General features: G+C 39.1%; 1 protein-coding gene across 1 annotated transcript; it reads left to right on the forward strand.

Moving 5' to 3' along the window:
- Window positions 1-20,680: 20,680 nt before the first annotated feature.
- Window positions 20,681-24,846, forward strand: LOC106646682 (ribonucleoside-diphosphate reductase large subunit). The gene is given in 10 exon segments (XM_089589485.1): window positions 20,681-20,717; window positions 20,815-20,903; window positions 21,819-21,996; window positions 22,309-22,672; window positions 22,737-23,041; window positions 23,119-23,670; window positions 23,738-23,925; window positions 23,994-24,302; window positions 24,377-24,565; window positions 24,649-24,846. Coding segments are annotated over 10 exon segments (2,409 nt in total).
- The last annotated feature ends 47,243 nt before the right edge of the window (window positions 24,847-72,089 follow it).

Genomic DNA, 72,089 nt, shown 5'->3' on the forward strand with positions numbered 1-72,089 from the left:
GGGAAGGAAAGGAAGTTTTTCCTCCGCAGCGGCCTCGTGAAATTTAATGGGCCCAGTTCCTGCGGATGGAAAAACTGCGCGGGACGTGGAGATCACAAATTGGATAAGCATCTTCCTCGGGGTCCCGGGAATAAGTTTTTGGCGATTCCTAGGCCCGAACGACTCTTTAATATCCCGCGAGGACGATGTACTCTTTTTATCCCCAACTCGGACGATTATTTGCACTCGCACTACATAGCGTCTCTCCGTGTCGTGAAAAATCTAACTGCAGTGATTCAAGTTTTGTTGTTTCCCAGCAGTATTTGACGAGAAAATACATGGATGATTAGTGAAAATAATCCTATTCACTGTGTAAAGATCTTTTCTGGACTCACCTTCGATTCAAACCGTAGAGTAGGTGAAGATGAAAAAAAAAAAAGCAACGAGTCTAAAAACTCAGAGGATGTGGTGCATCAGACAAGCTCAGTTTGAAGTGCACATATTATACCATGTTTTGGGCAAAAAAGAAAGCTTTAATTAATCAAATGGTGTGAAAACGAGCGCACAATTAGTGAAGTCTCCTACACATGATAAAGAAAAAAGCAAAAAGAAACGATTAAGGTATTGGATAGAAGCTCTTGGCGCCGTACGTACGATAATAGATGACTAGTGATCGGAAAGAGGAGCAAAAAACGCTTGGATAACAAATGTTTGCTCCGTAGGTAGAGTTTTTCTGGGTATGAGCGTGCAGCTCGCAAAGGAGACTCATTATTGGAAAACGTAAGCATCGACTTATTTTCTTCAGGTGAAAGTTTTTACGCTACGAATCGTTCAAGATCTCGAGCATTTTTGTACACAGTCTGAAATAAAAAGCTTGGTATTAATTACCGAAAATAATTAAAATAGCTGGCCCCCAGCAAAAGCTATCCGGGTAAAAGGAGAAAAAAAAAAAAAGAGCAAGATACTCGTTTTCTCTCGGACAAGTCCACATACGAGCTATACAAGTCGAAAACGAGCGAATAATGCTTACATACGGCCATAGCCAGTGAAATAAAAACGAAGGAGGAGAAAAATAAACCGGGCGCACCGAAAATTCCGCATCATCCCTCCTTCGGTTGGCTCCCCTTTTCGACGGGGCTGATAATAAAGTGGCTCCTCTGTGCTGACGTCCTGCGGACTTTTGGCCCTTTCAGAAGTGTATACCATTACATGCACGTTTAGGCCTAACGAAAGCTTTTTTTTTTTCTTCTCTGCAGTGAGCACACACGCGGCTGAGCGATTTTTCATGTGCTTTGATGCAGCGCGCAAGTGGAGCACATAAATGTATGTAGAGACGGAGTTCCATGGCTGGCTTCTTTTTCCAAAGCAAGTTTCTCCAGTAGATCGGGTTCTTTTTTTTTACAACTTTTTTCGCGCACATACGCGTGCAGTCGTCTCACTTTTCACGCTCGAATCTTTGGGAAATTATTTTCCCTTTAGGTCCGATGTTCTACTGGTTAATTTGTTTTTTGGTAGGTGGAAAAAAAACAGAAAAACACAAACACCATCCTAACTTTTACAAGTTAATTTATTGTTCAGTAATTTTCATGGGCATTGCCAGTCCTTTTTCGCACACAATTTTGTATGAGTGAGGTATAGTGATCTCATCTCGAACCAAATGTTGGTTGCAATGTTGCGACCCTCACTCTCTACCGGGTAAGCTATACTACTCGGCTTGTCGGTACAGGTACATTGACCAAACGAACTTTGGAAAAAAACAATGTTTCCCTTCTCTCAGCGACAAATCATGCCCCCCAAACTATACATATATCCAAATGTTACGGTGTAAGTCTTTGGTGTGTGTAATGAAACGGTCGTTAGCGCGTATGGCTCGGCCGTAAATTTCGCGCTTAAACGGCTCACGAACAATGCGGGCCCCGTGCGAGGAAAACTATAACTTTCTAGCGCCCAGGGGACGTTTAAAAAGGCGTTTGCAAGTATGACGCCAACAGTGCGCTCTGCCAGAGCTCAGAGGTGATCCTCGAAAGCGGAGGGAACCAGAATCATTGACCCTATGTTGGACTCGTCCGGAAATTAGCCTGATCACGACGTACAGTGTTAATTTCATCTAGAACAAATTAAAAAGATAAAAGCACATAATTTATTGCTCAGCCGGCATTATCCAGCCTTTGTCACCCACTACATTGCAAGGATTACCACTACTAATAGCATTACGTAACGCATTGGTCCTTTGCGGTCTTGCAAAAAGGGTCGGAATTTATCTCTGTCGTCTCGGACTTTATCTCGTGCACCTGCAGGGATAAGGCAAAACCACGCACACCCGGAATCAACTATACTCTCTTTCTCTCTCTCTTCCTCTTGTACAAGCAAGCAATCAATGACGGTGATCCTCCCAGTTCTGATACCCATATAACACGTACGTGTATAGGCGAGGTAGGGTATAGGTATACAAAGTATATATACGTGTCTGCGGTGCGACGACCGCAGTTGTACAAACGCTGCTCGTTCAAATCTAGATTTATCAGCTACCGTGAAAGCTCTATTCAGTCCAGGGCGCGAGAGGTGGTGAGGGAAATAGTATACGTGGTATGTAATGCACTGGGCAAAAACTTTGTACGTATTCGCATTCGCACGGTCCTTCATAAATAGTAATTGAAAGGTGTGCGTTTATTCATACATTTGCACGTTAGATGATAATCTAGGTGAGCACAGTTGCGAGGATTTGAGTTGCATCCAATTGAAAAAACGAAATCGCGAATACGACGATGTGGGTTTTTTTTATAGCACTCTATGTGAAAAAACAAAATCCCTTGCTTAAACACTTCTAAAGTGTGGCTCTAAAAATAGTAGTATCTAAAATACTTGCAGTTACAACTTTAATTTCTCACACTTTTTACGTTTTTTTTCGTTTTTTAATTTTTTCAAAGCATTTCAGAGAGTGAGTAAAAGTCTAAAAATCCCTAGTACACCTACTAGCCGAATAAAAGCTCGCACGTAAAAATATACATGAAAAGGAAAAAGTATCGAGGCAATAAATCAATCTCGGTCCGCTTCACTTGATATCAATGATCGTACGTGAGTGAGCGTGTTCCTCCAGCAGGAAGCGGTACTTTTTTCACATATTAAATTGGCCGATGATTGGAAAGAGCCACTCTTGCGTTGTGTATTTTTTTCGGGGCGCACACGCGGTGTATCGATGCATTTTTTGAGAAAGTAAAGCTTTTGATTATTTTACGGTGCGAAGAAAATTACGAAGCGACGAATGGCAGATTCAAATGTTGTTGGATTTTCTGTTGCAAGCTCGTTGTTGGCAGTAACGACGAAAGCTGTGGACATGAGATTTCTGGCCTACTTTCCATTGCTCGAACAGCGTATCCTTCGGGTTAAAGGAATACAGCAACGAGGGTATAAAAGAGTCAGAAAATTGCGGCTGACTTGAATTAAATAAAAGCACCAACCAGAATATCTTAACAAAAATCACCACCGCCCAAGTCGACGACCGGAGAGAAAAGTCATTACACAGAGTGAAGACAACACGACTGCAGTTGTACTTGCTCCTCTCGCTTTTTCTCTTCGCGTGGGGTGTATAAAAATTTCAACAGCAACACAAGTACAGCTCGCATGAAAGACAGAGCCCAGAATGCGTGCCCTGAGCTGCTTTTAATACCATTTTTGTCGAGGGATGAGAAAAAAGAGAGCGCGAGCGGAAACGAGGCAGACGCAACTCTGCGTCTTTTCTCGATTGCGTTTGAGACGCTGGAACAGCACGCGATATTGTAATAAGACTTCCTCGCGAAATGGGAACTGGGAATGAGGAATCTTTTTTTTTTTTTTTTTTTACTCATTTTTTCGGTACAGCTACGTTCAACGTAAAACTTTCCATGATAATTTTTTCTATTAAATCCAAGTTTGTGTATTCAGTTGGAGAAGCGTTTCAAGTTATAATAATTGAGAAAACTTGATATATTTATTTCTTACATCAATAACATTGTAGAAGAAAAATAAAACGACACGTTCAGGACTGAACCATAAAAATTTCCGTCCGCTACGGAGAATCGGCCGAAATCACCGCCGAAAGGCAAATGGAATACACGTACAGGCGCCATCGCTGCCGCCAGCTGCTCTTCACCCCGTCCCTGTACTCGAGCCGCACACATATGTGAAATGCACTTTTTTTTCCTGCGAACAAAATCTCGGTCTTTTACGAGATATTCAAAGAAATTCGGGGCCCAGCCTACGAGTAAAACGCCTGAGGTCTAAAGATACGGGAAAAAGCGAGAATGTAAAAAAGAAGGTGGTGCGCGTCGAGGGAGACTGGGAACAGGAGACAAGAACTCGGGAATTCTTTTTCCTTTCTGGGAAAAGACGGTGGTGGCTTTTTCACGCGTCTTTTGTGCGGATACGAGATTTGTGAATTAGATAGACCCGAGGGAAGGAGAGAGGAAGAGCAGCTCGGGGAATGCCGAGCTTGCGAGCTTTTTTTTTACGTAATGGTTTATTTGAGCTGCGAAGAGGAAGTTTTTATGAAAGCGAGAGGTATATTTTTTCCTATGTGTGTACAGTATTCATTTGATGAGATTCCGAGAGAAGGATAAGTTTAAAACGTAGGCAAGTACGTGACATGTAACTGGTGCATCACGTGTGTAATTGGTCAAGATCAAAGTGTAAAATTAACGAAAATTAAACGCAACCTTCAGTTTGTGCTTTATTACCAGGGGTAGATTAGCTGCTATAAATTTTTTAAATATATAAAAATGTCGCAACAAAACACTCGAAAAATTTATCTCATTGCAGCTAATGAGTTTTTGAAAATCGTCTCAAAAATGATGAAAATAGGATGGTATGTCGCTATAGCCATTATAAGCTATCGGTAGCTTTTTCCATTAGCATTGGAATTTCACGTGACGGTGTCTTCTTACTTTTAAAGTGTTTCCAGATCTCATGATCGAAAGCTCGTGTAAAAGCTTAGATACATTGAATACCATCACACAACTCGATATCACCCCAGCCTCCTTCCTATAGCGTAACCTGGAGTTACGAGGTCCAAGATCGCTTCAATAGAGCCCAAGCTTTCTTGTACATCTGAGCATAAAGGTATACGAGCTCCTACTGCTGAGAGAGAGAAGTTTATGGCACTTGAACTGTACACATAGTCGGGGGCCTTTCCTTTGTGCTCGTTTCCCTACCATGAATCAAGAGTAACAGCAGCAGCAAGGCACGAGCGTTTAGGTGTATTGTTTAGCTCTTGCGCAAAATATGTACGTGTGTGGATAAATCACGTGGTATACGAGAGAGGTGAGCCGAGGTGAGCTACTTTTTGGACTATTATTGGTTAAGTGGCGTTTAAGACTTTCTTTTGCTGATTTTTTAGATTTTTTATACGATGGACAAGGGAATGCTTACGATTTTTGATATTTTCTTTAATCTTGAAATGAAAAAAATTAAAGGAAATTACAAAGTAACTTTGTGTTCGAGGGAAACACTTGTACTGGCTCACATGTGTGATAAATGATATCTTTCTACGATAAATGTACTATTATGATGAATTGAGAGATTTCACATGATCGTTTTGCTGTGATTTTTTCCTCTTGTTCGCCTAATGATACGTCTACCGTGTCTTCATACCATTGATTGATTACACGAATCGAATATGATTGATCATAAAAATTCCGATCATGCAACCGAAGACTTTTGTTGCAGCTTTGTTTATCAACTTATTTTCTCTGCATCTATAGTTTAAAAAAAAAAAACTCTACGATCAGCTTTTCAGCATAAAACAGGTATATTGCAGTCTCAGACGAATTTGTACCTCTGCTGATCAGTAGTGAAACTTTAATTTTTTTCTCCTTCCCTTACAAGTGGACTGGGGAAGGAAGTTTTTTTTTTCGAAATGAAAATTACACCCAAGGGTATAGGAACCCAGATTTTTTTGTATTTTGTAAAACGCCACTGTAGTGGTTTTGCATTAGTTTCACATAGACTGTGAATTTTCAATTCAAGACTGCGAGCATTGTCGGGATTTTATTATTAGGTTCGGTGGTTCACAGGAGATCGATCTCCAGATACCTCTCCTCGAACATTCATGATTCATGGGAATCCGTACCAGTTTTCACGCGACTTCGTATGAATATGCATGTGCGCGTGTATATATACGTGTACACACACACGCGTGCACCGTTTCGCGCGTATATCAAATGTCATCGCGGTGGCTGTGAATTCATATCGGATTATCCGACTGGAACCACATTTGCGTCACACCTGACGTACTCTTCCAAAGCGATTGAGTCACCACACAATGCACCATGCATGCACCGTGCTCAACGCGTATCTCGTGGGTATCGACGTATTGTTCCTCTATACTTTTTTTTTCGTTGCATTTATTCCAGTAGATGTCTATTTTTATCATGTAAGGTTTTTATTTCATGTTACGGATAAAAAGTTACCCATGCGTATATCGAGATAACATTATTAAACACTTCTGGGTGATGAAATGAAAAAATAAAAAAAAAAATAGATAAAATCCTCTTGAAAACTTGACGCTGTTCATGTTACATGACATCAATCACAATCACACAAATACCTGAATTCGTTCCCATTACTTTTTCAAGAAATTCAAAAAAAATCGTAAAAAGTCGCACAATTGAGTTCTGCTTTTTTTTCTTTCGCCCCTGTTAATCTAAACTTGATCATGTTCCACCATACGCGCTCTTATTGAAATAACACGGTTCGTAAACTAAAGTACGTATGAGTTGACCTGACGATAAACTGACCTCCTTACCACCAGTCTCGGGCGTCATGATTCAGCCACCCAAGACGTACCCACACCTATAATGCAAACACCCAGCGGGCGCCAGAGCAGCAAGACATGATACAACAGCTCGTCATTGTTGCTGCAACCAAACCATAATATTATGCGCTTGCACACGTACAACGAACCTCACGTGGATACACAACGGAGGAGGGAGTGAAAAAAGCCAAGTATTTTAATCGCGCATACTGTACTTTGCAATATGTATTTACAACGAGATCGAGCATCCGGTTTATACGGATACATAATACATTTGTATACATGCACACAGGTGAGTAAGCATGCGAGCACAAAATGTAAGCCCTGGGGGGAGGGGGCACTGTATCTAATGTGTAACAGAGACCATCTGGTAAATAGAGCTAAAGTGCCTATGTGCAACGGTAGGTACGTCGTCATCGTGATACCTGAACAAACAACTTCATCCTCGAAGAGCACGTACTGTATATACCCACGCGAATAAGATAAAATTATGTTTTTGGAGACATCGTTTCGCATCATGTACTAACATACAATTCGAGTTAACGGATCCACGGTAGGATAACGGGAGAATCGACGTATTTGCTCGTGCAACCCCATGGGGAGGCCTGAGACCACGCCGTTTCTTCCCCCATACCCCTACCACCCCGAAATAATTATTCACGGTCAATGGACTGGCTCTCGGGATTCCCATCGGATACGGGACTAAGCGCATCGACCACCACAGCATCCCAGCCGCGTACCGATACCTATATACCATCCACATCACGTACGCGAAACGCACCAAGGAGTATACGTGTGTATATATTATGCGGGTTTTGCGGAAGACGGGGATAATACGTGAGGCAAAGATGGAGAGATACGACTTCCGGATGTATAACACGCGACTCGCGATATCTCGAGCGCGACGCGATTATTAATATTCGCGCCCGCATCGACGACTCCTTGCACAGTGTGGTTATTGCCATGCACGAGAAGTTGTTGCGGTCTTGCGATCGTCGTCATTATCGGTGGTGTCGGTATTCCCATAATACCTCGTCTCGAGGTAACGCGGTAACTTCCCCCATGTGGGAGTGTAAGCCAACCATAATGTGTACCCATTGCAAGGTATTTGTGACGTTGACCACGAGTGAAAACCAAGAAAAAACGAGAGTCACGAGCCAAAAACGAGGACGCTCGCTCCTGACTCACGACACGCACGGGTTAAGCCTCTCCCGTCGCGAGCAGAGCTCGTATACGTAAGATCCAAAGCTCTGCTGGCCCCCGCGCGTCTTGCAAAAGCTCCTATCCCTCGCAGAAATCAGTGTAGATCTGCGAGAGAGATATACGGTACACCTACAGAGGCAGCCTTGCATCAACGCGTGCCTCGAATCACGACTATACGAGGTAGACACGCGTGTAATAACGCTTGGGACTCTCCCGTCGTGTATAGCGGGGTATGGAGAATTACGCAGGTGGGTCACGCGCGGGAGGAGTCTCGGGAGGTGAGAGGAGAGTCCGAGGTTCGCGCTGTGACGGATGGTCGTGTGGCTTATGGTGTGGATCAACCCGATGGGAAATGATTTTGTGACAATTTCTATTGTATTTGCTAGTTGGTGCTACTCTACTGGTGCAATATTACTTTTCTACAAATCACAATACGCAGGTACACGTGAGTACGAAAATTCATGTTGAGCAATTCTCGACGTAAACAACGCAACGTCATTTGGTGCAATGAAAATTCCACTTTGCCCCGTTGGAACTTTCGTCAGAAAACAAGTGGGTGGTAGGACGAGCCAATTGAAGGGAGGAAAATCCACATAGACTACCCGCATATGCTTTCGACGAAGAAAGGGATTCGGAAAGAAATGGCTTCCCGCATCTTCGTGTTTACAAATCAAACGAGAATGATGCGTAAGACATGTAATATTTGCACAAAGCGTATTGCGTACCCGTGCATTGTACTGGTAGTGGATAGATACGAGGAGGAGGGAGAAAAAAAAGAGATGGGCTTTTGCGCAAGAGCCGACCGACTCTTGGTGTGTTTGCACGGGTTACAGAGCGAAGCGTGAGAATTGGTAATTTTACTCGAGTGCCGGCAGCATTAGGTTCTCCCCCCTCTCTCTCTCTCTCTTTCTTTGTACTTGGCAGAGCTTTTGAGTGTACCTGTGCAAATGATTGTGTGTGGCATGTACTTAATAAACGTAAGAGAATTGATTGCATACTCTGTTGTTGTATCGGAGTTTTATGGGGAAAAACTCGAACGAAGGAATGAGTGGTCATTAGAGGAGCTGAGCTAGAATATATACATGTACATCAGTGTGTTTGCTGTATTGGTCAAGAGTATGGGAATTTTTTTTGCACGCCGTCATTCAGGAAGGATAATGAACGAGTACAAAAAATATGCGTGTTTCACACAGTTGGTTGGTTTGTGTAGTAGTATAGTAAAAAATCCGTGTCAGGCAAAACGATTAAGTTTACTAGCGGATATTCACGCTCATTTCGGTTTTTTGGTGCTGAGATGAAGGTGATAAGAAATTACTACGAAAAAAAGGCGATTCTTTTAATTTAAAGTGACAAAACAACGTTTTTTTGGAATATGTAAGTATTCAAGAAAACCATTAACAAATTGTACACACTTTATTTAGTGTTCGTTTTACATACGCAACACGGGTGGGTATCTCTCAGAGGAAAAGTGAAAATTTCCAACTTCACCCAATTAAGAACTTTTTAGACAACAACTTCATAAAAGTAGAATAGTTTTTTTTCCAAGTAAGATTTGTCATAAATAACTACTTAATTTACGAAAAATAAAAGTTCCAAAATTAAGTACAGTGATAATAGGATAGGTGTATAATATACAAATTTTCAAAACTTTAACCTTTTGTAAAATAGTAATTTATGTCAAATTGTACTCGGAATAAAATGAAAATTTAGATTAAAAATTTTTCTGACAAAAGTCACCCATTTATGTCTGATGCATCGACAACTCTCTACGTCATGCAACAGCTTAGCAGCACCAAACCGTTGTAAAAGGTGCTAAGCTACCGAATGCCCTGCAAAATCGATAATAAATAACCATATCAAATTTACGTCTTTTATGCGTGGAACCGTTACATCGTTTACAAAAATACAATAATTACTGCAACAAAGCTATGCGTCCGATTACACGCGAAGAAAAGGGCGGAACGAGAACAGTAAAGGCAAAACCCACGAAACAAAGAACAATCGAGGCGTCGACATTATAATTAGCCAGCCAATAGTCAACAAGCGAAACGAACGACGCACTCGCTAATTGGATTAATTGGACGAAGAAGCGTAATATAGTGGGCTCGCGCGTATAGTAAATGAACATGAACACGCTGTGGCCAAGCGAATGGCTTACAAAGCTTGCAAGCTCCGACGCGTGTGGGCACCTCCTCCATTGTTCCATACTAGCGGGTGGTTCTTGATTTTTTCGATCGATTTCATTTTTTGCCGGCAATTATAAAGGGTGTACAACTTGCGAGTAGAGTGATTTTTTTTATTTAGAAAAAATGTTGAACTAAAGGTTTTTTTTTTACTGATTACGATGAGGAACAATAAATACACCAAAAAAACCTACCAAAGTTGTATAACAAAATGTTTTCATAGTTTTCACAATGTAATTTGGTCAATTAAAAAGACACTGCTGTTATTTTATTAGCAACACGCCAACAACAACGTAGTCGTCTCTTTCTCTTCGAGAGGACCGTAATTCCAGGGTCTCTGTATTTGGACGAGTGATCTGATCCAGATTCCGGAGCATCCACTCCATACCGAATGAGCTACCAACAACGACGAGGTTAAAACTTTGACCATCCACTTATACAGACAATATACCCAATAGGTACATCAAATAAAAAAAAATAAAAAAAACCAATCGTCCATTTTTTCCCGACTTTTAATAATCTCGTCTTTCTCTCGGCTCGATGATTGCGTCCCAGTCGTTTTCTACGGCTTTTTCAATCTCGACGAAGCTCCGTAATAACTTCATCGTACTTGGCTCAGCAGTACGTTGTCCCTCGTCCTTTTCATTACACGTCATGGATCTTCCAGGAAAAAAAAAATTGAACTCAATACCTGAGAGGAGAGTTCATTCGTCAAAAATATTTAAATTCGTTTATTATTAAACATCAGTCGGACAAACAAAATACTGTGTATCGCCGAGAGTACACAAGAGGCGGGTATTACATATCAAACAGATAGGTGGGGGTACCATATAGCTTACGACTTCCAACCCTGAAATTAACGTTATAGAGCACGAGGTTCCTTGCCAAAAGCATTCCGTGAGAGATGCCAAGTATAGAAGTCGCGAGAGGAAGCACTAAACGGACAAAGACAAAAACACGTCGCAATTTCTGCCTTGAGAGACGGAAAACTTTGATCTACGATTTACTGTACGCCGTACTCCTCTTGCTTAAGTAATTGATCGCCACTGCGTGAAACAACGAATCATACACGAGTGAAACGAGCTTTTAGTGCTTAATTTCATTTGAGGAAGTATCAATGTACCAAAAAGATTATATGAAAGAAAAAAAAAAAATTTATCCACCGAAAGCCACTTGCACCGTGTAATCTCCGGCTTCGACTTTCGCTCGTCGTGTAATATACGGGGCACACAAGTGCGCGGATATCGACTCGTTTCTTGATAAAACGACGCGGAAGAGGATGACGACTCTGCTATGTATGAACGTGCGCTCTCGTCGTCAAGGACCATTCCACGCGCGATCCGGGACACGTATAGTTCGGAGAACACGATTCGCAAACGCGAAAGAGAAGTCGTTCAGCGATCGATGGTGGAGCGAAAGGGATCCGCGCGAGCGTGACTTTGTGTGCTTTAAGCTTCGTGATTCCGTGTTTTTTTTTTCCTCCTCCTTCGTTGCAAAGGACGTGCATTCGTCGTGCTACTGCATAACGGAGGTATTATTTCCTCTAAAATGGCCCCATGAAAAGCCAATCCCACAAAACGCACCGCATTGCACGGCTCGCTCGTTCCGCATTACTCTCTCACGCGCGCACGTCCGAGTCGATTGGAAAACTCCCGTGTAGGTACACCCCTCCCTCCCCCGTGCATTGTAAACCCGCGGTGCAGCATTCGCACGCGGTCAGCGCGTGAAAAGACAGGAAACAGACAGCCTTACACCAACAACAACAACGGCACCGAGTAGAGGAGGAAACAGGAGAGACACACGGCGGAGAGCCTGTAATTGGCGCGAGCTCTCTCGCCTATACGAGATGGAAAGGAGTCCCCGAACAGGCGTAGGCGCGCGCTGAGCTTTTGCCGAGGTCTCTTTGCAGTTTAGGAGAGCTGCTAATGAGGGGTGATGTTTATCATGGACAAGCATCCAGAGGAGCGGTGGTGTACATGTCTGCAACCGGCGTCCTGTTGTGCACGGTGTTGTTTCGACTGCGTGGCCCTTGGGGGGATTTTTGATGGATACGCCGGAGAGTGGGCGACGACTCTCTGGCGTCGTGGGTGAAATTATTCCAAATGTATACAGCTGTTCGAGGAAGTTTGGCAAGAATATATTTTTCTCGCGTACTTTTGGTTCCTTAGTTGGCGATGTAAGTACTGGATGACAACAAAAAAGCGTATCTTTTTCGCAAAAACAATCGTAAAGAAGCCTTGCTTTTTTTTTCCTACGCCAAAAGTTACGACAGCATTTTATGATACCGAAAACAGAGTAAATATTCTCGGAGCACAATCGCAACTCTGGTCGGAGTTTTTCCTTGGTTCCTGAAAAAAAAAAAAATAAAATAAAAAGCGAAATGATAAAACGAAGGGAAGCAGCTTATTCTCCCGTTCTCGGTGAATAAATCCTTTTGCCGGAGTTTCGCGTGAAAAAGGGGGGAACTGGATGCAATAAAGAACAAAGCGTCCAGCTTTTTGGAATACCTCATCCAAGTTCCCCGAAGTTGGAGCTATATATATCTACGCTTTTCACGGAGTTCCTCCATCTGGTCTGCGAACATTTTAGCCCCTCGCAGCCGAGCACAAACGTAGAGTCGTGCCCGCCGTTTCAACTTATAGGTATACATGCGGAAAAAATATTTATTTGACAATCAGTCTGGGCCTACCTTGCGATGAATTTTTTCCGAAACGAAGCGGAGAAATCTACGTCGATTGCGAAACGACGATATTTACACGGATGGAAACGACGAGTCGAAAAAAAAGCCGCGGCAACCGCACGGGAGACCCTCATTTTCTTCCAATGTAAAATCGATTCTCTCTCCTTCTTTGCTACAGACATGAACATCCAGGAGCGAGAAGGAGCTCGTGGATCGAGCGTAAAAAGATGGGCCGCAAAATATAGGGCTCTCGATTTTGCCGCAACGCGACTGCCCACCATCAGCGGCGTAACCGTCAGGTCCATTCTTCTTCTCCTCGGACCACGAAACGATGGCAATGCGCACAGTCGTCGGGGTATAATAGCCGCGGCGTATCACCGAGTCATTCGAGAATGCCGAGAGTGAAATAGTAGAGAGCGAAAGCGAAGGGCCCTTTAATCATCTTTAAGTTTTTGCTGGCGAGCGAGGAGGAGAAAATGGCAGAGCTTTCCTCTCTCCTTGTTGCTAAGGGTTATATAGGCGTTCCCTTTTCTTGGAGCTTTTTTTTATACAGGTACCTCGGGCTCTCTTACGTGGAATTACATCGAGTTACGTCAGTCACTTGCCCCTTTTTTCTCAAGCTTTTGTCTTTCCACGCTTTTACCGAATGGATGTTTATGATTTACTCGTAGATGGATATACTTCTGAGACAGTGTCCAATCGGAAAATTGTTCTGAGCATAGGGATTGGTAGCCTATAATAGTTTATTCACACGAATATTAGTGGCGAATCATCACTATAGCGTCATGATAATATACAGTAATAGCAAAAGTTTCACTGTGCTGTACAAATAAACAATTTGAAGCTGATCATGGATCTCCAAATTTGCAACCTTTTTCGAATCATCATTATCCTATACAGCGAGTCAAATTTATTAGACAGCTTTTAATTTCTCCCGATTTTTCTATTGACAGACAAACCCAAGTAACACATGTGTATATAGGGCTTGGAAAAAACAATGTTTTTCAATACCTACCAAGACACGCTCGGCTTGCGCAACGGTATCCATCCAAGCGTCACGCATTAGAGCGCGATAAAGCCCGAAACCACCCCCTACAGTTTATTTCACCTTGAAGCTGGGCTTCAGATCGCGCAGATCTCATTAAGGTAGTTGTACAGCAAATTGAAATATAGGATAGAAAATTATGATATTTTGCAGGATGGTAGATTAATGCATAAAAATAAGAAATCTAAATTTTTGTGACCCGAGGGTACCTATAAAGGGAGATATTCATAATTATTTGCATGCCTTGAGTTTTTGTATACATGCCAATTCAACATGGCGTCTTATGGGAAACCACGGAGCTGTCTGTATATTATCATTCATGTCGTTGCTAATATAGGATAGGTTCTGATGCCCTTTGGACAGTAGAAAGATAATTAAATGACAATTATATATTCGCTTTCAAAACCTTCCAAGGGTACTTGTGAGAAAAGTAATTAAATAGTAAAGCGTGAAGAACGTGCATTTGTGAGACGCTATTTGAAAATATGGCAACGCCGCATAATCTGATATTACGCGCGCGGTTTGAAAGGTAAATAGGTACATATGATTGCTCGTAAATCCTGATTACTGCAATCTCTCTTATAGATTTTCAATTATTGTTATAGGACGTATATTTTAAATAAATATGATAAATAAATATATAACACATTCCACATAAATACATTCCACACGTTTCGGCCGGCTTTTTGCTGATTAATGCGTGCATTATATACTTTCTCGCTTACCCTTACACCTTTCCAAAAAAACTTTTTATTTTTTTCTTTGGGCATGACTATTTTATTAACTAAAAAAAAGATACACACGCTTCTCCTTTTGCTACAGCTGATCAACGAAGTGCTCCTTCTATGATGCTCTGAACACACACTTACAGGCACACACACATGACCGCAAAGCGACGTTGTCAGATCGTTCTACTACACAAATCAAAAAGTTTCATGACTCTGGCGGTACCTGTACAACTACCTTAAATGCGATTCCCTCGCGACGACCAATGAGAAGAAACCAATTGTCGAGTAACCCACGCGAAGGTCTGTGGTCAAAGAAGCCACGTGAATGATGCACTTGCGCTCTGTATACAAAAACACACGTGCTACTCGATTTCCGTGGAAAAATCAAAGACACATCCACCTGTGTAAGCATGTAAATGCAAAGTGAAATGACTCATTGTCTGAGAATGCCGTCGAGAGGATTATTGAGTACTTTTGTTCCATTCCTTCGCGGGTGAAAGTGAAACACACGCAGCGCAATCCTCCTGATACCCCGATGTGTAATTGAGCAAAGAAAAAGATACTCGACGTGATGGCTTTCGCGCCTCTTGTATCTGCCAGGCCTATGATAGCTGATTCATCGATGAAAGTCCGTGTACCTGTGCATACTTACGCAGAGACAAACGTGACGCAACACCCGTTGGTTGTTTGCGGACACGCGATTCGCGTGCTTAAACACGGGGAGTAGAGGAAGAAAGAGAGCGAACGACAGGCACACGTGTAGCTCGTTCGATTGTTTTAAGTATACGTACACCATGGGCCATCTATTTGCAGAAGAGAGAAAGCTGGGCTGGAAAAACACTCGATTTTTTTTAAGTGTCATTTGGGACTGAAGAGAAAAAGTGCACGTGGAAGCACGCCAATGCATGCAATTGGTAGTCAAAAAGACGATAGAGAGGGTAGTACTGGAGTTGGGTCGAGTTCGATGGATGCGTTGTTGTCTTTTTCTCGTACCCTGCGTCTACAACCAAATATACCTGTAACACCTGTGAATAAAAAAAATATTCATCGAGCTATCCATGCTCGAGATGTAACGTTTCTATCGTTTAAGCACAGCCCCCTTTGCTTGTCATGACTTTACGTTTCGATCTAAGAATGAATGACTGAACAACCCCAAGATAATTGCACTACACATGTACAGTAGGTACTTGAATCAATCAAGGCTTCGACGCTAATTCTGCATGTGCACGTAATCCGGGAGCTAAAGCCAGCGAGCCGATGCCACGGATCCGATATCCAATGTAGGTGTATACAAGGTGGCATGGTCGTGGACGATCGAGTACACTCCTCGAGTCATCCGAGAACTCTGACGAGACCGACATATATATACATGCAGACTTCGAGATAATACCACGCGCCAAAAGAAATCGCATTGGTCGCATAGTCTTACGCAGCGATTGTACAGGTGGGATGATCAGCTTTTTATTTGTAGGTCAGGGGAACGTTGCGGTTTTTGTCCACCGTTTCTTGCACTCGACAATACATGGATATGAATTTCGACTGAACGCAAAATATCATCTGAAACGATTACAAGTCATTGGCATCAACATAAAAAGCAACTCTTGTGCTTCATTTCACGCTTTGTTCTAAAATAAATTTTATCTGGAAACTTGATTCACACGTATCTTGGAGTTGATTACACAGGTAACATTTTAGGATAAATTTTTCTTCTTTCTACTCCCTTATACTTGATAGACGATTCGTATCATATAATTTTTACGAAAATAAGTGGGCTTACGTCGTAAATAGGCAACGAATCGTAACTATAGTCGCGCATGCTATTACTTACGTAAAACATACACATAAGTATCCATGTGTACCCATGAATATCTGAAAGTACCGTGGGAACCTACATAAAAGCCTATTCTTATGGGCCCCCAACATCATGGTCGTTGATGCTGCCCAGCAGCTGTTTTATTAAAGTGCGAAGACAAGGGAGTTGTTATTGGCTACTGAAAGAAAAAGTTGAGGAATGCAAGTATGATGTTGCGCAATGCAACAACAACGACAACGACGAACGTTATCCTTCAGTGCCTGCGGTGGCAGGAAGCAGGCTTGTAAGGAGAGAGTTGGGTATCGCAGCAGATCCTCGCGTCTCGTGTACGTGTTGTACAAGCCAAGGCGTCGTGGTGTCATTTTCGTTGAGTCGATGTTGCCGCTACTACGTACTGCTGAAAATTTTTCTGTTGTACTTTCTCGAAGAAGCTTCCTAATGGACAAAAATCGAACCATAATTTAACACGACATAAATATGTTTGGGAAAAATCTTTGTCTGTGAGTAGGTGTATACGTGAAAGCCGAGAGACTGTACGTTTTGTGGGCTTTTATGACAATGGCCATGCCCTTATAGTACTATCAGTCAATAAAGAATATTTTCTTCCTAGAATGCAGGACGAGAAAAAAGCTTATTGTATCAGATTTAAGGCCAATGGTACCAAGAAGGGGTTAATTAGTTTACGAGTTAAACAAAAGTGTCTTTATTCGCATTACGTAACAGAAACTTATTTTTTCATTAACTTACGTCTCCTCATGTTTTCAGTAAGTTAAGTAAAATGCATAATTTTTATCAAAATTTTTGTTTTTATTGCCAAGCAAAAAATTGTACGGAAATTTTTTCGTTAAGAAATAATTATGGTCGTACTTGAATTAGTAAAAAAGGTCTTAAATTCGTAAGCTATACTTTACGATTTTTGTTTGATAAAGAGCATAGTTTCATATTAAACTGTTAAAAATTTAGCCAATCATATTGGATAAAATAAGAAGAAAAAGGTAAAAAAATCTAATGATATTAAGATATGCTCTTGTACAACAGTTAAAATGTGTGAGTACTTCATATTATCCTTTGATGAGAAAATCCTTTATCAGCAAGAGTTAGAGCGACTAGAACATTCGCTCGATAAGTATACACCATTTTTTAAATAACAAAAAAATTAAAATAACATCGTTTAAGTACGTTGTCAAGCCAGAAACCGCAACCGCTTACTTATGCATTTTACCATTCTTTTATCAATGTTTCAAACACTACTAGAGAAATTAATTTTTTTTTTTTTTAATTATAGATAATATAATTTGTACCTAAGTTGGTAACAAAATAGTTAAATTTCGGCAGTAAGTATAACAGTTTTCTGTTTCACAACCACAGTATGTGTTTCTCAGCCCGACGATAGCTTAGTTGCCCCAGTGACTTACACATCTCTAGACAAAAAATGTAATACGAAAGTTGTAGATTTTGAATTAGCAAAATTTTTTATATCATGTATTTTATCCTAGTATTTTTCTCCATGATTCCATTAAAACGTTTTATAATTAAGTAAATAATTGTTTAGCAGTTGCTTTCTTAAAAATTTCTATTAAAAAACGTACTCTTATCACTATATCCTACCACTTGGTTCAAGTTGGACGATGTAATATGTGACCGAGAAACGATTAAGTAGCCTTAGTCGAAAGTTAGATATGCAAGCAACTGATGAACTGTTGAAGCAGATGAACTACTTAATACTTACACCACTGAGGTGTAGCTTCTTTTACTAATACATATTTTTTTTGTTAGTTACTTTATATATAATAAAGTATAGTTGTTCTTGAAGAAATTTTGTAAACCTATAATATGATATAATATAATGCATCGCAGCAATTCAAATTATTGACAGCACTTTGAGGTTTGGATTGTACTCGTAGCTGTTTGTCTATACAAACCAGGATGAGATGGTGAACAAAGCAGAGATGTATGTTGTGAAACGCAGTGAGTAGCAAAATTTTATTAATTAGTTTGTTAGTTCCAAAAATGTTTTTCAGATTATAGAGATTCTTTTTTAATAATGATACATGTACTTTTTTAGATGGAAACACAGAACAAGTTTCTTACGATAAAATTACGTCAAGAATCTGGAAGCTGTGCTATGGGTTAAACATGAATTTCATAGATCCGGTAAGTTGCACAAAATAATATTTTGGTTTTTATTTACGCTCGAGGTAGTCGATTGCATGTAACACAAAAGTGATGACAAAGCATGAGCCACCCATTGGGATTCCAAAAGGTCACGTGACTCTCACGGTATATATAGTCAGAAAAATAACACATGCCTTATGGGTGCAATTCTATTTTTATATTTAATACCTTAGCTATTTTTTCCTAACTCAATTAGACTTTTGCAGCTTAAAACTTTCTTTTGAGCGTACGAAAATGCACATTTAACCTGTACAAATCCCTCCCGCCACTGCGTATATATAGGTGTATAAACATGACTTATGTACAGGTTAAATGTGCGTTTTCGTACGTCCAAAGGAAAGTTTTAAGCTGCAAAAGTCTAATTGAGTTGGGAAAAAATAGCTCAAGTATTGTCATCTTTTCAAAAACATGTTATTGAAAGGCTTTTATCGCATTACAATCATTAAACGTGTAAAAACAATAAAAATAGAATGGCATCCATAAGGCCTGTGTTATTTTTCCGTCAAGTGACTATATATACCGATAGAGTCACGTGACCTTTTGGAATCCCAATAGTATCGATGACAAGTTAGCGTTTGATCCACATAGTTTTTGTAACGAATGCAACACTTCTACCAGGAAACGTAGCTTTTCCGACTTTTACCAGCTTTTTCAAAAGTTGCCACAATTTTTTTTCTAATGTAAAAGTACCAACCATACACATTTTAAGATAAATACTAAAGTAACTTTTAATAACATTTATAATGAATCACACTTCATATTTATTTCTACTAAAAGTAGTGGGTAATACCAAATTTGACGCATACAATTATAAAAATACAAATTATTTAATAAAATAATTTTTTTGAGTAAAAGTACTTTCCAGTATCACTCAAATTATATTGTCAATTTTAGGCAGCAATCACCCTCCATGTCATCAAGGGCCTCTATCCAGGAGTAACAACAGTGAAGCTTGACAATTTGGTGGCAGAAACTGTTGCTACAATGACAATCAAACATGCAGATTATTCTACATTAGCTGCGAGAATAGCAGTTTCGAAATTACATAAAGACACGAAAAAAATGTTCAGTGGTAAAAATAAATACTTCAGTCTGAAAAAATAAAAAGTCCAATCCCAATTACTGCCATTAATGAGAAAAAAAAAAAATTTTTAAGGAGTAAATATTTTTTTTTGTTAATGTCAGTTATGAATAACACATAAAATTTTATTGTAAAAAATGTGTTAGTATTTAAAAAAATTGATAGAAAGACACTGCCCGTAGGAAGCTGTATGTATTCTCTTGAGTTAATATAAATTATTTTTGTCATTCAAGTGACACTGGTATGAAATACAAAATAAACGGATTTCGCAACCGCTTACTCATGTATTTCACCATTCTTCTATCAACGTTTCAAACACTACTCGAGAAATTAATTTTTTTTTTTTTTAATCATAGATAATATAATTTGTACCTAAGTTGGTAACAAAATAGATTAATTTCGGCAGTAAGTTTTACAGTTTTCTGTTTCACCACCACAGTATGTGTTTCTCAGCCCGACGATAGCTTAGTTGTTTCAGTGACTTACACATCTCTAGACAAAAAATGTAATACAAAAGTTGTAGATTTTAAATTAGCAAAACTTTTTTTATATTATGTATTTTATCCTAGTATTTTTCTCTATGATTCTATTAAAACGTTTTATAATTAAGTAAATAATTGTTTAGCAGTTGCTTTCTAAAAAATTTCTATTAAAAAACGTACTCTTATCACTATATCCTACCACTTGGTTCAAGTTGGACGATGTAATATGTGACCGAGAAACGATTAAGCAGCCTTATAGTCGAAAGTTAGCCGTGCAAGCGACTGATAAACTGTTAAAGCAGAAGAACTACTTAATACTTATACCACTGAGGTGTAGGTTCTTTTACTAATACATATTTTTTTTGTTAGTTACTTTATATATAATAAAGTATAGTTGTTCTTGAAGAAATTTTGTAAACCTATAATATGATATAATATAATGCATTACAGCAATTCAAATTATTTACAGCACTTTGAGGTTTGGATTGTACTCGTGGCTGTTTGTCTATACAAACCTGGATGAGATGGTGAACAAAGCAGAGATGTATGTTGTGAAACGCAGTAAGTAGCAAAATTTTATTAATTAGTTTGTTAGTTCCAAAAATGTTTTTCAGATTATAGAGATTCTTTTTTAATAATGATACATGTACTTTTTTAGATGGAAACACAGAACAAGTTTCTTACGATAAAATTACGTCTAGAATCTGGAAGCTGTGCTATGGGTTAAACATGAATTTCATAGATCCGGTAAGTTGCACAAAATATTATTTTTATTTTTATTTACGCTCGAGGTAGTTGATTGCATGTAACACAAAAGTGATGACAAAGCATGAGTCACTCATTGGGATTCCAAAAGGTCACGTGGCTCTCACGGTATATATAGTCAGAAAAATAACACATGCCTTATGGGTGCAATTCTATTTTTATATTTAATACCTTAGCTATTTTTTCCTAACTCAATTAGACTTTTGCAGCTTAAAACTTTCCTTTGAGTGTACGAAAATGCACATTTAACCTGTACAAATCCCTCCCGCCACTGCGTATATATAGGTGTATAAAAATGACTTTTGTACAGGTTAAATGTGCGTTTTCGTACGTCCAAAGGAAAGTTTTAAGCTGCAAAAGTCTAATTCAGTTGGGAAAAAATAGCTAAGGTATTCTCATCTTCTCAAAAACATGTTGTTGAAAGGCTTTTATCATATTACAATCATTGAACGTGTAAAAACAATAAAAATAGAATGGCATCCATAAGGCCTGTGTTATTTTTCCGTCAAGTGACTATATATACCGATAGAGCCACGTAACCTTTTGGAATCCCAATAGTATCGATGACAAGTTAGCGTTTGATCCACATAGTTTTCGTAACGAATGCAACACTTCTACCAGGAAACGTAGCTTTTCCGACTTTCACCAGCTTTTTCAAAAGTTGCCACAATTTTTTTTCTAATGTAAAAGTACCAACCATACACATTTTAAGATAAATACTAAAGTTACTTTTAATAACATTTATGATGAATCACACTTTATATTTATTTTTACTAAAAGTAGTGGGTAATACCAAATTCGACGCATACAATTATAAAAATACAAATTATTTGATAAAATAATTTTTTTGAGTAAAAGTACTTTCCAGTATCACTCAAATTATATTGTCAATTTTAGGCAGCAATCACCCTCCATGTCATCAAGGGCCTCTATCCAGGAGTAACAACAGTAAAGCTTGACAATTTGGCGGCAGAAACTGCTGCTACAATGACAACCAAACATGCAGACTATTCTTTACTAGCTGCGAGAATAGCAGTTTCGAAATTACATAAAGAGACGAAAAAAATGTTCAGTGGTAAAAATAAATACTTCAATCTAATAAAATAAAAAGTCCAATCCCAATTACTGTCATTAATGAGAAAAAAAAAAATTTTTAAGGAGTAAATATTTTTTTTTGTTAATGTCAGTTATGAATAACACTTAAAATTTTATTGTAAAAAATGTGTTAGTATTTAAAAAAATTGATAGAAAGACACTGCCCGTAGAAAGCTGTATGTATTTTCTTGAGTTAATATAAATTATTTTTGTCATTCAAGTGACACTGGTATAAAATACAAAATAAACGGATTTCCGGTTTCTCTACGCAATATATATTTTTTTTTTTCAGATGCAATGGCAGACCTATACAATGCAGTTGACTCGATTACCAAGGAGCATACTCCGGTTATAAGTCGAGAGTACAATGATATAATTCAAAGACACAAAGATAAGCTGAATTCTGCTATTAATTATGACAGAGACTTTGGATACCATTACTTCGGATTCAAGATTTTGGAGAGAAGTTACTTGTTAAAAATCAATAACAAGGTGGCTGAACGCCCGCAGCACATGATTATGAGGGTTGCTGTTGCCATCCACAAAGAAGACCTGGATAAGGTCATAGAAACTTACTATTACATGTCTCAGCGTTACTTTACACACGCAACCCCGACGCTCGTTGCTGCCTGTACTCCACGCCAGCAAATGTCCAGGTAAAAATTGTATTTCACGTGTACAATTACAGTGTTTTATTTTCAAAAACGTTCAAAATTCCAGTTGTTTTCTACTCACGATGACGGACGACAGTATCGAAGGAATTTTCGATACGTTGAAAAGATGTGCAGTAATCAGCAAATCAGCAGGGGAAATCGGCCTAAGTGTGCACAACATTCGTTCCTCGGGCACAAGAATTTGCGGCACTAACGGTACGGCAAATGGGTTAGCTCCCATGCTGAGAATTTTCAATAGCACAGCCTGTTTCACCGATCAAGGTGAAAACAAGCGACCAGGTGCGTTCGCCATCTACTTGGAGCCGTGGCACGCCGATATTTTCCAGTTTCTCGACATGAGAAAAAATATCGGTATGGTTTTATAAATACTATAAATCATTTAATTTATTTGTCGTGCTTAAATTGAAAATTTTGTCGTGCTCCAAAAGGTAAAGAAGAGCTTAGAGCAAGGGAATTGTTTTATGCTCTTTGGATCCCAGATTTGTTCATGAAGAGGGTTTTGGACAACGGCAAGTGGAGCCTCATGTGCCCGCAACAGTGTCCCGGATTGCATGATGTCTGGGGAAACGATTTCGACCGATTGTACGAAAAGTACGAGAGTGACGGCAAATTCAAGAAGCAAATCGACGCCAGGAAGCTGTGGACGGCGATCCTGAAGTCTCAGGTGGAAACTGGAATGCCGTACATGCTTTACAAGGACCACTGCAATCGAAAGTCGAATCAGCAGAATCTGGGCACCATCAAGAGCAGCAACTTGTGTACTGAGATCGTACAATACTCCTCACCGGATGAAGTGGCAGTGTGCAATTTAGCATCCATCGCCGTTAATATGTTTGTTGCAGCGGACAAAAAATTGTATAATTTCAATAAATTGAAGGAAATGGCCAAAGTTGTTACGAAGAATTTAGATAAAATCATAGACCTCAACTACTATCCCGTTGAAGAGGCCAAGACATCTAACTTTAGGCACAGAGCGATCGGTAATAATTGGATTCGGGTGAGTAGCTGTTGATCGAATGAAATGATTGGAAAATTGTTTGTTTGCAGGTATCGGTGTTCAAGGGTTGGCGGATGCATTCTTACTGATGCGTTACCCGTTCGAGAGCAAAGAGGCTCAAAAGCTCAACATTCAAATCTTTGAAACTCTGTATTACGGAGCTCTGGAGGCGAGCTGCGAGTTGGCGCGAGAAAAGGGGCCTTACTCCACTTACAACGAGTCACCAGTTAGCAAAGGCGTAAGCAGTTTTTCACTTTTGACGTTGATGCTACATGTCATGAAAAAATTTGGATTTCTCCCTTGCAGATCTTGCAGCACGACATGTGGAACGTGGCGCCAACAGACCTCTGGAACTGGTCTGATCTGAAAGCTAAAATAGCCCAACACGGTATTCGCAACTCGCTGCTCGTCGCTCCAATGCCAACGGCATCGACGTCCCAAATTCTCGGTAATAACGAATCAGTTGAGCCATACACGAGCAACATCTACACAAGGCGCGTGCTCTCCAGTGAATTCCAGATCGTCAATCCTCATTTGATGAAAGATCTGATAGAGCGAAATCTTTGGGATGCAGACATGAAAAACGATATCATTGCTAATAATGGATCTGTACAAGTAAGTTGTCGATGATATATAAAACAATAAGTTCATAGAGTAATGTTATATTTAGATGGAAAATGTATTTTAAGAAGGTTGACCGTGTACCTACCGACCTTAAGGAGCTGTACAAAACTGTGTGGGAAATTTCTCAAAAGAATATTTTAAAGATGGCCGCTGATAGGGGGGCGTTCATTGATCAGTCCCAATCTATTAATATGCACATGGCTGAGCCATCGTACAAGAAGTTGACCTCTATGCATTTCTACGCGTGGAAAGCGGTAAGATGTTGATAAAACCACTGGTAATTCGACGAAAAATTACTTATTAAATAAATAACAAATTTTGTGCAATTTTTTTCCAGGGGTTAAAAACAGGTATGTATTACTTGAGGACAAAGCTAGCTGCAAATGCCATACAGTTCACAGTAGACAAGTCCAAGCTTCAAAACACAACTACGATTTAAAATAGCAGCACAGAGAGGAATGAAATAATAAAAAAAGAAGACAAATTGGTGTGCTCTCAAAAAAATTTTAATACCCGCATAATGTGCAACGTATGAGAATTTTGATTTGTTTAATATTTTTTTAAATGATAACTTAAAATGTTGTACTCATTTTATTTATAATGCTATGATTTTGAAATCTAACTTAATGTATTGATCTTACATTATTTAATTTAAAACACTTACATTCATGAAGATTCATGCAAATCAATAATTGTTTGTTTTCTCACTATTTTATCATCTCCTCCAAATGTGGGTTGACCTTCAATCAAGATATTTTTATTCTACTATAGTTCTGTCGAATGAATTTTATTTAATCGATTCTTTAACACTCAAGCGATAGTTCAATAAAAACCGAACAAGATTTTATTTTATAAAAAATGTAGCACATACAGCATGATAAAATTATACATGCGTTAGTGCTAATAAAATAAAAAATGGCTAAACGCCTACGAAGTGAACAGAGCAAGCAAATATTTTCGTTCATGAGGGATGATTATTGTCGCCAAGACAAATGATACAATAACAGCACCGAATAATCGTTTCGCGTGATAATTACATCCAAAGAGGATGGGGATGAGGGAAAAACAGAGGGAGGTTGAGAGTAATTAAATGAGAAACTCTGAGTGGAAACTAGGAAACTCTCCGTTGGGGTTGAGCTGCTTCCATAGGGTGGTATTTGTGTAACTGTGATAATTTATGCATTAATTTTTTCAGATTTAAAAAAATTATGCAGATGTTGTGAACTAAAGAAAAAAAAATGTCAGGTTGGTAAAATTAATAGATCTCATTGTGAATGGAGTTTCATTATAAATCATCTCATTGAAGGTAAAAATTTGTTTGAAAATTAAACTTGAAAAAGCAGGGTAAGTACAGGGCTCGTTGAAGTTGCCGAAATAAAATGAAATTAAATATGAGTCTCATAATTAAAAAATTAGTTTCTATTGTTTTCAATCAACATTGCTGCTCTTTTCTGTTCTATAACTATCCATCTATCCATACATTTATAATCGTACAAAAGACACCAATGTTTTTCCCACAGCTCGAGTCTCAAATAAGCATATTTTTAAAAATTACTACATCTATGTACCAATGAACTTTTTTCAATTATTTTATAAAATCAGTGAGATCTTCGCGTAGTCGTAAAAAAAAAGATATGCTCGGTATAAAAAATTAACAAGTTGTCCGTATGACTCCAAGCACGCTACAAGTATACAAAAAAATACACACAAAGATTTACAACGTGCACCCACACACGACTAATGCAACTTTCATCCGTACAGTATCCGTGAAAAAAGCCCTTATCTCATTAACGTCAATAACCGCGGTGATGATGCTGCATCGCTCTCTCGTCCCGCGAAACGAACATTTGTTGCACCAGATACATATATACATTAGCATCGAGTAATAAGTGAGCAAAAACAGTTCAAGCTTTCTGGCAAGTAAAAAAGAAAGAGAGAGAGATAAGAGCGACAACAAGGATTGATGTGATCCGGTGCTAGACTCATTTTCTCCTCTTACGTTACGTATCTCAATAAGCGCTTAAGTATGAGAGAGTATATATTATATACACGTATTGTCAAACAGAAGGCCGTGCTACATCCTTTTAATGTAACGCGCAGACTTCCTGCAAGATGTATGGTATACGGTATGTTATGCCCTCCTCGTCGTCCTCAATGGACGTGTCTACATTCCTGGGTGCGTGTACATCAAGCGTTGTATATGCTCATAGTTATAACGACGATGGTTAATGTCATTAAAGATACACCGGTCATTTTTTGTTCGACCAACGATTTCTCGGTTCGACGTAGTGTTTTCGAAATTCGCATCGTAAATTGCTATAAAATAGGTATTTGTTCATGCGCTTGACGATGCGAAATAATTGTTTTGCGAAATCACAGTTGTCGGTGTGTCTCTTTTGAAGGAGAATCATCGCTTGTGCAAATGTAAAAAAAAAAAAAAATAACTTAATTAATTCAAACTACGTAATGACAACGAGAGGATGACATTTACTTTCAGATCCGTTTGTCATCCGTTGGTATCATTGGTTCGTGTACATCAAATATATATTTTTTGTGTCGAATAGTTTCAGGATACTTCAATAAATTGATGTTCAAATAATTTTATTTTTATTGAAAAGTACGGAAAATCCATCATTGTCTAGTAATTTATTAGAAATAATTGTTTTCGTTTTGTTTTCCGTGTTTAGGCGTGGGCAGAAGAAGAACATCGTGAATCGTGACCGATAGGTTTGACAAATCTTGGTCATTAATTGATAGAAACTCGAAGACCATTTTTTTACGTACTATATCTATTTGCAATATGCAAGTAAGCAGAACGGGACGCGGAAAACATACAAGAGCTTTAATTTTTTCTTAATTAAATAAAAACTTTACAGTTGCAATTTATATACACGATTGCACCGGGCAGGGGAAATCTGGTCCGGATTTTTTATTCAAAAGGTGCCAATTCAGTCTCGTAGCCAGGAAAATGACTCCAACTCCGTTTTTTCTGTTTAATTTTATGGCAGCTCTGTAATTTTTGATGAAACCTCGTACTTGCTACTGAAAAGTTTGAAAAAAGTAAAACATCTCTAAATATGCATATTCTCGTCCACATACCAAACCTATGGCTCCTTCTCACTCGCAACCCTCGACCTGCCAAGCATACAATCATCGCAAAAGCCCACTCAACGAGCCACAATATGATGTGTATCGGAGCTCTCCCCACGTACTATTTCGAAACAACAGCATCTTTTACTTTTAGCACAACTAGGTATCTTCGCGTAAGAATCTCGCTCGTATCCCCCCCTTCCCTGCGTTTTTCAGCTTCACGCTCGTATCAACTTCGGTGCACCCCAGCTGCAAGGGAGAAAAAGGGAGACCTTATCTGTCGAAAAATATGTGCACGAAGCCTCCTGGCGGGGACACGAGAGGAGTTTAATGAAATGGCCCGATGCGGGGAACGTGACGTAGGAGGAAAAAAATAAAATTGCCCATAACACTTTGTTCGAAATACTGTGTATGTATATAAGGTGGCAATAAAAAGAGCACAGCGCTGCTTTAGCTCCGAGGAGCGTCGTGTGTAAGATGCACGAGTGAGATACATTCGTGACAAACGACTCAGGAAGTTCGTAAGCTGAGACCACGCGTGCAGGGACAGAGACTGGGAATAAGTTTGTGGGACGGTAGGAGGAGGAGAAAAATAACAATCGATAAACGCTGTATAGCACACCTTTTAAAAATGATGTGGTCTATCGTTTTCATTTCTAGATTGCGGTCTACCTCGTTTTTTTTTTCCCCCTATCATCTACTCTTTCGATCTCAAATATTCATTGATAAATTTCATCCTTACAGATCATTTGAATAGGTAGATTCTAGAAATTCCGTAAAATGATACTTCCTAAACACTCCAAGTATCATGTTTATATGGAATCATGAGAGCCACCAAGTCCCCAAAACTTGGAGTAGTTCTACTTCGTAGCTAAAGTCGATACGCCTACATATAACGCAACGAGAATGAGGGAGAAAATCAGGACACTTGATCACTACCAAGCTGTGCTTAAACTGCAGCCTTACGGGGCGTTATTTTCGTTCGTTAACGACGAGTATGTGCACTAAAATTCATGGTTTGACGAATTTTTCGTGTGCACAGGGGGCGGTGGTGATGATACATTGTTTTGTTTCACATTTATGAGTTTATGGCCTTTTTTGAGGAGATAGAGTAGGTTTTTGACACAGAGATGAGATAAGAGAATGTAGATTCTTTCAGCTCCGTCTCACCGAGTCTAAGACACTCGACAAAGAGTTGGGGTAAATTTTCCCCCTACAGTTAACTTTTCCTAACGAGTTCCACATGTACTGCACTATGAGTGCTACAGGACGATTCCATCGTAGTCGCTAACTATACGCCGGAAGAAAGTCCAGGTACACAGAGTCTTCCTTGACGACGTAGTTTCGTGTACTCGGCGTATTTAACTAATTTGCGAAAGGTCTGTATACGTATATATGTTGCACGAGAAGAGCACGCGGTGCCAAGTAAATTTTGGGGGAGGCTCCTTTTTTTCCCTCTCCTGTGCTCGCTAACTCGCTAAACGGGTGCTGTGAGCTGCTCGCTTTGGATCTAATCCAAGAGATGAAAATTATTGCTCGATGATACATGTGTTGGGCTCGCCAACTTTTCATTTTCATGTTCCGGTGATTCACAAATCAGGACGAGGGAAAAATTAAACACTGGAGTGCAGGAAAGCTTTGCAACGGACATACGTAAGTAGATGATAATTTTTTCATCTGCTCTTTATAAATAGTTTACTGATAAATCATTGCTATGCACTTCCAAAAAAAGCTCATTGTCGATATAAAAAAGAACAACAGATAGAAAAAAAATAAAATTATAGAAAAAAGCTCGAATGCTGGCCCCAACAAGAGATAGGGCACAATGCATTGGTAGCATCTAAAGTGTACAAGTTGATAGTAACTGTTTTAAGAATGCAAAGCGCGTTCGAGTGATGGATACTATGGCGTGGCAGTTCTTACTATGGCTTGAAACTATAACAATTGTAAACGAATGGGTTCCATGCTGACACAGATACGCGGGCGTGATTTCTTTTACGTGCGTCCACTCAAACGCCATCGGATACTTCTGCAGTAGTTAGAGAAGCAGTAAAAATAATTGAAAAGCTTGTCGTTGAAAATGTTCATAGATCTTAGTCATGTGGCCTTACGAGAGTCGATTCAATTAAAACGACGAAGAATGGCGACACGGCTTTGGGACGAATAACCCGCTCCCCTATTAAGTATAATTAAACGCCGAAAGAAGAAGTTGGTCGCCAAGAGTAGGAGGAGCAGCAGCGAGTAAGTTTTGAGTTGTTTATGAGCTGAGCCTACGTATACCCTACGCGAGATACCTAATTTGGGGATTAGATGGCTGAGTAATTTCCTTAAACGGAACTATACGTTTTCTCCTCCAAGTAATACCTATATTTCACGGAGGACTAGGGACGACAACGCAGATGTAGCTCCAGTCAATTTTACAGGCAAACATCATTCTTTCATTATTATTTTTAACGACAAAATACATTGCACAAGATACATGCCACCCCCCTCTAAATAGTCTCTGGTGCAGTGGAGTACTAAAACAGACCGGTAAATGAATAAAAGTACCCCCAAGGTGCGCGAACAAATTGAATTTACACCACCACAGTAGCAGGCAGCAGCGGCTTTGAAAAAACTAAATTAAGGAGGTAAAAAAAAGGTCCGAGGCTGCAGAGGAGCGAGAAAAATAATTTAGCTCCCGCGCGCGTAATAAGTTTCCACGGCGATAACGACGATGTGTATAACCTACGAGGCGACTCTCTCTCACTTAAGTGCTGCATGGCTGAAGTCATAATGTGCTCTTGTTGCTACAGCCACCGCGATAAAACTACACGCGAGTTTATGAGGGGCTGTGTTTTTCGATGAAACGGTCGTAATGGGGTACTACTACGCAAAATCGATCGAGGGTGCGTAGGTACATTACAACTTTCGGGTAAGTACCCATAGTCGTAACGCAAATGAAAACAATAAAAGCACAGCATCGAAGCAGAGCCTCTCATAGCTTGAAAATCCTCGCCAAGAACCTAAAATTCACTGTATAAGTACTACAAGAAAGTTCTTCCTCGCTGTGTACAAAAACAAGAACAAACGAGCAATACAAGGGGGAGGAAATGCTAATAATCGTCATGATTTCTCTGGGCACACCGCGAGGGTCCACCGTTCGCGACGACGTCTCTAATTGCGGGCAAAAGTCAAAGGACATCAGCGAGGACACGTTGTTGTTGCGAGTACCTTCATCGTTTTTCAACGGTGTCGAGCGCAACGCGACCCCTTCGCCCGTCCCTCTTTGTACAAAAGTCGTTTCGGGCACAATGCAGAGAATAGGTGTATAGTGTAATCATCAACAGCCGGAGTCACGGAGTTTTGTTTCAAAGTTCGTCTTTGCAGGCGAGTATATACAATCAACATCGGGGGCTGTGAGAGAGTGCTCGTGCACAGAGAGAACAAAACCTCGCGTTTAATGCCTCGACGAGCGTTAATCGCCGCGTCCCTGCGAGCGATGGACAAATGAACAAACGAAAGTAAATTTCGCGGATGATGATAATAATAATAATGGTGTGTGTGTGTGTGTATTATTTGTTCGGGTGTACAGCGAAGCGCGGAGTATCGATCGAAGAAATGAGGGAACGAGGAAGGAAGGAAGGAAGGGACGAAGCGTGGGGTGGCCGGGGTGTCTTCGTAGGCGCGTACACGCGCGCCTGCACAGTAACAGGATGAGTGCGCGAGGGAGAGAAACAGCGACACAAAGCCCCTACTGCTTCTCTGTACCAACTCCGCTCGGTCCATCCGTCCGTACGGTTTCGCTGTGCTGCGGGGGAGTCTGCACGTGTGTGTGGGTGTACATCTCTACTGAGGGTGGGAGGGGGCGTTTAGGGCCGCTCTGTGTCGGCAATCGATATCCCCGAGCACGAGAAACTTCTCTCTTTCCCGCTGCGCCAACGCGCTCTTCGCGTGGGCTCGAAACGGGGAGGCCCTTTTTGGCGATATCGTGTCCCTGTCTCTCTGTTTCGAGGGGATGGACCTTTTTTTCATCCTATTCGGTTTCTATAGCATTCGCAGGGGCTTTTGCGCGAAAAAGGGGACCAAGGGGGAGTCACCCTACCGTGCGCTTTTTGAGGGGAGCTTCGGCTTTCTCCGAGCACGAGGATGGGGATGACCAAGTTTTCTTTTTTTTTTTATCTATGCGATGACGCTTTTTCATTGACTTGGGCATCTTGGCGTGAGTGTGCTATACTTATTCTTGGCCATTCCGGAGATGAAATGGAGTTACGATGGAGAAAACACCTACGTGCTATGTATTCTAAAAAGAAGTTCAAGAATGCATTGTCGTGGTAAAAATTTTTTTGTCGGTGATTTAAAATTAAAAATTTTACACTGTAAAGCTCATTGAATGGGTAAAAAACTTTCTTTTTTTTTGTTGCCATTTTTAATCGAATGAAAGTCTGCTTTCAGTCACCGGTGGCATGAGGACGTCGACCGCGCATATCAATGTACGGCGGGGACAGCGATTGATTTCCCAATTGCGCGGCTGGGATACTTAATTAGATTTTATGCGTAAAAGGGGTGGTCGGACTCTGTTACGCATACAGCAACGCTCGAAATGATGGCTACGCTGATGGATTTAGCATCGGTCTCAATCAAAGCAAAAATGCTGCGCATGCACAGTAATTTTGTGCAACCGGGATTCTCTTTTTTTTTTATTTTCGAACGGGAAATTTTGAACCTTTTTTTCATACTGATGAAATATGTTGGGATGAGCTTTTATATTTGCAGTTTATTATTAGCTTACGAACATTTACTCTCAAGACCGAGTACAAACAATTGCTTCATTGCACTACTGAACTGGTCACGAAAAGTGGAGGCAATGGTAAGTTTTGCCTTGGTCAACTCCATTTATACACATCCGGTATCTTTGGAATGTCAATTTCAATTTCAACAAAATTAAAGCAATCACATAAAACGTTAATTTAATGGATTTGCATACATTAAAAAATTGGTTTATTGTGATACGATTCCGAATGATTGTTCGTACTTTTGAAGCTGGTCTGTGATGAAATCAGTTTATTGCATTCGCCTGATCCATTTAATTTATTTCTCAATTATATGTAGATTGTATATTTAATAAAAGATTACCAAAAAGAGTAAAACATTGTTTGGAAAAAGGGCATAGTTTTATCATTGTGGTTAAACTTTTTTGCTATTAACATTCTGACCGATAATATCCAATTTTTTTTTGTATAAGAAATAAAAATTAAAATTATTTCACAGAGTTTCTAATTTGTCTATAAAATTTAAAATATTTTTAAGTTTTTTAAAAAAGGTGTGTCTTACCAGTTTTTAAGAGACTTTTAATTCAGTATATACCACGGCATGAGTAGGTACTCACCTGAAACAAAAAAAAAAAAAAAATTTATTTTATCATTTACTCACATCATTGTGGGTATAAATATTCGTATTTTTAAGCCATTCGATTCATCAGTCAATAGCTGATCACGGTTTTAAGTAACGCAATCACATAATGCATACTTTTTCAACGAAGCAATTTTTACAAATCAGCTTAAAAAACTAGAAAGCACTGCAATGGAAAAAAAAATTGTATTTTAGTTATTAAAGGAACAAGATATGGCGCAGGGCCACCGATCTCTTCGGAGAAACGATTTCCCTTTGAGCACAAAGAGCCCATTACCGAGCATCTTTACGAGCGATCTCAATGCCGAACTTTGCCGCTTTGCCTCCACTGTCAGGCTTCTACACGTACAACTTGAACAGTGAATGGTGCCCCACCGATATATCTTGGATCATTAAAATTCACGAACTTGCCGAGAATTTAAGATTATCCAAGTGATCGAGAATCCACAAAGCCACCGAAAAGGGGACAATGATGAACAAAAAAAAGCATCTCCTTCCCTCAAAACTATACCTTATAAACACTGCCACCACGTGCAATGCAAACTATGGCTCGTGAATTTCCAAAAGAGATAGAGAGAAAGAGAGCGAGGAAAACAAAAAAAAGAGATCATAAATCCTAGCACCCCCTCGTAGCAAGCGCCCGCAGACCCGAGCGCAAGCATGAAGCGTCCACAGGGGGAGATTCTCTCTCATCTTCGGCAATAATGGAGGAAACTTCCCTCACGGGCGCAGCGTCCCGAAACTATTTATGCAAGCACGTAGATAACCACGCCAGCGTCACGGTATAGCTGCAACGCGACCAGAAAGGGAATATGTGCGACAGTAGTATTAGTCCCTTTCGAGCTAAGGCATAATCCGATGAGTCGACCTCCATCCCCCCCACCCCAAGTTTACGGGAACGCTGTGAGCTTTGGGGTGGAACGACGCGTGTGTAGACGGATGATGATGATGTGGTGTGGCCGTGGATGTACATACGCACGCAGCTAACTATAGCACACGTGCGGTCACGAGAGAAAAGGGAGATGCACGTGGCCCCCCTGTACACTCGTGGCTGTATATTACGTGTTCTACCCACTCACGAGCGAGTTCAGAGGGACACGAGTGCGAGCTTAAAGTTCTTCCTTGGATGGTGTCCGTGATCTGCTTTGAGGGCTCGAAGGGAAAAATGGCAGTAGGTATAGCATCAGCCTCGCCGTGGGGTATCTCTTTGGGTTTAAGAGTGCACTCTCCAAATAACATGAGTTTGATTCTGAAATTAGCGAATGATGCTCTTATCAATTATATTTTGGAGTAGATACTTTGGTATGTATTTTTTTTTTTTTTTTTTTTTTTTTTAATCGAAAAAATAAAAATGTCACGTTTATCTGTGTGAGACAATTTTTGAGCTAACCACCGTCAGCTTATCAGTTTTATGAGTCCAACGCTCATTTGAAGCAAGCCTGATTCATCGGATTATTTGCAAATAGAATTTTTTTTACAAATGACTCATCTGGAGGTGTACTGACACGTAATTTTCTACCCAACGACCTCCATTTCGATCTGAAGCCCGCAGACAGTCAATCACGCTCATTTATGTAAAAACACCTGTGTCAATCGTACAGTATACGATGACAAATTACACCGATGACGTGAGAAATCGCTCGTAAATTACCATTTGAATAAAAAAAAGCTTGACTCTCGGCATGGCTCTCGCTCAATGCTTTGATAAAAAAAAGTTCCACCTTTTCATCTCTAAAAAAAAGACCTCTTTACCATCATTATTATACAACACGACGCTCGAGCCTGAACAATGATGCCATCGATGCGAAAGCGTCGATCCGGCACGTGAAAAGAGTACACACATCCACGCGCTACGTACAATACATATACGACATGTATGATACATGTTTGTATTGCCCAGTCAGTTCAGTCGTCGTTGTAACTCTCGACTCTCGTTATCATATAAATGCGTACGTGTGGCGCATTACTGCTGTACCACACTCGTCTATGTATCAAATATTCCGGGATTCTTCTCCCTCTCTCTTGCCCCAATTTTTTCCTCATCATTCGTACAGATGCGAGGCACTGAATTGTACGCTAACGCTGGTGCGTGTGTTTTGTACGTACGCAAGTATGGATGACGTTGTCGAGGGTTTTTATTCATAAATGTACAATTTTAATAGCCCATATACATACCGTATAACGAACGACGGTACATTTGAATGAATTTTTCTTTTTTTTTTTTAGTTTATTTTTTCACGTTTAAATAAACAATAATAAGCCAGCTTATGATTTTTACTTTTTTTTTCCAGCAGCAGTAACAGCCGAGGCTGCAGACAACACCGTAGTCCTCATAAGTGGGCCACAATGCCTGTGTCATCTCGACACGTGTGACATTACAGCAAACTCTCATCAACACGTGTAACGTGGCTTGTTCAAATGCTTAGGTCAATTTAGAATGGACCAGCATTTCTTTACCACCACCATCGCGTGTCACTACCCTTTGCCATTGCATTTTATCGCTGTGAGCTTCATATGGTGCGTTCCTCATTTTCCCTATATTGTAATGGAATTTGATTTTGATTTTGAGCATTAAGAGCATTAAGAGTTTTTTTTTCATAACCAAGTGATCAAAGTGCCATTAAAATATGTGTCTTTAACAACGAAAAGTGCAAATAAGAGCAGGTGTGTCATGAAACAATATTAATACAGCAGTGCGGTAAAGTTAAACCTTATTTCGTCAGTCCACACACAATACCTTCAACAATGTTGATTATACCTTTGACACTCGCCGTCATCTCGTACTGTCACTTCCAGTCTGAAACGTCAAAAAACTAATTTCTCGTATTCTCAGGTAATAAGTAAAACTTACATTTTACAAATTAACTATCATCCTGCAACGTCGTTCAGCATCGCTTAAGCGTAGACCCACTTACGTTGGTGCTGTACAACGACGCAGCAACTGTCGATACACGTCCAAGGTACCTTTTATAGTACTCCCACGCAACCGAACCGTACAAATCATCGAGTACACACGTGCGCAACGTGCACCGTCAATTTGCAACGCGCTCCCCTTCTCCGATACGAATTCCCGCGCACAACCTTCCGGCCCGGAATGACAGTCGTCGTCTTGCTGCGGTCCGTGTGGTCAGCACCCCGTACGGGCATTCATTTATTCTGCCCCCGTCATACATATACATATGCACGCTTATGGACAGGCGTCGAGGGGCAACTGTACATGGTTGGCTTGGCGTCGTCGCTTCACTATACTGAAAAGTGCGTACAGAGAGAGAGTTACCTATACATGTATACAAGCTGTGGGCAAATTGGACGCCGCTCCCCCGCTCTGCCACTGCATTATTAATTGTTGCGCGTGTCCATTTGGCGGTGGGACGAATTAGCGAGCCTATTGAGAAATTTTGATCAAAGCCGGCGCGTTTTGCATGCCTCCTCCTCGATTGGATATTATTTTCGCGTGCGCCGCATTAGCTTGGAAGCTTTTGTCTGGGCTTTGTGTTTCGATCGATTTGCGCGTGCAAGTTGGACGCAAAGGGAGAATTTCAGCTTGACGAAGTTTTTGCTTTCGAACCGAGAGGGGAGAGTTTATTGGGGAATCTCGGGGATGCGCTCTGTGGCGCGTTGGAATTTTTGGGTACGGAATCATGAGAGGACGAAAGGAAAAAAAAAATACAACGAAGGGCGAGCTGTGCCATTTTAAATATAAAACAATAACATAAATATACATCATTCGCTGGTGAAACGAGCGACATGAGTTCTACAATATCGTTCATTTTATTTGTTCCCCGGGTGTGCAAGACATGCGACTGATACTTTGTTCAGTTGGTTAAGCATGAGTCGAGGTATGAGTCGCGTGATTTAGATTTTGGGATACGAATTGCAACAGAAATCGGCAACTGTACACTACCTATAAGCAAAGAGGGCAAAAAGACGGTACGTAAAATAAATTTTGTAAAAAGTGGATCAAAATATTTATTCTACTGGACGTAACAAAAGATAAAACTAGAAAACAATTGCAGAGCAGATATAGTTTATCAAACAATAGACGACGTGCACTGAAAAAACTAGAGCAACGTGCGAATCGCATGGACTCTTGATCATAATAATATCAAAAAGTCAACTCTCTCTCTCTCTCTCTCTCTCTCTTGTTTCGTGGAAATCGAGCTTGCGCGCGTACAATCGGTGAAAGTAATACCCACACAGATGCTGCACCTTCTGACTCGATTTTTTTTTTATTTCACCAAAAATTTGAAAGAGCATTACAGTAATGACAGATCTCATAGTACTTTTTTGACAACTTCAGAGCTCTAAATCGGTAATTTGCAACTAAATTTGGCTACAATATAATCACCTAGTCGATAATTTGTAAATTTAGAAGGTTTTGGTATGGTAACATTTATAAGAATAAAACATGATTAATTACGATTAATTACATTGCGTGCACTTTTTTCGAAGTCAAAAACAACATATATATACATATTTGCATGCATACACAGTCGTATGAGTTGAAATATTAATGCAAAATATTTCAATATAATGAAAGAAGATTGTAGACATAAATGGTTCCACTTGAATGAAAAAATAAGACGAAAAATGAGTTTGAATGTACAAAGTGAAAAAAACCATGTAGCTAATTTTTTGGAGGAACATTTTTTAATGTAGCTAAAAAAATCAAGTTACTCATGAAATAATAGTATTACGATAATCTTTATTAATTATTCAAGATGCACAATAGAAACGTATGGATACAAGATATGCAATTATAAAAATTAGTTTGAAAATTTTTTAAGAATTAAGCTCCGTTTGACATGATTAAAAAAGATTCATCGATGACTCGACTTCAACAAAATACTGTTAATGAATTACAAGATATCGATCATCTTTATTGGCATTTCTGGCAGTCGTAGCATAATATTCATCCGCACCCTGCCATTCTAGGCAATGGTCGTCGGCCCATGCCCATCCATTTCGTATTTTCAAATCCGTTTCATGCAACTAAAAAGACAGTCGTCGAATAAATTAAAAAATAAATCAGTGCATCGTATAAAGTACTACGGTTCAATTCTGTATGATTAAAAAATAAATAAATAAATAAAAATACAGTCTAGTCTTGGATTGTATAACAAGCAAAACTAAAATACGTTTGAGTGATTTGAGCACAAAAAGTAAACGATTGCACTCACATCAAAGTCACCACCTTCGGGTGTGAGATGCTTTTGGACTTCCTCCTGAAGAGCTGCTTCGTTATCGACTCCTATGCAAAAGCGCGAAGGGTGCCATAGCAGCTCCTTATCCTGCGACACGGCTAGTGCGAAGCACAAGAACAACAGACCGAGTACAAACAATTGCTTCATTGCACTACTGAACTGGTCACGAAAAGTGGAGGCAATGATAAGTTTTGCCTCGGTCGACTCCATTTATACACATTCGGTATCTTTGGAATGACAATTTCAATTTCAACAAAATTAAAGCAATCACATAAAACGTTAATTTAATGGATTTGCATACATTAAAAAATTGGTTTATTGTGATACGATTCCGAATGATTGTTCGTACTTTTGAAGCTGGTCTGTGATGAAATCAGTTTATTGCATTCGCCTGATCCATTTAATTTTTTTCTGAATTATATGTAGATTGTATATTTAATAAAAGATTACCTAAAATAGTAAAACATTGTTTGGAAAAAGGGCATAGTTTTATTATTGTGGTTACATTCTTAGCAATGATATCGAATTTTTCTTGGGTAAGCAATAAAAGTTGAAAGTAATTCACAGAGTTTCCAATTTGTCTTCAAAATGTAAAATGTTTAAAAATAACTAATGAATTGGAAAGTAACAAAAATATGATAAAACATACGCTTTTATGCGTTAAATAAAAAAATGAAAATTTTTTTGTGTGTTATACGTGGGTTGATAATTTGAATGATGGAGCAATCAAATATTAAACTGTTTAGTAATCTGATTACTGTTGAATAACTGTTTGATAATCCCCACTTTCATTAATATGAAAAATTCTCTTGTACTTTTGAGTTTATCAAACAGTAGAAGTCATTAATTTCAATTATATCATTTTGATAGAGAGAAAACGTAACCTGTCACAAAAAACTTTTCACCACAGCATGTTTATGATCTTAGCCATACATGAAAACGATTAATACTGTTTACGCGCTAACATATTCAAATTACAAAATTGATCAAGCTTATCGACGAATGTCGATCAGGGCGGGGGAAGAGAAGTAAGAACACTAGCGCGAAGTTTCGACGAGTTTGCCGAACACAGCTTTAAATTTACACACATGTGTATATTACGAATTTCACGTAAATTTTCCGATGTATACTCACAAAGTTGAATGAATTTTTGTGTCAAGTAATGTTGGTCGTGGAAAGCTCTTTGGGTGTAGCACAAATAATTAGTGATAAGCTTCCCCAACGAAGTTGTTAATGCGACCTAGCCTGTGTAGCCTTCTGTTTGCTTTTCTATTTAATCCAGCTCCAGTTAACTTGTACGACCTCTAGGAGAACGAGGTGGAAAAAAAGGAGAACTATATACACAGATAAGTTATAAATGAATATTCATCGAGACTCTGCAACTCAAAAAGGACCGAAAATACGAAATCAATCGATTTTCGTATAGAAATGTATAATGAGCTCGTACAAAGTTGGTCGTGAATTTTTGTACCCTTCTCTGTACTGTTAAGATTCGAAACTTCTGCGTATGACTACCCAATGATTATTTTAAGTTTCTTCGCAACTAAGATCGAACTTTCATACAAATATGCATTAAGCTGAAACTTTGCATCTGCACGCGTAATACTTAATATTGTTTTAAAAACTCGTACAAACAAAATCTAACATTGTATGCACACACGATCGTAAGTTTATCGCTATCACCAATAATACAAAAAAAAAAAAAAAAAAAATAACACAAAACAGAGCCAAAAGATCTGAAGTAAGAGATCGGTGCAGCTCGATGAAAACTAAAGCACAAGATTTACTCATCTTCGGGCGAACGAGGTGGGCGTGGCCGGCGATTTATTGTCTCGATGCCCCAGCGGGATGTACGAGGCACCTGTATACACACAGAAGAAAATGACCATGACATGTAAATTAGTGCATGGAGGTCAAGGAACTCCCGCGCGCGCGTTGCGTGTTGGACAGAGTCCGAGGAGTGCCCGGCTTTTCCTCCATATACGAGGCAGAAAAGTTGAGCTGATGCCGAGGTATAGGGAAAGTTGGAGAGCAATCGTTTCCCTGAGCTATGATGAATTAGTTGTTGGAAAACTGCAAAAAACCAAGTTGAAAGTCCAATACTTTGGACTTTGTTTTGCCGGCAGGGAAAAGAGAAAGGAATTTAACTCGTTTGCTTCTGCTTTTCCCTAAGCGAGTGTACGAGCGAGTGAAAACTTACCTCTTGGATAACTCTCCTCGTGTCGAACAAACCCCCTTGGCTTACTCGAGGATGAATTTTTTTACACGATTGGATTCATGGAGAAACGACTATTGTTCGGTTACGATTCGACAGACGCGTAGTTTTTAAAGCTAATCTTCTCTCTTGCCGTCGAGTAATTTTTACGAACGATCGACGCACTGTTTGTTAAATTTTGATGAATAATTTTTTGCTTGTTTTTTTATAATGAAAAAAGGAGCAACGAAATCATAGAGAAGAGAGCAGAAAGAAAACGTATTTTTTCTCATCTTTATCAACACACGTAGGTATCTTTTACACGTCGCCTGTGTTTTCTTGTTCGCTCGATGTCAAAAGAAGAAAATAGCAAAAAAAATCTTGCAGACCGTGAGTGAAAAGGCAGCTCAGCAATTTAGCGTCACTTGATCGTCCAAATAACTACCACATATACACGCATGTGTATAATCAACGAGTCATCTATTCGGTCTAAATATAGCCAATACTGTAGCCTTGACAAAATAAAAACAGCTCGTATCTTTCGTAGGCACACGGGTGTACATGTGTGAGTATGAGATTCGTGATGATCAAGCGTACTTTTATGCGCTTATGGTAGACTTGGCGCTGACGATAATGAGAGGCTATAGTTGGAGGGTGTATTTCAGTGAGGGCTCTCGATTCGATGACACACCGTCGTGGACGTCGTCTACGCTACGGCGACTTTTTTTACCTCTCAACCTTTTTAAGGAGAGAAACGGTACTGGTGGGGTTCATAATTTTTTTTTTCATTCGTACAAGTACAATAAATATGCTGCCATATACGTATGAGCATTTTAATACGTAAGGATAGCGTAGTGAATCAACCGAGATAATGTTAATTCTCGACTACTTCAATCCCAGTTATCAATTTAAAATAAGAGTAAACATAGAAGAACTTTAATGTATCGTATGATTAAAAAAAAAGATAGCACACGCAAACAAGCCTTTTCAATAGACTATACTTTCAAGTACTCGTCCTTATCAGCTGATAAAAAAAAAACTTTTTTCTGAAGTAAATCTAGATTAGACCGCTTTGACACATGTCTTGTGTGCACTCCGCACTGATTTTAATTCAATTTCGTGTTTTTCCTTTTTATTTCCAACGAGAGTCAGACGTCTGCTGATGGTGTAAGACTTGATTGAAGCTGTGTGTGACATCAAAGGAATTATGTTTATATACATAAGTATAGTTTTACGAAACGAAAGAGAATTTACACTGGAGAAAAAAGGAATGGGTCGAAAAAAAAAAAAATAGCTTTGATGCCAACAAAGGTTGCAATTACAATGTCGGTAATTTTTTAATCATTGAAAAATTATTTTGGCTTTCACGAAAAAAAAAAAAGTTAAAGCACCTTAAAAACCCACAAATAAAATGGTGAATGAAAAAAATTTTACTCGTCAAATCCCTTGGCTCATCGTATGTTACGGTACAGTAAATTACAAGAATAATCCACACTTTATGCTGCAATAAGCCTGACAGCTTCTCCATGTAGTTATGACTTAATTCACACCTAAAAACACACGAGTCCCTACCTTCCACTTTTCACAATTCAAGCACACTCTCTCGCGCCGTGGCAAAATAAATCCCAGCTCGTACAATACACGTGCACGCACGACCGTATGAATAATTTCTAATTGCACCCCCCGTACCTTATTTCACTCGGCAATAATGTAATAACCGGCAATTAAAAATCCCTCTCTTCCCATGGACTCTGAGCACTGAAAAAAAAAAAAAAACAACGACAACATTCCAGCGTGATATACAGGGGGAAAAAAAGTCTTCGATCACAGGGCGATATAACACATATACTTCCTTGGGAAACTAAGCGCGTCTTCGCCCGACAGTAGTGCGTACGGAGATAACGGACGGACGGGGTTAACCGTATAACAGCAGCTGGCCCCGCGACATTGTCGTCCCCGCACTTTACACGCGCTCACATACACGAAAGACACACGCCTGATGCATAAATGTACGTGCATCGCACCGGAATCGCCTTCGTCTCGGGGAATACAGTATAGATGTAGTTAGATTCATACACACATACAACTGTATCCTCGCTTGCGAACTTCAATACGACTTTCCGTGCATATAACACTGTTGTGCGAGTGAGTTGTTATTTTTTGGCTTACGGTTCACAGTTAGAGCCACGCTGACTCCACTTGGGAGAGATATATTGAACAATAGCTGTGTACTTGTGATTTAGAATTTGATACACCGGAGTATCATTCAGATGTACAAATGCATTCAAAGGATAAGCACATCCTCTGGGAGTTTACGATAAAACTAATTGAACTGTTGATGCACTAGATAATCCAGAGAGAATTCGTGAGAATAACGTCAACGCAAATATACTAGGCACGGTCATTAAGAGATACATTTTTTTTTATCTGCAAACATACGTTTAAGTTAACAAGGATGACAATTCCAAGCTGTCGCAACAAAATTATCAAATATGTATTATGCTCTAGCAGAAAAAAAAGGCTTACAGAATTCAGGGTATTGAAAGTTACTTGTTGTGTTTTTGTTGAAATTTTTATCTTTTTTGTTATTTAACTGGTCACAGTTACATCTTTTCCAAAAACTATGGCATTGTTTCATAGCTGTTTATGTAAATTAATAAAAAAACATTAACTTGATCATCTGCATTAAACAATGCAATGATATATCCGAGCCGTTAGTATATTTTGATGTGTCAATAAATGCAAACGAGTATACCTACACACGTGACAGATCAATAGCAGTGAGGGAAATTTCGCACCGCAAACTTTTGTTCCTTTAATCCCAACGCCGGAGATCTCGTTTTTCCATCTCTTCCCTTTCCTCGTTGCGATTGCTAATTTCTCAAGAGAGGAAAAGAACAAACAGTGGGGAGTCGAGCGGAGTTGAGCGAGGGGCTGAATATCTTTTCGAGAAGGTATACGAAGGGAACGCACAGCTGGGCGGGAAAAAAGAAGCTGATTGAGGAACTTTGCTTATCGATCGGTGAAATCGAAATTTTTGCAATTAATCGCAGATCGTTCGATGGATATGGCAAGAAAAGTCCTTGTCTGGCATTACGTGGGGTAAGTATGCTTGGGGTATCTTTTCGAGATCAGATACAACGAATCGATACGTGAAATTCCAATCCCTCGCACTCTTCATTCCTATAAAGCACAAAATACTTGCACATAATTTGAAAAAAAAAAAAAAATAGCAGTGCACGTGAAATAAATAAAATTTACGATGGCCCAGTGAAAAAAAAGAAAAAAAAGAAAGAAACACTTTGATGTATAAATCAAGAAAATTTTCCTAGCGCAAGAGCTCACAGAGTCAGAAATCATGAGAGCAGCTCTCGAGTGCGGACGGAGAAATAAAATACAAGGAGGCCATTTCGGAGAAGATGAAGCAAAAGAGTGTAAGACAGCCGAGTAAGTTACGATCGGTATGTTTTACTTTCAGCGTTGCAAGAGAACCTGAGCAGGTACATACATATAGGTACACAGTTTGCACAGCCATCCACGTCAGCGAGACGATGTCTGCGGGTCAATGCGAAATACGGCCTGTCGATACTTCAGCCCGCTATATATATATATTTTCTTAACTACGTTCGGAGTCACATTTTTTCAAGGCAAAACTCCGTTGAATTAATTTTTAAGAATGGCATAACAATGAAGTGTTTGAGCGTGTATAAGCCATTCAGAAGTTAAATAAAAAGTTTCGTGGGGAAAAATTTTATTTATTCGCGTTAAGAAGAAGAAGAAAAAGATCCTCCAAGCAAGAAATTCAAAGACCCGACAGTAGCATCAGCTCTGGGAGTGTATATATATATATAAATATATCGTATCAGTAAGAGCAGCCCGTGGCCATCGGTGCGAATTTAATTGCACTGCGTGGCCAGAGAATATCCTTTAATGGCCGTGCACTTATATACACGTAATGCGCTCTCGTACTCTCGCACTTGACACTTTCGCTCAAGGGAAAACAATACCACGGCTACTTACTGCTGATACTGTGTGTATGTGCAATGTATATATAAAATAAAGAAAAAGCATATTACATCGTGGAGAAATAAATGTACGTAACAATGATAGTAGCGATGATCCTTAGAAGCTAGACTTTATATATTGGGAGAAGGAGTAAGTGGTTGGCTTACCGAGAGAAAACAATACGATCGCCACAGCTGTAGGCAAGTACAGAGACCGAACGAGCGCAATAACCCGAGAAATTGGACTGGCAAGGTTCACTGCTCTTGAAGATGGTGTGTGTTTGCTTCGATTTTTTTTTTTTCAGTAAAAGAAGAGCACAATACGTATATTTAATTATGGAAACATTTTTTTTTATGAGCAAAAAGCTAATTTCACGGTTATTGGATGATTATTAGGGACGCTCGGTTAAATGCACGAAGGGATTGCAAAGAGGATGCTCGAAAAATTTTTTTAGTCATTGCGATTGAAAGTCAATTTATCATTGGATGAGCAATTTAAAACTTTCACTACATTTTCTTATGGAGTTTACATTTAATTTTCTTAATTAATTGCTTGCAAAGTCGGTCAAATGTGCTTTCGATATTGCGAACAGGGTTTACATTGTCCCTCGACCCATTTGACAGTAATATCTCTGTACTACAGTCCACTACTATAAAAATTTCCTCGAAAATTTCATTAAATAATACAGATGAATTAATTCTAGAATTACAAAAAAAAAAAAAAATCCTCGTGACCCTAAATGAATAGTTTTTCAAAAATCATTTACGCTTACGCTCTCCCAAATCAATAAAAAAAATGGTTTTTAAGCCACAAAGATATCGGTGCGTACACTGGAATACGCATCGATCACATGCACCACGAAACTTCAAGAAATATCCATCATCGATGACGGAAATCCAAATCATCAATTATTCGATTATCGCATACCCGCACACAAGTGCAACTTCTAATCTCCCTCGAAACAACGCAAACAACCCAACTGTACGTCGTCCACGTATGCCTCTGCCGTAATACTGTTCGATCAATCACCCAGACGCAGGTAATCATCATTAAAGCACATTCGTGCGTGTGTGGCGTGCGATTTGTCTTCAAAATGCGTATACGCGCACCATTGCGTGGAGGCGAATTAAGCGAGAACTTTGGGCTTTTCGATCGAAGCGCGCCGCGTTGAAAGTTCCGTTTGGCAATCGGTAAATGAAAGGCAAATATTTGAAAGCATCTTTGTTGAAGTGCTCGTCGGAGGAACCAAGTGATTGATTGTACTGTTGAAAATTTAATCCTCGATTAGACCCCTTTGGTTTAAAATTAATTGAAAGAAAAAAAGAAAAAAAAATGTCTTTTAAACTGTCCCTTCTCTCGATGTTACAATCGAGCTGTTTCTCAGTTTCAATAAATATTCATTGCAAGCGTAATCGACTGTTGATTTTATTGACTGGAAGTGTGAGTGTGTTCGGACAATCGAATAACACGACTGATTCAAGAGTATAGAGCAAAGATAAAGTTGACATAAATTGAATAAAAAATAAAATCAATAAAAATCTACAACTTTGTGTCAATATACGTAAGCACTGAATAAATAGACAATCAGTGTCGTCCAGTGTATACAAGAAATATCGCTCTTATTGATCAACAATGCATTACAAATACATAACAGCGAGTCGCTTGCAACGTAACATTAATTGTTTATTATTTAAGCGTGTGTATCAATCGATTGAAACGTAGAATTAAAAAATTTAAGAATTCCCATTTCGTATGAGGTAGATACTGATAGTCATAAGATGTTTTTTTCTACTGTTATTTTTGTACACTGAAAAAAAAAAAAATTACTGTGCTAGAATGGTAATCTGGCACTGTTCGGTCGTCTAGACTTTTTAGTATTTAAACAATAATTTTTAATGTTTAGAATGGTCATTTTTGTTAATTCTTGTTGTAAGTACAGTGATTTTACTGTTTGTACAAAAGAAATTACTGTCCAGAATATGGTAAAAATTAAGTTGGCCACAGTAAAAAGTCCCTAGACGACGGAATGACACCAGATGTAGCACCGTCATTTTTATTTTATTTTTTTTCCATCAGAGCATGCTATAAAGGAATTTACAACTCTATCAATTAAAAAAAAAAAAGATTAAAGCTCATCTTTCGTATCTTACGATGATTTCGAAGCAAAACCAGACCAAGCCATTAATCAACGATCAACCCCTGCGGATCACAACGGGAAGCCATATATCTGCAGACACGCAAGCACATACGTATTACATTTATGCGAATCGTGATGTGAAAAAAAAAGCTTGTTGAAGCACTATATCGACGGCATAATTAAGCTGTAACCGCGGAGTCTCTCTTGGCTCTCGAAAACGACGACGCCCGCGATGTCATAAACCTCCTCGACTCGAGAGAGGGCATACATATATATGTACGTGTACACATCTAAAGATTCATTAGCCGCTAATCATTCGCTCTCCTCGCGTGTAAAGTCGTACTACTGCACTCGGCTGGCAGCCGCAAGCTCCGAGAGAAAAGCAGACACGCGATTAAAGCTCGAGAGCGAAAAAGGGAGTTCTGCTGGTGAGAAGGGGAGGGAAGAGATAACGAGAACGAAAGTATATTATACATGTATGATACATACGCATACGCGGGAGAGTCTCTTTGCGTGCGTGTACTATGTATATATACTCCTTCGTGGGGGAAAAATGAGGCGAGAGATCGGTTGCAGCTATTACTCATCGCCTATAGACGTTGAGAGATAAAAGAGATTTAGTATAGCGTGTGGAGAAAAAAAAGGGAAGAATCAAGCGTATATAGGAATCTTCTTCCTCTTTGGAAGACGTTTGCGTGCTCGTGTAAATCGAGAACGTCGTCGTGAACTTGTTTTTCGGTTTTTCCGCTGAAAGTTATATTCATCCCTGGGGTTTTGTTTTACTGTCGATAATATTCATGAAGCTGGTGTACGTTGTGGTGTGCATTAGTTTTCGAAGCGAGTTTGTACACTTTTACTCGTTAATACACACACATTTTTGCAAGTTTTTTTTTTTTTTTTTAGTAACATTATAAATAATTGATTGAAAACTCAAACGAGTTGATTAAATATGCACAGCATCTACGAGATGAACATACCCACACACGTATACCTGCTCCCTTCGCAATCAAAGTTGGAAAGTACGCCAAAGCTGGAGAGGCCAAAAATTTTCTTCCCCTTTCGCTCTGGAGAGCCCCCCCGAGAATTTCGGCCCGCCAAACGCGAATTTCATTAGTTCGCAATCAGACGCCCGCATATCTGCTTGCGAATCAAAAGTCGAGCTGAGCTTGGGAGCTTCAAGGGCCACGAGCAGGTTTTCGGGAAAATTCATACTTCGGACCGAAAGCACGTGCCGAGTTTAGCTTACATGTACCGATTCGGTTTCGTTTACGGCAGTTTTTAATCCTTTGATTCTTTTAGTTCGAATTATTTGTTCAGCCGCGGATTGGAAAAACGGTGAGTTTTGTGTTTCATAAAGTTTACCTTGTAAAAAAAAAGCTATCGTACAACCTGCGATTTGTACGAAAACAACTTTGATTATGTTATTTGATTTTTCGCCATTTAAGAAGGCTGCAGGTTTTAACGAATCTCTTGTTGAGTGAACTTGTTTCGAACTCGTTCAAGATACTCGAGGGTTTTGTCGACCAACCCACTGTGATATCCTTACTCGGTGTCACAGACATCAAAACATAAGCAATTTTCATTAATCAACTTTAATAAAACGCGCCATTTCCCAGCGAAAAATCGAGTGCGCGTTTGAAAAAAATAACGGGGATGAAAAAAAAAAAAAAATAAAATACCATCAAGTGTTATTATCGAGCACCACCTAATTTATGCCTCGAAATTCATAATTAAACATAGCAGCCGATAGCAGCTTTCTCCCTCGTACGCTCACCCGATCGAATTTTCGCGGTTACGTAGCACTGTACAGGCAATCCCATTATAGGTAAGTTAATAAGCCGGTAATGAGCACGTGCTCGTACACGCGATATATCGCCCGACCGAAATATCTGTGCGACCGCAGTCCTCAATATGCATGTACGTATATTGTACATGTATATGAACCCAATAATTTTCGAGTAGTACCTGTGCGGTTACACGCGAGAAACTAGCCAGCCTCAAGAAGCTTAATTAAATTTACAAGCTGCTGCTGCCGCCGATGGTGCCTTTGGAGCCGATATTACGCGATAGTATGGGATTGTAAAGAGTCGAATAGTGGCAAGTAAGTAAGTAAATAAAGTTCGAATTGAATGTTTCGATGAGATAGAATATAGTTTTGCATTCGTAAACCCATTACTCCTTTATCCAGTGGGTGGTAAGAACGAAGGAAAGGGAATAATTATAATAACGCCGTATACGAGGAACCATCAGCAGAAATGAAAATGTTCACAATGAGCAGGGACGACTTTACGCGAGAGAGCCATGCAAATCATCCTATTAAAAAACATAGAGTCTTCAGACATGCATACGCTAAGAGGAAGAGATGGAGGAGGATGGAAGAGCGAGAGATGATGATGAACTCATTCATTCGCGTTTAATGCTCAAACTTCTCCTCCTTCTCTTTCTCTTGGAGGATGAAAATAAAAAATCCTTCCGCTTCAGAAACCTCTTGCTTCGAGAGTTCAGTTTTAATTAGAGGTGTGTGGACACCACCACGACGGCCCTATATATATATATATTAATGCATAAATCTTTCCTTTACTTGTAGGATAATAAACTTTCTCAATTTATCGCTAATTCCACGCTTAGCTGGTCTTTCTGGTGGCGATTCGCCCAATGTGTCCCTTCGATGCGAAGAGAATAATTTTGTCTAACGTAAGAAAAATAATATCTCATTGAGCGCACGATACTTGCTGACGTTCATAGTAAGCTCGGCGGTAAACAGTGTAAAAAATAATACGATACGATCCGTCAGAATGAGACTCGAAAATGAAAGAAATATAATAACAGACGGGAAGTACAATAAGCCCCCTAGCGTGTGAAAGGGAGTGCGAAAAATAGCGAGCTATAAAATAAAGTAAAAACAAAAAAATAAAATAAAATAATGAAGCCTCTAGTCTGGGATGAACTTGCATTTATGAAATATAAATTCGTCCAAACGAAAAAACGAGCAAACAGTGAAGCAGAGGTCGACACGCCCACTCGAGATGACAATAAGCCAGGCAGAAACGTAGCATCTGCACGAACAGAGAGAATAGGGGCAGGGCCAACTCATCTGTGCAGCGAAACGACGCAATGTATGCAGATGTATATATATGTATGTACACCCACCGCTCGCGCGTGTGCCTCACACGTAGGGGAACGTGGTGCGGAGGTGGGCACCTTTTTTTCATTATTTCACTGTGACAACAATTTTGAGTATTTTATTATTGTCCAAGCGTTATTGACACGGTAAGAACCTTAACTTTACCGTGCCATACTTTGCTAAACTTTAATCTATAAATATATATTTTTTTTATGCTGAAGAACGAGAACATCCAAAACTGCTCACTCGTGCCTCACCATAGGGTACGGGTGAGCAGGGGGTGGGGCGCGGATGGGCACGGATAAATAATGCACCCAGTATGAAAGTGTGTAGGTTTTGAAACTGATCTTAAATCTAAGTTTATTTTGCAGTACTTACAGTATTCGTATTAAAAATATTGTAACAAATAATATAATATACATAATTTTTAAGTATTAATCTCTTGTAATTTTAAATCACATTTTAATCACAATATTATCGCATTTCTTTGGATTGATTCATGCTAATACAACACTCAAAAGTAATATATTTTGAAAAATAATTAAAACAAAGAATTAGATATCGTTTTGAAAAATAATTGGTATATTTTTAATCGAGATGCAATCTTCCTCGATGCAAATATTTGAGTTAAGTACACTATCAATTGTCGTTTTAATCGTATCATGTGTTGTAGGTATATCGACTTGGTTGGATTGTAATTTTAACTTTTTTTTACTAATTTTTATAGGCTTCGTCACCTTCATTTTCGATATTACTTTTGGCTTCGATACTTTTATAAACTATTTGAAAAACTACATAAAAAATCAACAAAAATAAAAATAAATAGCCTAACCTATAAAGTATGACAGCTGACAGCTAACTACATACAACTGGTATACCTATACCTACAAATAGCAGACGCTCAATGCGGAACTGCTTTCTTGCTCGGGCCCATTTGCGCCCCACCTTGGTGCCCATTCCCACCCTCGCAACACATATTTTTTACTTATTAATAACTCTTTTATTACAAGTAAAAAAAAAATTAAAAAAATAGCCTGTCAAAGTTAAAGATCTAAGCTTTCGAATAATATTATGGATAATTATGTAGGTCATGTATAATAAATTTGCCAAGTGATTAAAAATTTTTTTTTTGTAGGTTATCTTCGACTAAGAGTTGAATCAGCTCGTAGTAAAAAAAAAAAGCTTTTAGTCCGGTAAATTTGTTTGGATAGAGAAACTATTGATGTTGTATATGTATATTACAGAGGATTCAGCTAAAAATATGTTTTTATTTTTAAATATTTGCATGCCCATTTTATCGGCTATGCCCACCTCCGCCCCACGTTCCCCTATTTGGAAAATTAGCCCATGTGCGCACAGTTGACCGCTTACATTTGTCTCGCAGAGCAGGGAGCGCCGATATTAATTCGGAGTCGCCGAGTCGTCCGGCTCAGCCCGAAAAACGTCACGCGTAATTTCGTGGCTTTCCTCGTGGTGCTCTTCCGTGCACACGAGCCAGAGGAATATAATACATTAAACGATCGCGTTCTGCAGTGCGTGCACGCGCCTCGTTCTCGGTGCTGATGCTGTGTTACATTTTGTTTCGGGAATCATCGTTAAGACGTTAACTCGTGACACGAATCTAGAAGGATTTCGCGTTATGGGGTGCTTAGAGCAATGTGGGAATGAAATTCGTGCATGAGGGATGTCATGGCATTTATTCTCGTTATTTCGATAGAGTCTTGGGGCGTAGGCACGAATTGTTCAATGACTTTTTTTTTCATTATTTTTATTGTTTTACTACCATTGCTACGTGGGTAATGTGAACATAGCTGATGAACATCGGCTAAATTATTATCATGTATTTAGTTATTATAAAGATTGACTTTTTGATTCTCAGTTTTTAAAAATATTTTACTTGTACTTGTATTGGAATGGCAAATGACGAACTACATTTTATCCTTTTAAATAAACAATGGTCAGTTAGGTAAAAATTGTTTTTGTAATTAGTAATAAAAAAAAAAATTGTTCTGTTCATTATTGTTGTAATTTATAATTGGTGAGTTAAGAATGGCGAGTTATGAAAGTCATGAGAGATTTTTATAAATGAAAACTTATAAAACAAGCCGTACTTCATGGATGTGTAATGGATTGATCGAGGGGTTGATTATACTTTTTGTGTTTCTGTATTACTATTGTTAGATGAAATTCATCTACAAACGATGTCAACAATCATTGCCATTGTACCGATAGATTTATCCAGCAAAACGATTAAAAATCGCTCTCACTTACTCTATTGAATAATTAAAGGACTGGGCGAGTCGATTCATCATTTCCACACGAGCGACAGTTGAAACGAAAATGTGTGACAAAAGGAAGGATAGGGGGAAGTGAGACAGCCTCGAGTCACGCGAGAAATCCCCAGGATAATCTCGTGCAGCTTATCCCGACAATTCGCAAACGTTCCGCGGTGCAAAGTCTCGCTTGTTTGTTCGAGATAAAATAGTATATATTATACCTAGAATATAATGCGCTAGAGATCCGAACTAAGTGATGACGCAGTGGTTTTGAGGAAGTCCTGTTTTTTGCCTCACCTATACACGGGGTCGTTTATATGAGCTATGTCGAGAGATAATCAACAATGAGTGTCTAACAAAATAATGGTACCCTTACTCGTAGGATAACCGTTTGTTGTAAAAGTCAATGAGAACAAGTGTGGAATAGAAAACAATCTATTGCAAACGGTTAATATTTTTTTTTTATTAATGAGAGCACACAAACATTATTGAGGTTATAATATAAATTTTTTTTTCCACTACATAAAATCCGAACGTTAATTTTTCGTTATCTTAGAGACACAAACATTTTTTAATGTAGGAATTTTTCGATTGTCTTAATATAGTAGGCTGTACTTTACAGAACGTAGTCGAGGAAACAGACAAAAAAATAAACGGAGACGACCAATTGACTCATTACTTTGACAAACGGTTCATATATACCATAACCAGGGCGCAACAAGATGATGAATACATTGTCTCGAGATATAGACTGAAATTTCGCATAACAATGTATCTCTCTATCTCCTCCCTCGAGTCTTACACGCTATTTGTGTGCTTTGGATTCCCACGCAATCGCTTACTTCGTGTGGAAACTGTTTTTATAGCAGGAGATCGAAAAAAAAATTGACGGAAAGGATCGTTAAGACCTTTTTTCCCTGCTCGCGGTGACATGATACTTCATTTGTACGTCAAAAAGTCATTATCGTCTCCGCTGGATGTCGATTTTTTTTCCCCTCTTTTTTTAGCACTCGCTAATTAGCAAAAGATTTAATGATCCCCGCGAAAATGACTCCGTTCTAAGAATGGGTCGATTATTACGATCAACAGGATAACGATCCATTAAAACTCGATGGATTGGTTTTTAATTTTTACTTTTCCCATAAAGATGGGCGATTTAATTAAAAATAACTCCATCTCTTGGATTATAATTGCTTAACGCATAAAACCAAAAATACGAGTTGCACATGATAAATGTAATTAACCGTGTGCGAGAGATCTTACGTTGATACACGCGCTTATATACATATATATATATATATATATATATATATATATTGTATGCGGGATAATCTGATTGGGTTTGCATACGTATATATAAGCTCGATCGGATGAAATTCTCGTGCGCTAGAGGATAGAGGAGCCCCTTGAAGGACCGCGAATTCACCACTCAATTACAACGTGCACACAGCCGCTCACCAATCATTACAGCTCATCCACAGGTGATCTAGAGGATCGTTGAAAAAAACTTTTTCTCCTCGACATACAAGGGAAATCAATTTTACGCCCATGGTGGAGTACTAACTTGAGTTACTTAACGAGTCGTGCTTAATGAGCGTGAGCTTGAGTTCAATACTCGAATAATTCAAGAATTTACGAATGTACTTTTTTAAATACATATACTTGAAAGTAATGCCTTGATTAATTTAATTTTTTTTTTTTTCTTAAAACTTTTACATCAACCATTGAATTACTTGCGTACAATGATGAAGCAAGACTCGATAGTTGACGGCTCCTTTTTTTTATCTGTTTTTTATGAGCTGATTCTCCAATGGGCGGATTTATCCGATTTATCGATCAAGTATAGGTTTTTTACTCATAAATTTTACGAGATCAAAATCCGAAGAAAAAAAACTGACCAACAGATGCATCTTCGCATCTCGAATGAAAAGAAACCTTTGTCGATACGTTATTTGGACGGCACACATATTCGAGCTTGACCCGATAAAACATACAACGTAGAAATAGAAGCAGAAGAGAGTCGTAAGTGTAGGCTAGATAAAAAAAATCGAGGAAGCAAGTATTACGACGAAGTGTAAGCAGTGGAACAGCGGAGAAAAATAGAGCAAAGAAAAATAAAAAAATAAAAAAAGGCTATGATGGTCGCCAACGAAAACTTTGCTCGACCGAATTTCCAAGCTGCCGCTCGCTTACTAAAACTCTTTTACTTTCAGACCTGGCAACCGTAGCGAAGAGAAGATCGAGAGGGAGCAAAAGTTTTCGGCCAAAGCGAAGAAGAGGACCACCGATCGAGCATCACAATCGACCTTTTAAGAGTTTCGTGTGTACACATATACACACCCTGTTGAGTTATTGCACAGCAGAATGCTATTCCTGGGCCGTAGGAGACTCGGCCAAGCTGTTATTCGATCCTTCCTTCCTCCCCTCTTCCATAGATCCAAGTTTAAACTGTTGTGATGTACGTTTTTAGACACCCGAAGAAGCGAAACACCGAGACGAGATCCACTCAATTATAATGGACAGAAAAAAAAAAAAAAAAATCGAAAAGTACATAGATACTTACTCTTGAAGGTTTGCTAATGATAGAATTTCCATTTCACGATGATGTTCGTAATATATACGCCTATTGTCGTCGATTAATTTAAAAGCCTGACACCCTTCCATTGATTCAGCATGATGCCATTCCACGCACATGTGTGTTTAGCTTTCAATTGATGGCGGTGTACGAAAACAAAAGAAAGTTTTCAATCGAGCGATTTACTGACGTAAAAGTTGCATAAAACACCACATTACACGTAGCAGGGCAGTAAAAATGCCGATGTTTCAATTTCTGTAAATGGTATACGTACTTACTACCGCGAACTAATGGGTGCAATTTTATTATTTGGTTTCCATAGGGTGTATAGACGTGTAAAAAAGAACTGGCGACTTTATTGGGACGTCATTAGTCGCCCGAATAGATATATATCCGCTTGTGGCAAACAAGACGCGTGTGACGCAAGCGAGCGAGCACACATAGGCTGTCGATAGCCGGTTATAGGCGCGACTGCGACGCCGGTGACGTAACTATTTCTAGCTGTAAATGTGGACCACAAATTATATATGTGTATATATATATATGACGCTGGTGTGTGTAATAACAGCATGATATTATGTACAGCGATATGCATACATACATACATACATATGCCTGCGTGATCTTTACTTGCACACGACGCGTGTGAACATGTTGTGGTTTTTATCGATAAAAAATCCCTGTTATGTATAAGTACTTATGGGTGTACATGTAACGTGCTAATAAGTGCTAAACGTTGATCTACCCATTACATCTCTTGCCACACTTACAACTTATTTGGTCCAATGATTTCGTCACTGTGGGTTTACCTGATTTTTGATCATCCATTAGGTGCTTGACCTCTGTTTTAAAATAGACTCTTGATTGGGGTTGGATTTGACGAAGCTAATTTTTCTTCGCAATTAAAAAAAAAAGCCGTGCATTGGTGGATTCAGCCCAAGGATCTTTTTTCTCTTTAGCTAAGTAGGGAAGAAAAAAAAAGATAATGTAGAAAACAGTATATTCATAAGATTTTATTTATGACCATTATTTGAAACGAAATCTAATATTCTCGACCAACAGTGCCATCATTCTCACCAGCAATGATTACGAAACATCATTTCAATCGATTTCAATTCTATCGTTCCACAAGAGCAATCCCTACCATAAAAAAAATCCCCTAATCAAAGGAATACCCTCTTGGGGGACCAACAACTATACGATCCAGCGAAGAAAAATCCAAGTAACAATAAATCCACAATCATAAACCGTTTCGCGCTGTACACATGCACGTACCGGTAGCGCAGAGCCGGCGTGGATTATTATACCGAGCCGCCCGCGAAACATTAGCAATTCTAATGTAAATCGCATCATCTTATGGATGTACACACACACACACACACACCGAAAGGAGAACAACAACCCCAGTTGTGCATATACGTGTATATACGCCACACGAGATAATAAAACAGTCACGTGGACTCTCATTATTCTCTTCGTAATATATACACACAGATCTGCGTGTGCGCTGCAGGATAAAAAAAAATCTCAGGCTGTAAGCAAGCAGTTCTCGCGAGAGGCTTAAATAATTGACTCCCATGGCAATTACGTCATAGAGTTGAAGCGATCCTTTCTCAGGAGAGAGGCAAACGCGTGCCTATACATATATAAATACGTGTCGCGGGGGAGGGAAAGAGAACCGATGCAAAAGAGCCGCGCGGTGAGTATTGTATTATATTAATGCACGCGCGAGTGATTTTAATTGAAAGCGCGCGCCTGCACCAGCTACAAGTTACCTATATGTATATATATATACGTATCACATACTATTCAGGCATACACTAGGTATACGAGCCTCGAGAGTTTTTTCCTTTGATGTTCACCAAGTATGTTATTATTGTATGAATGTGCAATGTATCAGTTGACCGTGTACTACAAAGGGACACGCCCGAGCTGCGACGAAGCTTTACATTACGTTATACTTATGGTGCATATATATATATATATATACACTTTGCTCGCTCTTGTGCGCTAAACGCGCAAAGGCTCATGGCAGATGGTGGGAGAGATAGAGAAGCAGAGGAACTAAATTATTGTTAGAGAAGAGAAATAGTGGGGAAAAAAATCTGAAATAAAAAAAAAACTTTGCATTTGATAAGGGTACTTGCGAGCTCTCTCCCTTGCGTGACTGTATATGTATACATATCGTTGCGATTGGATCAATTTGTTGATCAGCATCCGACTGCGAAATCATACCGAGCGCGCGCGCGCGTGCCACAAATAAACACACTCAGGGAGAGAGAGAGAGAGAGAGCCACTTATCTTCCAACACAACACCGAGAGCAACTTGACACCAATCACCGCACAACTGCGACGACAACGCTTATGAGATTACAACAGCGGAGCTTCGGTAGAACAGCAGCAGTGCGCCAAAAGCGTGTATAGGTGCAGTAAAACAGAGCATCAGCCAGCAACAATAATGATGATAATAACACCGGCTCTCCCTCCCTCTCTCTCTCTCTCTCTTGCTCCAGTATATTGTGTATATATAGTAGCAGTTAATCGACCCAAGGTAGCATTATACGTATACCAACAGCATAACATCGGACGGGCTCTGGTATAGTGCAATTACTCGATTAATTCAACGATGCCATCCCCCCGGCTCATTCCCGTACTGCGGGAGCTATTCATTTGGCAGCCGCAGCAGGTATATGTTATACAAATGTAGGTATATACACAGCTCCTCCAGATTCGCGCTGGTATTTAGGATACGGCTCTCGTGTGCATTCGAGGTGTACTCGTGGACCCCCTCCCCTCCCTCTCTTCATTACCCCGTGTACTGATTTCTCCTTTGCGATACCGCGTTGTTGTCTGTCTAACCTGTTCCCTATAGTCAATCTCGGTATTGGTATTATACCAGCGCTAAATGTACATCAGATTGATATCCGGTGGTACAGACACGTGTGCATTCCTGCGGGGTAAGGCTTTCAGTGCGATGTGTGCTTGCACGAGACTCCGGACCGATGTGTGCGAGGTGGTGGTCTTTTCATTAAAGCAATTTTCATCTTTGCCCATTTGTAGTTTATATAGGAAATTTCTCACCTGTACATACATGTACTGTGTTTAAAACTATTTAGAGAAATAAGTCAACAGTGCAGCTCCGAAATCCAACGTCAACCAGAAGCGCTCGAGTAATGATCCAATTTAAGTGTAAAAAGAAAAAGTCATCTCTTACTCACCGAGATCCCGGAATCGAGATTGCATCCGCCAACGAAAATGGAAATAAAAATGATTTCTCGTGTATATACTTACGAGCGAAGCCATAATCCGCGAGTTTTTAAACGGGCCGACCCTTAATCTGCGATTCCAGAGCACCATAGTCGTACGGCAAAATAAGCCCTATACACTATGCGTTGTCCGTTATTGACGAATTTCAATTAAAATTCTCCAACGCAAGACCCTAGCTTCCGCGTAGCAAACCTCGCAGCCCCATTAATATACACCTGAGACACACATCCTTTACAAATAATGGCCAACTATCTCTGGCTAGTTCCTACCGCATATATTATACACATATTCTTCTTTTCCCTCCTATTAGAATACGCGCGTCTGCTCGCATTTTATTAAGGACTCCGTCGATCGGCTCGGCATCTCCTTTCTCTCTCCGGGGATGCATCGCTCAAGCAAAGTCCTCGCGGCCGGGTATACGTACGCGCGTACGGAGGAGGAAAAAGGAGAAATGGGATGTACAAGATCAAGGGTAACTGAATATACGCACGAGTACCTGTACCTATGCCGAGAGATATCGGATTAACATTCATCTATCTCGAGAAGCTCTCCTTTTCCTAACGAGCACCGCGTGCGCCATGTATACGGCTCTTCGAGCAGCAACAGTCCAGAGAGCCTAGGAGGGATTTTCGTGATGCTTCTCGGCCACACGACCATTACGACGATGAGAAGAGAGAGAGAGAGAGAATGGGATGGACTGGTGAGAGAGAGAGAGAGAGAGAGAGAGAGAGATTGTATCTGACCAGGCCGGGGCTCTCGCGGATTTTCTTCCTTCATTTTTTACTTTATCGTCGTTCCCCTTTTTTTCTCTCTCTCTCTCTTTCTTTCAGTCCTTCCTTTTTTCTCTTCTTTATTCTTAGGCTTATGTACTTTTCATCTGGGTGGTTCTTTATGTTGACTTTGCAGAGAACGCAGCGCGGCTTTTTCATAATGGATGGCAGGAAGGGAAGGATATTGGATAACTTTTCTCTCGGGCTTGGTATGTTGTGGGTGTGTGTGTGTGTTTTTTATTATAGGGTGGAGTTTTTATTTAAGAAAAGTCGACGTCGAGCACATCATTTTGTCAAATTTAATTGGGTTTTCCTTGGACTTGTTACTGTTACTGGCCCCCAAATACGAGCTTTCTTTTGGCTCAGTTTCCCAACAAATAATTCGTACCGTTCATTTACCAAAATCTTTTATTTAGACTCTGCTCGTACAATCGAATAAAATTTTTTTCATCCTCGTTTGCTTCGTAAAAATAAAAAAAATTCAAAGTGAAATTCTTATTAAAATACCTGCGCTGCATATGAAATATTCTCTGTAGTGCAATATCGAGATTTGAAAGAAAAAAAAGGAGAAAAAACAATTTTCCCATTAATCGATCAGACATTCCTCAGTCTCCGGGGAAGGTAGAGGTGCAACAGTGCACTTTGCACGTGAGCGCATCATCACAGATGTTCTTGGCATGATAGACGGAAGTGAGCTCAAGAGTGGAGTGTCTAACAAAAAAAAAGAAGAAAAAAAAAAAAAAAAAGGTAATCATAATAAAATCACAAACATGTATTGCAGAGAAAGATGAGAGAGAGAGAAAAAGAGATACACTTCCCCTAGGCACAATCTGGAAAAAAGATACCTTGTGGATGAGTATATTTATACATCTTCACGAATACAATTTTTTTTTTTAATCTTTAGAAAAAAAGACCCTCCAATATTAATCCCGAAAAATCATCGCGAGAAGCTCCACGCATCTCGCACGCGCTGAATAAATCACTCAACACGTGCGGATGACTCTGCATATTGTGTACGCCTGGGTCTATCACGCGTAAATAAAAATAAAATATCACACGCGTTCCAACCCAAAGAGTTAATGAGATATATTACCCTCCTCGCTCGTACACCCAGACAAAGATAGAGAGGCGTTTCAACGCGTCGTTTTCATACGTAGCTCGTTTCTCGGGGAATACACAGCGCGCTTTCAATTTTTGTGCGTCTGTGTATGTGTATATCAGCGGCAATATTCCCCGGCTGGTATACATTTATAGGATGAGCCAGTGTAGGAAGGCACAAGAATAGTTTGATGAAAATAAGGAGGAGCAATGAGGATAATGTATTGCGTTTGAGTGAAGGAGAGAGAGAGAGAGAGAGAGTACTCGTTATATGCTTTTGTATGATTCCCTGCTCTGCGCGTTGTCGTAAAAGTGCTTGGAGTGTAGTACAAAAAAGATATTTTACGGATGATTCGCGCTTTCATAGAGTTTATTTTTAACAGCAAATCTTGATTTTTATTTTAATTGAAGAATCAAGTTATACGCTGCCTTAATAAATAAATTTACATACCCGGTTGGCTGTCTTCGATCAAGTGTAAATGGCAAACTCCTTGATAAACACTTACCTGAAACAGAAAAACAAGAGATACAATTTAATTTAGTGTAACTCAACATTGAACTCTGAGATTCTGCATTATTTGTACTACTTTTTTTCAACAGAAATATACAACCCAAGCAAAATGTTCTCTGTATAGGTGGCCGAATCATCTTCAAATAAAATTAAACGCACCTTTTCTCAACTGCCTGTTGAGTTCAACATCATTGATCACAGTTAAATTTCAAAACCCGTTCGAAACATCGAACGACCCATCACATCACTTGAAAAACACAGTCATCCAATCTCCCCAATATCGTTAACACCTAAATAAACGCGCCTCTCGCCTCTCCCTCTGATCTTTCCGTCTCCAGAAACAGCTTGGGCACCAATCGATGGGGCTTATACACCCATAAAGTGAAGAAAACGCGATCCTGCTGACCTCGGGAATCGCTTGGGTGACATAATATATACACATCTGGTACGCGGTACGCGTGCCAATCTCCGTTATAATATGTGTGTGCCTGTATATACCTACCGATCTACGGTGTAGAGTTTCTCTCGATGACTATCCTCCCGCACGCGAGTAACTGAGATTTATGCGCTACTTATTTTAACTTGCGTACCGTCTCGTTTTGCAATTCGATTTTTTTTCTCTCTCTTTCTTCGACTCCGTACCTGACTTTTCTCGACGACGCGTTTGCATAATACCAATGGCTTTCTTTTTTTTTTTCTCTCTGCAACTGTACTCGCGTATACGGAAATAATGTGCACGTTATTTTTTTTTTTTCTTTCCTTCGATGAGATGTGCGATAAATAACGTGTAATGTTTTCTTGCGCTTCCTCGTGTCATAACTTAAATTTGTAAGCGATAAAAGATTTTTTTTTTTAAACTCGATGAAAGTAAATAACTGTGAGATGTTTAAAATGTTTTTCTTAAACATCTAATATATTATTACTTTTCACATTACGACACTCAACAAAAAATTTTCCGATAAAATGTGGTGCTACGTATTTTTAGAGAATAATATTTCTGAGTGACCTTCTCCAGCTCTTTTCCTCTTGAATTAAATTCTCTTTGAAAAGTTGATGCATCTTTTTGTCTGGGATTAATTTCGTTAAATACTATGTTACAAGAAAGAAAAAAAAAAAAGTTCAAAGCGAGTGATGCAATGTATTTTTAGAAAAAAAAAATTAATTCAAAATACTTGGAACTCATGCTCAAAGAGCTAAAATATAATTGTAATTTCCACATTACACGAACAGCCAATAAATCCCAAACGTCGCAGTTAAGAACACGAGTTTGTTTAATTATACAATATCTAAAGTATAAGTAATGTATTCCCCAATGAAGTTATGAACACGCAATGATTAATATATTCCACGTCTCGAGCGAAAAGAAGAGAGAGAGTGAGAGAAAAAAGAAAGGGAGAAGAGATCACAAGTTACAGTTCATTTATTCGTTCGCTACATGCTCGAAGCTCTCAATCAACATCGGCCCGATAACATTTGCATATTAACGATTTACATACAACTTTTCTTCCTCCTCTTCTTCTTCCCATTCACCCCAAGTTTTTCTTTTTAATTTATTTCAAAGAAGAGAGAAAAAAAAGGGGGGAGGGGCACAAGAAAAAAACGTAACGACGAGCACGAGCGCACTCGCAAGCGATATGTGCGACATCGGCGGAGAAAGAGAAACCTCATTAGCATAGAACTCACGAGCAAATACCAAGGTCTAGGGCGAGCCTTTCTTCACTCCGGCATATGTGGTGTATCTCGCGCGCGCACGTGTGTCTCCGCGAATACAGAAATAGACGCGCAACGCCGAAACTTGTAAATCGGACGCTGGCGTGCCTCGTTACTATATATACCAAGTTTTTGCACGTCTGTTGGTCTTCTCTTTTTTTCACCCACGAGTTTAGTTTGCCCTTTTTTTCGCTCTGGTTCCTTGAACAAAAATACAAAGGGTCGAGCAAAGGGTGAGCGAGCGCGTATGATCCAACCGAATGGATTACTGTTCGAGTTTCTGTTAGGAAGTATTTTGATGTTGCCAATATGCAAGTTACAACTCTTTCGAAGCATATGATATCAAAATTGTCGGGAACACACATTCTAAAGCCAAGGCGGGTAATCACGAGGTTTTTGCGATATTTTTCAATGACTTCCCGGATGTGCGGAGCATAAAGAAATTCTTCAAAGAAACTTCGAGTTGGCACAAGTAGCGAAAAACATTTGAAAGTGGGAAAAAAAATTTCGTAGTGGATATACTTCCGGATAAAAAGGTTAATTCAAATTATAATTACCAGCGAGTCGAATTTAAGTAAAATATGTTAGAAAAAAACAAAAAGATACAGAGAAAACATTTCTAAACCTCAGTCCAATCATGATGTTGGCAAAAATGATGATAATATCTTATTTATCAATAAACTGGGAAAGGACAAAGTCTTGACATGTCTAGAAAAACATTATTCTCTTTACAAAGAAAAAAAAAATTTGCTATCATTGCTATACCCACAGGTGAAAAAAGAAGCAAATAAACTATAAAGACACAAGAGGCACAAGAGATGGGAGGAGAGGTGCATTTGCATTTTTGGCGCGACTCTCAGGTCAGGAAGTGCAATGTATTCGTACGGGCGGAGATCGTGTTGTCCTCGTAAAACGTATTGGATTATCCTCCCGCGTCTGGGCCCGTTATCCCTCGCACGTGTGCTGTTGTTAGCGTTGTTTTTTGTTGTTGTTGCCAATGCAGGATGATGTTCGCCAGAGCAATGGTGGTTCATCGCTGTTATACCCATATTCATACTGTTCGTATGTGGGACAAGTTGACAAAAGGTTGCTCTTGTTGTTGTTGTTGTTGTTGTTGTTGTTGTTGTTGTTGTTGTTGTTGTTGATCCTAAAATCTGATGTACTTTACGATCACACGTGACATGATAAGTAAAAATGATCATAACAATTTTATTTCCAAAGTTTGGGGTGTCAGCAAACATCGTTTTTGTTTAATTAGGTACTCGCTGATGTTCAGAAATATCAACTACTGATCAGCTATATCTCGTAACAGCGACAAAGTTTTTATGCACAAAAGTATAGAAATAAATATTATGTTTTTAACCAAAAAATGATCGAAAAATTCGTCATCAAATTACCGTACAGACAAAAATAGCCCATTAAAATTAGATTTAGTAACGGAATTTCTATAGATGAAACAACGAATTTGGTCGGCGTTTTCAAACTAACACCAATGTAATTAATAGCGAAGCGATCAACGAGGAGGAGGACGACGGCGGCTGATTTGAATAAAGTTTGTTTTCATAATCCATTCAGTCCGTCACACCGTCACGACACCCATTCAAATTCGACATTTAAAATTCATATTATACACAGGTACTTCCTATAGCTGTACTCCTCTACTATTATGAATAATTTAACGGGACGTTGTCTGTCCTCCCCCTGTATATATATACGAAACAACAACGTAGCACGTTTTAAAACTAAATAGCGGTGCAAAATATAATCCACGGAGGAAGAAGTCACCCGTACCTTTACATACCATCGGCTCATTAAGATGAACATTTAAATCACCCTTGGGTTGAGAAACACCTAATTCATAAAAATGTTTTTCTCAAATTTTGTAAGATTCAACTCAGAACAATCTTGGCAGCAAAATTTGTCTTTGTTGAACTTAAAAATAAAACAACAATACAGTTATCTAAAAATTTCAGGAAAAAAAAAGTTGTCAGAATAAGCTGTTCGTTTTACCCATGCCTGAGTAAGCTTCTCATTGGGCTTCTTATCTTTTCACGTACTATTTTCACTTGAAGAAGGATAAAACAATTAGGTACCTCGTATCTGTGTCTGTAAATCTATAACTTTCGCACTTACGCTGTACAGTCCAATTAAGAAATAAAAAAAAAAAAAATAAATAAAAAAAAAAAAAAAAAAAAAGAGTCAGAGGAGATGATAGCTACAAGAACGGTACACTTGCAACCATGATTATTACAGCCGTACGGCAATTATACTTCCACCCTCGCTCAATCCTTTTTCTCTCGTTGCGAGTAAGTTGCAGTTGACACGCTCGTTAAAACGGTTCGGTGTTTCTCGAACAAGAGCTGCAGAGGAAGTACCAGAGTTGTTTTTACATTTTGACGAAATGCAGATAGTTTGGGATAGGAAGAAAAAAACATGTATTATTATATATACGGTCTTGATGAGCAGTGTTTTTACAATTATTTTGGTAATTAAAGAGAAAAAAAAAAAATTACAAAAAATCGTTTGAAGCGAAATCGCGCTCATAAAGTCGTGCGTTGGAAACCTCGAATGCTTTTCAACTCACGATATTCAAGGATAATTTCCCTGCCTGTGGCCGTACACTGGGCTTTCAAAAGTTCCATCACGGTTTTTCTAGATGCTCTCGGCTGGGAAAGTTTTTTAATAGCGACTTTGCCCGGTGACCGGCCGGAAATCCATAACGGTCCATTAAATTCTCGGTTTTCAGATGCACGCGCTTCACATTTTTCTGTTTACTTTCGCGCAAGCAGCGAAAAAAGGATTTCTCCCGCGCGCGACAAACTGCATCGATAAACCTGAAACTCGATCGCTCTCTCTCTCTCGTTCGGCCACTTTGGAGCAACAAATTTAATCTCCAGTCCAACGCTGTACCTCTGAAAGACCCGAAGCCACGAAAGGAGAGACGAAGAGAAGAGGGGAGTGGGGGAAAAAAAAAAGAAGAAGAAGTCATACCGAGGGCAAATTAGTTTCCAAGTCGAGCGATAAAGTGGCTTGCAGCTACCGCCCTTCTTTCCTTCCCCGCACCACCACAATCACCGACTCCTTTCAGCCGCACTTCATAATTAAATCGAAGTTTTCGGGAAATATTGGGGAACACCCTCCGCATCATCTACGGCATCCCACGAACTCACTCATAACAATACATGTACACGAAGTAAAACGCGAGTACACGACTGATTAAAAGTTGTTTGGATTGCCGTGCGTGTTGTTGAACCGCAGATGGCACTTTTGTACTTTAAACTTTACCGCAACTTTGGAACTTTTTACTTTTCACGAAGATGATGACGAACACCCGATAGATAGTGCAGTAAAGGGAGCAAAAGCAGAAGCATCTGTTACTCGTAGACGCGGTGTGTATAAATTAAAATACGATGAGCGGGATGGTAATAATTAATTTTAAGGGCTGTTGGTGCTACGCATCGTCAGTTGCTCCTGTACAAGGTAAATGTGTGTTTCATCTTCTTCCTTTTTTTTTAGCACTTGGATCTGATATTGGAGTTGAAAAAAACATATGGAGTAAATTTCTTAAAATGTGCGTTGAAAAAAGTAAAGTGCACTAGCAAGGAAAATAATTATGTTTCGTATGCAATAAAGTCCTGATAGTTACTAAAAGGGTGGAAAGAAAATTGCTTATTCCAAAAGTTCAGGAAAAGTGGAGACTCAGTGTAAAAAAAGTCTTGTATTTGTGAAACGAGCGTAAAGGATGCACGACAACGACCACAGGCGTTTTTCCACGTCAACGGTTCGTATACATGAGGACATTATAAGTAATGTGTGCAAAAAAAGGCGGTGACGAGCGTCCGAGTATCCTCGACCTATTTGGCGTCTCGTGGCGGACATAAAAAGTAAACTGGCCACCGCGAGCGTAAAGTTAGCGGGGAATTTCTTCTTTTTCGGAGATGCAAACTGCTCTTTTTTAGCTGTTGTTGTGTTTTTTTTTTTTTTTTTTATGTAGTTGGGAGGGAGAGTACTCAAGTGAAAAAAAGTTTGAAATTCAATTTTACAATCACGCCCAATATAAAGTTTTGTATGTTGGAGTTTGTGGAAAGTACGAAACTTTTAGTTGCCACTAACACAGTTCTTTAGAAGGTGTAGAATAAAAATGTTTTGAAAAACAATGAGTTTCTTAAAAGATACCAAACAAGATACAATGTTTAGTGTAAAAAATTGTATATTTTTCACGTATGTTTTTTAAAAATCACAGTGACTTTCAGGGATTCCTTTATTCGTCAATCACACAAAAATGAACATGAAAGATTTGATGCACAATGCGAGCACAATGTACTTGGAAAACAATAAAATTTAGATCATATAATACGTTTTGTAGCCCACTTTAATTGATATTTGCAAGCATGCCAAGTTTACTGATTATTAATTCACAAACAACAGTCTCAACAATGTATTGATCACTTAATCATCGCAAAAAAGAAATATCTCCTGTATAATTCCTCACTCATCATTTTAGGGCACTTTACGGAACACATACGTACGTAATAATATGTTATACTGATAAAGAAAGAATTTCTTACCCACCATTGCAGCGTTTAATAAAAAAACTTTTTAGGAAGGGGTTTCATTGTACACCCAGAAGGCACTCAAATAAACTCGACAAAATGAGTTGTTTGCCTGCCAAGATTACGGTGCTCGCTTGCATGAGCGCGTTATTAATTTGGCCTCTCAATATACCTTGGCATTTCGGAAGGGAGATCCATTAATCGATGTGAATTTTTTACTCCCTGTGTTCTTTTTACTTACTACTACATTTTGAAGTAACGAAGAATTAATTAAATAATAATCGCCCATTCGTAAACGTATAGAGCATGTATATATAATAATTGTATTCTTTTTTCCACGCAAATTTTGTTGGTATATACATCGCATGACACAGGTATTATACCAGCAACCAATAAAAAATTCCCTTATCAGTGTCAAACAAAACCCACTAGTCAATAAATCATCTCTTCATTGAAGAAAAAATCAATATCTCGGCCACGAAATCTGTCCTCGATTAAAGTAATAAAAATAAAAAAAAATAAAATAAAAAAAAAAACATAAGGAATTCTCATTGACGCATTTAAACGTGCATTGCAGGGTCATGAAACAATCTCTTTATTATCAGAGCGTCTGATCGCGACGTGGGATCTAAAAGAAAGTTTATGCTGTTCAATTTGGCGTGTGACTGTGAATATCTATATATGCCTACATGTGTGTAATTCTTTCGCTTCGATAAGAGAATGAGAAATAGGTGAAAAAAATGTTGAGCAAGACAGTTTCCTTTTGTAGATCTATATAACGAGAGGGGAAATTTCACGAGAAAGCGCTATCACGTTGTAAGCCTTTTTTTCGTTGTATTATTGATACCATGAGCGGAAAGTATCGCGATTAAGTCAAGTACACTCTACTCTAATGCAAGTATGCAACTTCGTACAGCTCAGAAAAACGTATAATAAAGTTGATACTATTTTTTGTGTCTATTCTGCGAAATGGAGTCCAATAGTCGTTTCTGCTTTGGTGAAAAATTTTTTTTTTCTAATTCGATACATGTATCAATTACCAGATAAATTATGATCATTTGAAAACTAAGAAATCATAATAACTGAACATTATTACAATTTCAGAGTAATCTCACACAAAATTAGTTTCCATCTTTCCTTCCATAAACCATCCTACTCATCGGTAAATTTTTATTAAGCAAAACAAAAAAAAGCAAAAAAAAAAAAAAAAATTAATCCATCCCCTTATAAATCACCAAGGACTAGCTATTCAAAAAAATACTACGGTTCTGTTGGAACTCGATTTTGCATGACACGACAAAGTTGAGTATATACGTGCCTGTGTGTATTCGCAAAGCGATCACGTGCATTTGTATGGTGATATGGAAAATAACAGGATAGACGTGGTAGCTGGATGTAAGTTATATTCGTTGCAGTGCATTCAAGCTTCCCAAACGACAGTCGTCGATCGAAATGTACAGAGCAACCCAGAAATATACAGTAGAGTGGCACGCAATAAAAAAAAAAAAAAAAAGACAGGTATCTCCGACATGTTTGTTACTCTCTGTGTTTGTACAATTGTGTACGTTGTTTCTACTGCTACTACTCAGTGGAATTTATATGATTTCGAGCGGGACGTTTATCCGGTACGCGGTGAAGGTGCGTGTGAATCCCCGATCAAAGAGCCGCGATGGAAATTTTATTTTGCTGTACGTCCTATCGATGGAGAAAATTTATTTCGTTAATAGGTAAGAAGTAGGAGGGGAAAATGTACAAATGATCGTTTTATGACTGATAAAGACCTTTCAGATAATCCATAGATCGTAAATCCATCGTAAAATTGAAAGACATTTATTGTACGCTGACAACCCGTCGACAGAAATTTCCAATAGAAAATCCGAGTAAATGTTTTTGTCATCGAATCGTGGATCTAACGAAAAAATACTTACGTTTTTCTTTGTTCTGAAAAAATAAGAAAAAAATTTATCACTTTTTTTCCAACTCGCAAGAAACAAAGCAACCCACTTTATTTTAATCCACTGCACCCACATAATCTCGTAATAACATAGGCAGAGCTACCACCTCGTAATCGCAAAAGCTACTTAATCCTGCAAACAGTCGTAAACTTTACGTTTGGCGTTGACATAAAAAGCTCGTCCTCATGTATGTGTTGACACACTTCCTTTCAACTTATGTTCACATTTTGTGCACTGGAGAAAAGAGTTAAACCATTTTGCAAAGGTATCAAGAAGAAAGAAAAAAAAAATCTATCAAAACCACCTTCACACGTATACGCACTGGTTCAACAAAAGGGCAAACACATATACACATATGTGGAAAACAAAGCTCGGCACTCCCAACGCGTAATATAATGGGAGCAGAGGTCGTTGTTTTACGATTACGACCTCGCAGCGATAGCTCTTCCGTGGTATATATGAGTGCTGTGTGCGCAAGTGTGGCAATTACCGTTCGATGTGTTGATGCATTAGACCATAAAATACTGGCAACGCGAAACGTCGTATGATGATAGCTCAACGATTGTAATCCGAAAGTCAAAGGTGAAGTCATACGTTAAAAAACAAATGCATGTGTATGATCAAGATTTTTTGCGTCAAGATAATGTTCCACGAAAACCCTGGGCAATGTGGCAAAGCCAATGATTATTAATTTGGGGATAAAAAAAAAAAAAAAAAAAAACAAAGAAAATTTATTCGCTACATATATGTCAGCCCGGATAAATTGGAAAACAAAACTTTCTCTTTCCAATACGTGACCACCTTAGAAATATCCCGACACAATTAACTCCGAGGAATTTCTTCCAATGCATTTGCTATATCATTAAACTATTCGGGGAAAATGAAATGGGAGGAAATTAATCGGACCAGCTCTCAAGACTCCCAGGATTAACTTTCGTGCAAAAACTTTAGCCAACATCGATCTCGTGAACTTTCTACGTGTCTACAAAGCAACAGTACAGTGTCGCGTTTGGATGCGTTGTTGGGAAAAGCACGTCGAGAAATATATAAAGCGATGAAAAAAAAAAAAAAAAAAAAAAAAAAAAAAAAATACACCTGAAAGAGATAAAAGGGAAGTCTTATTCGTTGCACACGGATTCGGAGATATCTCTCTCTCTGTTTTCCCTTTTTGCTTCATCCCTAACCCAAAGAACCGATGCAACCTGTAGTCTGTATGTATACAACATGTGACTTGGATATCCTACGAAAGGATTGGAAAGAAGCGAAGGAAAAATGCTACATTGGAAAAAATGAGTTGTTTGGCAAAAACGACATCACATAGATATGAATTTTTAAGTTTTTTTTGTTTTTCAACATTAATTACTGATGTCTAATTATTTGATAATTTCTGTAATCAGCCACAAAAACTGGAGACAAATACCTATCTAACAAAATTAAATTTTTATATCCAAGTAATGTATTATGTTAGTGGCGTAAAATAAAACACATGTAAAAAAATTATGGATAGGTACTCTTGTAAATTTTTTACATACAATAATTACGCTCGGTCATTAAAAGTAATCAATTAACTTTTTTCTCGTTTTTTAAATCGAAATACTTGTCCGCAATGTAAAAAGTTTTGGAATAATGTGTACTTGCTAACGTGCTACGCCAGCAGTGGTGCATAAATTCATCCAGCAAGCATGGCAAGAAGGTAGTCTAAAAAAAAAAAAAAAAAAAAAAAAAATGTGTTGACTCGTCTCATTTTTGAGAGCTCGTAAAATGCTTTTCGTGAAGCTTTTTATTTTTTCATACGTGAAATTCTACACTGAGCGCTGGACTCGGTTTACAAGTGACAACACTCAAGGAATCATTTTTACGTGAAATTGCATTTAAAATATGAAAAAAATTTAATAAGTCATGAGTGACGATTTACATAAATCATTCCGAAATTGCAATCAGAGCACAGTTAAAAGTACCACGTCACCCACCTCAGAGCATCAATAAAATGTAAAATGGCAAGATCACTGATCTCTAAAAAGCTCAACAAAGCAGCCGTACAAGTCATACATATCAGCAGCCCGAGTCAAGAAGCTCATTCTCCCTTTCACCGATACGTGCACGAAAATAATGTATATGTACGAGTTCCCTCGCACATCCTCGAGATAGTAGAGATGCAGACGTTGTCGTTTCGATGCGCACGTGTGAGTGTACATGCATGTATAGGCCCACCGTACGAAAGGGGTCGGACAGTGGCACAGCTGTAAAGGAGAGAAAAACAAAGGCCGTGTGGTAAGCCCGAGAGTGCGGAGGAGGAGAAAGACGGGGCAGGGAGTGATATTAAGCGCATCGGAGTCGTATACATGAATGGAGGAGGAAGAGGCAGAGGAGTCGATTGTACCTCTACACACGCTACTGGTATTCATTAATGGAAACACATACGTTTTGCCAAGAGGTGTGTGCGCGGTGGTGTGTGGAGTTTTGTATTCGCGAACGCTTTGCTTTCAATTTTACGACGCGCTCATTGCCTTCTTTCTAAAAATAGATTTTGGCATCCCCCCTCGTTAATACGAAGGAAAAAAAAAAATAAACAGCCAGACACAACACCGCGTTTGTGAATGTTACATTTTTCCTGCTGATGCGCGTGATTATCAAGATAATCGGAGAATGGAGCAACCAAATTGTTAATTGATAATTCGGTACACCCACGTGCCTATGTAATACAGCTGTTGTCGTCTATTGTCTTGAATTCAAGTTTGCGCTCGTCTCTGACATCGAGACCAAGAAAAGTGGAATTAAAAAAGAGCGAGCAATGGCAGACAAATATTTTCATTTCGGTGCTAACGGAAGAGAAAGGGATCCTCTTTTCCCTTCTTGTTTTTTTTTTTTTTTTTTTTTTCTAGCTGTACACGAGGGTGCAATAAACCGGCAGCTTTTGTCACGCGCACAAAGAGCACCAGAAACACTCGGTTTGGCCTATGTGATACCCGTTTGACTTCTGGGTGCTTTGTCTTGTAATGGGACGGGAAGAAGAGCACGGTTCTTGAGATTTATGATGTATATGCTCAGTTCCTTTTAATTGTATTGAGTCGGGAGAGCTAAGAGGTTCTCTCAAGTTACCGCCTACCCTCTTTTGTTGGCTTTGGACTTGCCAGCTTACGAATTGCCCTCTAATTTTGCAAATTTACAGCATCATTAGTACGAATGTCTTGAAAAAGACGGATAAAATTTGATACGAAATTTTTTACTGGCGCCTCCCCGAATTTCAAATATTGGATCGTATGGTGTAGTGTGACGAAAGTGTATAATCAGGGTGTGCTCACCAAAAACAACAATAATCTTGCTGTGGATGCACACTTTGTTGTGTGATTTTTCCGTGGATGCCGATGAATCTCGTGTGAAAAAATTCTTCAAGTCGAGCGAGAAGGTGTAAACGAAATCGAGCGAAGTTCTCGCTTGTATTTTCACTGGTAATCACCATAAATTAAAGTCACTGTTCCCCCAGACACTGCAGTGGGTCGAGAAATTAAACTGACCGAGATTTCATCCGCGCTGCAGGTGATGTTTTTTCGCGCGTGAGTGAGATTTCATTGCGAATTCGGGTATAAATTTGGAATGTGCCAAGGTTGTGTTGAGAGAAACGGTACTCCAAATTTCTGTGTCACATAGTGTCACAAGATCAACTTGAGACGTAGTGGGCCGAATTTTAATCGCGGACTCGACGACGTGATTTAATGATCTACGATTTAATTGTGATTTAAATCTTAAATCACTCGATGAAATTAAATTTTTTTGGGCTTGAATAACATTGAAGGTTTTTAGGCATAAGATAGTACAATTTTTTAATACTTTTTCATTAAAAATAATATTTACCGATACTTTTAAGTAAAAAATATTAATTGCATCTGTTTTCATGACTTAAATGTAGAATAGTGAACT

This window comes from Copidosoma floridanum, unplaced genomic scaffold (genome assembly GCF_036245765.1).
Source record: "Copidosoma floridanum isolate Cflo_tuat_1 unplaced genomic scaffold, Cflo_Japanese_pri ptg000001l, whole genome shotgun sequence".
Classification (NCBI taxonomy): Eukaryota; Metazoa; Arthropoda; class Insecta; order Hymenoptera; family Encyrtidae; genus Copidosoma; species Copidosoma floridanum.